Source organism: Phocoena sinus, chromosome 5, assembly GCF_008692025.1.
Source record: "Phocoena sinus isolate mPhoSin1 chromosome 5, mPhoSin1.pri, whole genome shotgun sequence".
Taxonomy (NCBI): Eukaryota; Metazoa; Chordata; class Mammalia; order Artiodactyla; family Phocoenidae; genus Phocoena; species Phocoena sinus.
In genome coordinates this window covers 52589033-52661121 of record NC_045767.1, presented here as the reverse complement: position 1 = coordinate 52661121, position 72089 = coordinate 52589033, and the positions used below count along the sequence as shown (strand labels likewise).

Here is a 72089-nt window from a genome sequence, read left to right as displayed (position 1 = left end):
TGTCTTATAATTTTCTGCATACAGGTCTTTCGTATCCTTAGGTAGGTTTATTCCTAGATATTTTATTCTTTTTGTTGCAATGGTAAATGGGAGTGTTTTCTTGATTTCACTTTCAGATTTTTCATCATTAGTATATAGGAATGCCAGAGATTTCTGTGCATTAATTTTGTATCCTGCTACTTTACCAAATTCATTGATTAGCTCTAGTAGTTTTCTGGTAGCATCTTTAGGATTCTCTATGTATAGTATCATGTCATCTGCAAACAGTGACAGCTTTACTTCTTCTTTTCCGATTTGGATTCCTTTTATTTCCTTTTCTTCTCTGATTGCTGTGGCTAAAACTTCCAAAACTATGTTGAATAAGAGTGGTGAGAGTGGGCAACCTTGTCTTGTTCCTGATCTTAGTGGAAATGCTTTCAGTTTTTCACCATTGAGGATGATGTTTGCTGTGGGCTTGTCATATATGGCTTTTATTATGTTTAGGAAAGTTCCCTCTATGCCTACTTTCTGGAGGGTCTTTATCATAAATGGGTGTTGAATTTTGTCGAAAGCTTTCTCTGCATCTATTGAGATGATCATATGGTTTTTCTCCTTCAATTTGTTAATATGGTTTATCACATTGATAGATTTGCGCATATTGAAGAATCCTTGCATTCCTGGAATAAACCCCACTTGATCATGGTGTATGATCCTTTTAATGTGCTGTTGGATTCTGTTTGCTAGTATTTTGTTGAGGATTTTTGCATCTATGTTCATCAGTGATATTGGCCTGTAGTTTTCTTTCTTTGTGACATCCTTGTCTGGTTTTGGTATCAAGGTGATGGTGGCTTCGTAGAAGGAATTTGGGAGTGTTCCTCCCTCTGCTATATTTTGGAAGAGTTCGAGAAGGATAGGTGTTAGCTCTTCTCTAAACGTTTGATAGAATTCACCTGTGAAGCCATCTGGTCCTGGGCTTTTGTTTGTTGGAAGATTTTTAATCACAGTTTCAATTTCAGTGCTTGTGATTGGTCTGTTCATATTTTCTATTTCTTCCTGATTCAGTCTTGGCAGGTTGTGCATTTCTAAGAATTTGTCCATTTCTTCCAGATTGTCCATTTTATTGGCATAGAGTTGCTTATAGTAATCTCTCATGATTTTTTTTTATTTCTGCAGTGTCAGTTGTTACTTCTCCTTTCTCATTTCTAATTCTATTGATTTGAGTCTTCTCCCTTTTTTTCTTGATGAGTCTGGCTAGTGGTTTATCTATTTTGTTTATCTTCTCAAAGAACCAGCTTTTAGTTTTATTGATCTTTGCTATTGTTTCCTTCATTTCTTTTTCATTTATTTCTGATCTGATTTTTATGATTTCTTTCCTTCTGCTAGCTTTGGGGTTTTTTTGTTCTTCTTTCTCTAATTGCTTGAGGTGCAAGGTTAGGTTGTTTATTCGAGATGTTTCCTGCTTCTTAAGGTGGGCTTGTATTGCTATAAACTTCCCCCTTAGAACTGCTTTTGCTGCATCCCATAGGTTTTGGGTCGTTGTGTCTCCATTGTCATTTGTTTCTAGGTATTTTTTTATTTCCTCTTTGATTTCTTCAGTGATCACTTCATTATTAAGTAGTGTATTGTTTAGCCTCCATGTGTTTGTATTTTTTAAAGATCTTTTCCTGTAATTGATATCTAGTCTCATGGCGTTGTGGTCGGAAAAGATACTTGATACAATTTCAGTTTTCTTAAATTTACCAAGGCTTGATTTGTGACCCAAGATATGATCTATCCTGGAGAATGTTCCATGAGCACTTGAGAAAAATGTGTATTCTGTTGTTTTTGGATGGAGTGTCCTATAAACATCAATTAAGTCCATCTTGTTTAATGTATCATTTAAAGCTTGTGTTTCCTTATTTATTTTCATTTTGGATGATCTGTCCATGGGTGAAAGTGGGGTGTTAAAGTCCCCTACTATGAATGTGTTACTGTTGATCTCCCCTTTTATGGTTGTTAGTATTTGCCTTATGTATTGAGGTGCTCCTATGTTGGGTGCATAAATATTTACAATTGTTATATCTTCTTCTTGGATCGATCCCTTGATCATTATGTAGTGTCCTTCTTTGTCCCTTTTAATAGTCCTTATTTTAAAGTCTATTTTGTCTGATATGAGAATTGCTACTCCAGCTTTCTTTTGGTTTCCATTTGCATGGAATATCTTTTTCCATCCCCTTACTTTCAGTCTGTATGTGTCTCTAGTTCTGAAGTGGGTCTCTTGTAGACAGCATATATAAGGGTCTTGTTTTTGTATCCATTCAGCCAATCTGTGTCTTTTGGTGGGAGCATTTAGTCCATTTACATTTAAGGTAATTATCGATATGTATGTTCCTATTTCCATTTTATATATTGTTTTGGGTTCGCTACTATAGGTCATTTCCTTCTCTTGTGTTTCGTGTCTAGAGAAGTTCCTTTAGCATTTGTTGTAAAGCTGGTTTGGTGGTGCTGAACTCTCTCAGCTTTTGCTTGTCTGTAAAGGTTTTAATTTCTCCATCAAATGTGAATGAGATCCTTGCTGGGTAGAGTAGTCTTGGTTGCAGGCTATTCTCCTTCAGCACTTTCAGTATGTCCTGCCACTCCCTTCTGGCTTGTAGGGTTTCTGCTGAGAGATCAGCTGTTAACCTTATGGGGATTCCCTTGTGTGTTATTTGTTGTTTTTCCCTTGCTGCTTTTAATATGCTTTCTTTGTATTTAATTTTTGACAGTTTGATTAATATGTGTCTTGGCGTGTTTCTCCTTGTATTTATCCTGTATGGGACCCTCTGTGCTTCCTGGACTTGATTAACTATTTCCTTTCCCATATTAGGGAAGTTTTCAACTATAATCTCTTCAAATATTTTCTCAGTCCCTTTCTTTCTTTCTTCTTCTTCTGGAACCCCTATAATTCGAATGTTGGTGTGTTTCATGTTGTCCCAGAGGTCTCTGAGACTGTCCTCAGTTCTTTTCATTCTTTTTTCTTTATTCTGCTCTGCAGTAGTTATTTCCACTACTTTATCTTCCAGGTCACTTATCCGTTCTTCTGCCTCAGTTATTCTGCTATTGATCCTATCTAGAGTGATTTTAATTTCATTTATTGCATTGTTCATCGTTGCTTGTTTCATCTTTAGTTCTTGTAGGTCCTTGTTAACTGTTTCTTGCATTTTGTCCATTCTACTTCCAAGATTTCGGATCATCCTTACTATCATTATTCTGAATTCTTTTTCAGGTAGATTGCCTATTTCCTCTTCATTTGTTAGGTCTGGTGGGTTTTTATCTTGCTCCTTCATCTGCTGTGTGTTTTTCTGTCTTCTCATTTTGCTTATCTTACTGTGTTTGGGGTCTCCTTTTTGCAGGCTGCACTTTCGTAGTTCCCGTTGTTTTTGATGTCTGTCTCCAGTGGCTAAGGTTGTTTCAGTGGGTTGTGTAGGCTTCCTGGTGGAGGGGACTAGTGCCTGTGTTGTGCTGGATGAGGCTGGATCTTGTCTCTCTAGTGGGCAGGTTCACGTCTGGTGGTGTGTTTTGGGGTGTCTGTGGCCTTATTATGATTTTAGGCAGCCTCTCTGCTAATGGGTGGGGTTGTGTTCCTGTTTTGCTAGTTGTTTGGCATAGGTTGTCCAGCACTGTGGCTTGCTGGTCGTTGAGTGAAGCTGGGTGCTGGTGTTAAGATGGAGGTCTCTGGGATATTTCCACCGTTTAATATTATGTGGAGCTGGGAGGTCTCTTGTTGACCAGTGTCCTGAAGTTGGCTCTCCTACCTCAGAGGCAGAGCCCTGACTCCTGGCTGGAGCACCAAGAGCCTTTCATCCACACAGCTCAGAATAAAAGGGAGAAAAAGTAGGGAGAATTAGTAGAAGTATGAGTAAAGAAAGAAGAAAAGGAGGAAAGGAAGGAAGGAAGAAAGAAGCAAAGAAGGAAAGAAAGGAGGGAGGGAGGGAGGGAGGGAGGAAGGAAGGAAGGAGGGAAAGAAGGAAAAAAGACAGAAAGAAAGATGATACAGTAAAAATAAAATAAAGTATAATATAGTTATTGAATTAAAAAATATTTAGAAAAAAAAAAAAAGGGACGGATAGAACCTTAGGACAAATGTTGGAAGCAAAGCTATACAGAAAAAATCTTACACAGAAGCATACACATACACCTTCACAAAAAGAGGTAAAGGGGGAAAAAATCATAAATCCTGCTCCCTGAGACCACCTCCTCAATTTGGGGTGATTCGTTGTCTAAAGGAGGGAAGGAAGGAAGGAAAGAAAGAAAGAACGAAGGTAAAGTATAATAAAGTTATTACAATTAAACTTAATTATTAAGAAAAAGAATTTTTAAAAAAAGTCATGGACGGATAGAGCCCTAGGACAAATGGTGGAAGCAAGAGTATACAGACAGAATCTCACACAGAAGCATACACGTACACATTCACAAAAAGAGGAAAAGGGAAAAAAATCATAGATCTCGCTCCTAAATTCCACCTCTTCAATTTGGGATCATTCCTTGTCTATTCAGGTATTCCACAGATGCAGGGTATATCAAGTTGATTGTGGAGCTTTAATCCGCTGCTTCTGTGGCTGCTGGGAGAGATTTCCCTTTCTCTTCTTTGTTCTCACAGCTCACCTAAAATGTCCCAGTGATGGGGCCTGATCTCTTCACTCTTGCTCCAGGAACCTGTCTAGCAGATTCAACATCACACTTAGTTCTTCTCTACTGGATCCTGTTTCTGTGGCTCAGAGTCCATACCTTCTCTGATGTTCCATGGGGCCGGGAGGCACCCCAAGGGCACATCTCTCTGCCTCACCAGACAGCCAGGACACCGATTCCCAAAGCAAGAAAGACACGACTTGGATCCCTTTGTCTCCCCACACCCCAGGGCTGTTCAGCCCTCACCGCCAGGACCCACACCCTCAGCTGAGTCTCAATCACCTCGCCCCTTGACTTCTGATCTCTGCTTTAAATTCTGAGAGCAGACCTCACCCCACCTCTGAAAAGCCTTAACTGTAACAACTTGGTTGGGGAAGGACTTGGACACAGAGGGGCTTTGTGTAGCCTTCCACACATCTTTGAAAAACAGCAACAACCCTGCTGAACCAAACACCCCGAAAGTAAGGACACCTTTCAATAAGCTACTGAGATTCACTGGTCATTTCTGATGTGCCGGGCTTGGCATGCATCTCAGGACACGACAGACAGCAGCCCTTATGGAGGAGGCCTTTAAGAAGCCAATGCAGACCAGAGGACATGGACCCCGGCAGGCATACCATCAGTGCACTGAAGGGACTGGCCCTCCACGTTTCTTCCTGCCTGCATATGTCCCTCTAGTGAGAGAGCCAGGAGCAGGGTGCAAAAAAGAGCATGCATTTATGTGCGTGAAAGTGACTGTTCCTTGTCTACACATACAAATGAAACCTGGAGATAAATAAATCTTCTGAAAGTTAAAATCCTATGGGTAGTGGGCTGAATAGTGTCCCCCAAAGGATCCATGTCCAGTCAGAACCTTGAATGTGACCTTATTTGGAAATAGGGTCTTTGCAGATGTAATTAGTTAATGATCAAGAGGAGGTCATACTGGATTAGGGTGAGCCCTAAATCCAATGAGAATGTCCTTATAAGAAGGGGAGAGGGCATAGAGAAGAAGGCCACGTGAGGACAGAGGTGGACAGAGATTGGGGTTATGCTGGCACAAGCCAAGGAACACCTGGGGCCACTAGAATCTAGGAAGAGGCAAGAAAGTCTCCTCCTCCCCTAGAGACTTTGGAGGGAACATGGCCCTGCTGACCCCTTGATTTCAGACATCCAGCCTCCAGAGCTGTAGGAGAAGACATTTCTGTTGTTTGAAGTCACCTGGCTTGTGGCACTGTGTCACAGCAGCCCTAGGAAACTAACGCACCTTGTCTGAGGCTTGGTCTTGAGACCTTCTTGCTCAGAGCCCCACTATTTACTTTCCAGGTGACCCTGGAGAAGTCACTATCTAAGCTTCAGTTTTCTCATCTGTAAAAATAGCACTGTTGGGCTTCCCTGGTGGCGCAGTGGTTAAGAATCTGCCTGCCAGTGCAGGGGACACAAGTTTGAGCCCTGGTCCGGGAAGATCCCACATGCCGCAGAGTAACCAAGCCCGTGCGCCACAACTACTGAAGCCGGCATGCCTAAAGCCCGTGCGCCGCAATGAGAAGCCCGCGCACCACAATGAAGAGTAGCCCCCATTCGCCACAACTAGAGAAAGCTGGTGTGCAGCAATGAAGACCCAACGCAGCCAAAAATGAATTAAAAAAAAAAAATAGTACTATCTACCGTCAAGGAGAGGGAGTGTTTGAGTACATGAGAAAATGAACACAAGAGCTCTTTGTCAACAGCCAAGTGATATGTACATATTATTACATTCCTCTTTTACAGCTATGTTCCAACCTATAAAGGTGCTACTCTATGGAAGAGAATTCCATTTATTCTGGATTACTCAACACGGTAGAACCTGGGTGAAATTATGAGGAGGCAGATTTTGGCTGAAAAAGAACATACTGTGGGGTTCCTAGAAGCAGAGCCCAGGTTGGAGATTCTTGTGCAAGTGAGTTTTTGAAGGAGAAACCTGTAAGGAAGTGACAGAAGCAGGAGAAGGCAGGGGTAGAAGTGAGGCAGAGTCCAGCCTCAGCTTGATGCACAGGGAGCTATGGTGCATGACGGCACCGTGGAGTTTCCTGCTTTGGTGGGCGATGGGGGCTATTGTACCCTGCCATCTGTCAGTCCCAAGCCCAGACTAAGTAGGAGTCCTTCTTAAGGGAACCAACTCAACTGGGAGGTTTATCTCCTTATCCTTTCCCCCTACTCCTCCCTGCTGGTGGAATGCAGATACAGTGATGGAAGCTCCAGCAGTCATTTTTGGACCCTGAGGTCCAAATAGGAGGAACTGGACTATCAAACTCAACTCCTTTTATGTGACAATAAATTCTTGTCTGTTTAAGCCACTTGTTTTTTGTGTTTTCTCTGATACATAATCAAACTTAATTTTAAAATAGGGTATTTTTTTTGTAATGGCACTTCAGGTTTCAAAAATGTTATTTGTAACTAAGATCATGTACTATATGCTCTCCAGATTATAATGCTCCTCCTTTGAAAATGGAAGGATTACAATCTGAATAGCTATTAAAAAAATATTCTACCACCATGTCTGGTGCTTAAATATATAAATGTTTCATTTATATATCAACTCACGGGGGCTATACTATTATACACACTTTACAGATGAGGAAACAGGATCGGAGGTTGGGCTGTGTAGAGCAACCGTGAGGAAAGCTGGCTCTGGAGTCAGATGGTCTTGGTTCTAATCCCACTCCACCACTTGCTAGGTTAGGCAAGTTACTTAATCTTTCTGTGCCTCAGTTTCTCATTCTGCATACAGAGGGATGAGGTACTGTTGGGAGGATAAAAAGAGCTAATTCATGTAGTGCACTTACCAAAGTGCCTGGAACATAGTGAGGAGTTATTATAATGGCTCAGGGTTAGAGATGAGGCAGGATTTGAACCAAGATCCCTCCAACTCCAAGGCTCATGCTCCTTCAGCAACCACTGCAGCAGATAGGCCACCCTAGGTTAACACCTAGTCCGCTCTCATGATTGCTTAGACATCACCTCCTCTGGGAGAGCCTTCCCTGAGCCCCAAGATTAGGTTAGATGCTCCTCTTATGTCCTCTTGTAGCATCCTGAATGTACATCAGTAGTATTGATGATCACTCTACATTATTAATTGCCTGATTGCTGGTTTGTGCCACCCTTAACCCTGTAAGCCCTTGGAGAGCAATGATCATATATTATCCTTATATCCACAGTGCTAGCACATAAGAGACATTTAATACATATTACTGATTAAATGACAACTAAAATCAGTCTTTAAAAATCCGAGGATGTTTGAGTTGGAAGGAGCCATTGTGTCATCTCATCTAGTGATTCCAACAAGGGCCGTGCCACCTCCTAGGGGGCACATTTTAGAAATGCCAGGAGGTGTTTATGGTTGTGACAGTGATTGGGGGATGCTACTGGACTGTGGAGGGCAGGGGCTGTGCTAAAAGATCTGTAATGGTTAGGACAGTCCTGTGCAGTGAAGAATTAACTACTCTCTATCCTGCACAGCTTCCTCTGGAGTCTGGAAAGACACTTATGTAGGTGAGCAACCTGTTTATAGTTATTTGAATCTACACTCCAACTTTAATTTACACAAACACAAAGTAGTTTCTTACAGTTTTAATATATCTGAATATGCCAGAAATGCAACAACTCTGTATATCAGGGGTCAATTATACTTTGCTTTGTCCAGAAAAACAAAATTCTTCACCACTCTGGAAAACTCACACGCTCAACAACAACATGGCTCATGTAATCCGAATTCCCAGTACACCCCATCTGTATCTGCCTTTAAATCTGTTACCTTCACTGCTTGTCTGTCAGCAATTTCTGTATGATAAGCTATTCTAGAACATAGTGGCTTAAAACAAGTCATTCTCTTGCATACATCTGTGGGTTAGCTGGGGGTTGGCTGATCTGGCTGGGCTCAGAGGAGTGGTCCTCCTTCACACTTGGTCAGCTGAGCCTGCTCCCAGCTTGCGTTGGGCTCAGGTCTGCTCACTGTGTCTCATCGTGGGCCCAGGCTGGAGGGGCAGCAGACACCTGGGGGCAGTTCTCATGATAATGGCAGAGGCACAAGAGGGCAAGTCCCACTGCACAGCACATTTCACGCCTTCCTTCAGTCTTGCCTGACTCTCCCACTTGGCCAAAGCAGGCCACACTGGCAAGCCCAAAATCAAGGGGTGGAAAAGTAAAAGTACACTCTTCCCATGGAGGTGGAGGGCAGAGTGAATATTTTTGAGCAAAATCTAATCCACCTCAGTGATTTTACACAAATATCCTAATTTACCTCTGATTTCAAAATGTCGTATATAAAGAAAAATTCAGTTTTGTCTTACTTACCTTGAATCTAAGTGTATTCATTATAAGAAAGTACGTGCACCTGACAACTTCATTATAAAGTAACAGTGTGGTCTTGCTGAGCATTTACGTGTGAAACACATATTTTATTGTAAGTAACCATCCTTTTATTTTAAAATATTTTGTGGGCTTCCCTGGTGGCGCAGTGGTTAAGAATCCGCCTGCCAATGCAGGAGACATGGGTTCGAGCCCTGGCCCGGGAGGATGCCACATGCCACGGAGTAGCTGGGCCCGTGTGCCACAACTGCTGAACCTGCGCTCCAGAGCCCATGAGCCACAACTCCTGAAGCTTGTGCGCCTAGAGCCCGTGCTCCACAACAAGAAAAGCCACCACAGTGAGAAACCTGTGCACCGCAACTAGAGGAAGCCTGCGTGCAGCAACAAAGACCCAACACCACCAAAGATAAATAAATTTAAAGTATTTTGTGTATTTTATTTGAAATTAGGTGTTTAGTTAGATTACATTGTCTATGAATTTCATTTTAAGAGGGTCAAGAGGGTCGGCACAGTATTTTTTACGAGAAGAGGACAAGGGGAAAAGGTTGGGACCATAGAGGTAATCCAGTACAGCTCAGCCTGATGAGGGGGGTAGCTGAGCCATACACACCCCCACTTTGAATCCTGCTCTACCTTTCACAGATTAATTATGTCACTTCAGGCAAGTTGTTTCACATCTCTGAGCCTTTCTCAGGTGTACTATGTGTAATAATACACGTGGCTTCTGGGTTGCGGAAAGAACGAAATGAACGCACGTGTGACATTCAGGATCCTGGCAGGAAACAGATGGCACATTCACGTGGGGTAATTGAAGGAAGCTTCATAAGGGGGCTGTTTACCAGGTTGTGGGCAGAGTTAAGTTAAACTACCCAGGGAAAGTGCATTCCCTTAGGGCTATTACTAGCAGGAAGTTATTTCCACCCCGGGTCTACAGGGCCAAGGAAGTTACTTGAAACCCAAAGAGAATAATTATACGGAAGGAACAGCCCTACAGAGCGATGGCCTTCAGCAGAGGGCCTCAGCCAACCATGACAGGCCCACTGGGAAGAAGCTGGGGGGATAAATATCCAGCCTCAGTCTCCTCCTTTGGCCCTCAGATCTTTCATCTGTCAGTGTCTCCTACTGGAAAAAAAAAAAGCAAAACAGCCAGAGATGAGATGTGGAAGTGCCTTTTGATGGCATCCATAAAGGTCAGCCTCCCAGAGCATAGTGCAGAAGGGGAAAGTGGGGAGCAAATCTGGAGGAGAAAAAAAGAGGATGATTACACAGCATGAAAAGTAAGATTACACAGTACATGGCAAAGTAAGAACTTTATAAGTGGTAGCACAGTTAACTAAATAAGTAAACACACCCACACACATACATATACACATACATATACATATACACATACACATACATACAGGGGAAACTCAAATAATCTCCCCAAAGTATGAATAGAACTTCCACTAGAATCTAGTTGATCTTGTAGGGAAGGAAAAACAATCTCTTTCCTCTACCCATCTTGGGTTCTCTGGCTGAGGCCCTACAAATTAAACTAACAAAAAAACAGATTAATAAGAGAAAAAACAAGCAGACGTTTATAAACATGTGTCAAGCATACACATGGGAGCACTTAGAGGTGAGTATCTCAAAGAGGTCGTTAGAACCTAGGCTTACACAGCATCTTGACAAAAGAACAGTATATTTTTAGAGACATGACATGAGAAGGACTTTGAGCTCCTACAGGTGGCAAATTGTGGGAAGGTGAGGAGATGGGGAAACTAATGGTAAATAAGGGTCTAGAATTGTCTATGGTGATTTATTTCTGTTCTTCTTGATAGAGAGGGGAGGTGGCGGGGAGGAGGGCATCTTTACAAATTATGTTCTGCATTTAGGCAAATAAGGGGAAGGCAAAGAGCTTTTCTTATATCTGCTGATTCTCAATTGCCTTCAGCTCCAAATCATCCTTAAACCAAAGTGGCATATTCTGCTACCTTTCCGTCTCTTCGTTCAAAGGCTTTTTCTACCGCATTCCTTTATAGATTATATCAAGTTTCCACGTCAGCAATGACAACTTGCCCTCTCTGAGCCACAGACTTTCGAAACTTTAAAATAAAGATAGTAATATTTGCCCTCAAAACATATTAAGGGGGATGTTGTTCCAGTAATTAAGCAGCATTTAAGCGAGAGATTCAGGGAATTAAGCATATCCAATTCCTCATCTACAGCATGGAGAGTAAGCGTAGCTGAACGTTACACTGGTTAGAAACTATGCCAGGGCAGTGGCGACCTTGGTCTAAACCGGTGCCTTGGTTGAAATACAGTTACCTGTAAGTGCTGCAATTTAAAACAAACACTTGAAGGGTAGAATAGTTTTCCGGATTGTTCCCAAAGCCACACTGAGATTAAAGGCAGTCTTATTTCACCCTGACAGGCGTTTGGGCACAAGCATCGCTGAACCTGGTTAAACCAGTTCCGGCAGCCGGGGGATCAGCCCTAAATGTTTACACAACTTTCTGACTCCTGGGAAAGGCAAGGCTACCTGATTTTTCTACTGTTTCTGAAAGCTTCAATAGTTTCAGAAGTCTTAACAGTCAGGTGGGAGTTGTGTAACCAGAGGTAAGGAGCAGCCAGGGTTCCTGGAGTCAAAGGAAAAATAAACACATCTCTTTGCATACAGAGTAGATTAGCTGCTTCTTTTTGATATCACACGCTTTCCATTTTCAGGTCTTAAAAAACCCACAAGGCGACCTGCAGAGGTACCAGCCACCGGCTGCCAGATTAGCATTTCACCAGCTGGAACCAGATGTCAGGATTCTGCACAAATACCTTTTTGAAATGTCGCTTAGTTTCTCAGGGAGTCAGGTTCGGACAAATCTCTCACTATTACCCAGTGACCTCAGGTGCCTTTTCCTCTCAACCCCAGATCAACCCCGGGTGTCACACAACAGAAAACTTTAAAATAGGCTTTGGTCCCAAATCTGTCACCATGCTCCAGGAAAGATGATATCCAATCTAAAACTTTATGCAATAATCCAAACCCATAAACACAGATGTATGCTTTATTTCATCATCTAAAACCCCAAATCCAAAAGTACCACTAACACACACAGACAGCTGCTCCGGTAAAAACTGAATCCATAACAGAATTTGTACCACACTTTTCACAAAATACATGAAATGACATTATATGTCATCTTTGTTACAAAACTTTGAAGTTAGCATTAGCTCATGTATTTTACAGGTGGAGAGAAAGCTGGTCTGGGAGATTGTAAGATCTGCCCAGGGGCATGGAGCTCATGAGCAGAGCCAGGACTTAAGTACAGGTCTATTCCAATCTCAGACTCAGCCAAAAGGGAATTGTGGCCTATCTTCCAGTTATTGAAGAGATGCAATATTAGAACATAAGTAAGTTTGCAGTATTTCAAAAAGACAAAAGTTAAATCTATTGTATTATTTGGCTTTAGAATAAAAACTTCAAAGCTTAAGGATTTGTTTTCTCAGAGAACTCTTTACATGGAATCTGAAGCGGGTTAAAATTTAGAATAAGGTGATGCTGATTAATAATGCACTTTGTTAGATAAATGTATCTTCGTTATATACTTTCACAGTTCAATCCATGGGCCCACTTAACATTTAGGGATCTTCAGATGAGAAACACTGAGTAAAAGCAAGATAGCTCACGGCAATGAATAAAAGCTCTCAGAAGTCATACACGACTTTGTTCCAAGTTATGTATTTTGTTCCTCAGATTTTATGCTTAATTACTACCATTCATGACAATATTTTTTTGATATTATGACAGATTAGTAGACTTGCTTGATGGAAACCAACTCATCATCATCATCATTATCATCATCAAAAGAGAGAGCTAAATAAGAAAAACTCATTGACAAAAAAAGATGGGACAAGAATTAAGTTTTCAAAGAAATGGGGGTAGGAGGAAATCTAACCACACTCCATACACAAGAATATGTTTTGATTTGTTAAAAGAGTTCCTGCTGCCACAGCTCTATGGCTTTTTTGGGATTTCCTCTCCTAACATGATGAATTCGTTGATAAAAATTAAATCTCTCTTTTCTAACTCCTGATCTAAATGCAATATGAAGTACACAGAATCATTTGTGAAATATTCTTGCCAAAAATGTTTAACCTGAACCTATTCAAGCTTTTAGATCTCATTTCCAATTTATAGGAAATACAGGGGATGGAGAATCAAGTTGAACACTAAGAGGAAACAATGAGACAGATCCAGTATGGGGAATATCCCAAAAGTTAATGTCATGGGGAAAGTGAAGGAACTGTTTTAGATTAAAAGCTAGAACAACAGATGCAATGTATACAACTTGATTGGATCTCGATTCAAAGAAACCTAGCTATAAAATATATATTTGGTGAATAATTAAAGATATATGAATACGGTCTATATAACAGATAACAGGAATTTTTTGTTAATTTAGGAGAGATGATGTTATGGTAAGTAGAATGGTCTGATTCTCCTCTCTTTCATTGTAGTCTTTCTACATGACTAGCTTGGGTTTCCTCACAGCATGGCGGACTCTGGGTAGTTGGACTTTTTTTTTTTTTTTGGCCGTGCCACATGGTGTGCGGGATCTTAGCTCCCTGGTCAGGGATCAAACCCATGCCCCTTGCAGTGGAAGCGTAGAGTCTTAACCACTGGACCGCCAGGGACTTCGTAGAGTCTTAACCACTGGACCGCCATTTGACTTCTTACATGGCAGCTGATTCCCCAGGGTGAGTGGAGGCTGCCAGTCTTCTTAAAGACTAAGCCCAAACTGGCATAGTTGCAATTTTGTTACATTCTGATGATTAAAGCAAGTTGCAAGCCCAGCCCAGATAGAAATGGGGGAGAGGTAGATTCCACTTCCTCATGGGTGGAAAAGTACATGCTTGCAAAGAGGGAAGGAAGTGATGACAGCCATCTTTGGGGACTATCTACTCCCTTACCTCCAAAGAACGGATTAAATATATTGAGATGTTGAATGAAAGCCACGCTCTCCACGAGACAAGCCTAGACATTGAAAATATGCTTCTATTAATAAATAAGAAAAATGTTGACAGCTCAGGTCAAAGCCAGTGAAGCATTTTGTTTACAAAGTATTTCATTTCCCTCCCCTGTAGGCAAAGAATTTACAGTCTAAGAGGCACAGGTAGAGATGTGCACACACGGTCAAAAATTAAGACATTATTCCCTCAAAAATACTTCCTTTTAGACCTATCACCATTTTCCGGTTTTCCTTCTGCCTTTGAGCAGTATCTGAAGAGTGAATCCGAGAACTGAAGCTGTATTTTACTGATTTCTGTCTTCCTACTGCCTTTTGGAGAATCTGGCGTACAGTGGGTACCCATAAATGTTGGTTGAATTCAGTGAGTGACTTCTATCGTACAAACTGTTGCCCATACAGGTGTTGGGATTTTAGCAAATGAGAAAAGCTAAAGCAAATTCATGTATCTGCCATGATTGAGAAACGGAGCTGTTCTGGTTCACAACTATGCAGAACAGAACCAGGAGCGAGGCAGTAAGCATGACGTTTATTTCAGTTGTAAAAATAATTATTACAAATCCAGGTTGAAAAGTCCTACACGCTATTAAGAAGAAAGCCTCTCAGACTTCACTTCAGAAAATATTTACAGATGGGTGTTCTTAGTATTTCAGTGTTCCACTGAGGATATGACTAAGGAGGTGGCTGGGACTGCAGCAGTGGCCAAGGTCGAGGCTGAGCCTGGCCGCAATCGGAGAGCCTAATGCATATGGAGGTGCCTAATAGTTTTTTAGTTTGGGTAGTGCTATGTGTCCCCTCCCCCAAATTCATATGCTGAAGCTCTAGCCCCCATGTGACTATATTTGGAGATACAGCCTTTAAAGAGGTAATTACAGTTAAATGAGGTGGACCCTAATTCAATAGAACCGTGTCCTCAGGATGTGAGTGCAATAAGAAAAGGCCATGTGAGGACACAATAAGGCAGTGATTTGTAAGCCAGGAGAAAGTCCTCACCAGAAAACCCTGCTGGCATCTTGATCTTGGACTCCCAGCCTTCAGAACTGTGAGAAAATATATTTCCATTGTTTAAAGCCACTCTGTGATATTTTTTCATGACAGCCATAGCAAATTAAGAAAGGTGACAAAGTAGTCACATAAATGTGCTCCCATATAAAAGCTTATTTTAAAAAATGAAATAATTGAAGCATACGGAAAATAACAGAGAATAACATATGACAACTCACCTACCACCCAGATTTTAACAAATGTGGCCATATGGTCATATTTGCTTCAGATACTTTTTAAGGAGACAAAATTTTATACTTAAAGTGTACTTGGTAACCTTTAAATCTGCTTCTATAACCTCCTTACCTCCTATTCTCAAGCTGGAGAAGGACATTCCTGTCCACTTTTTAATATACTTACATGTATGCATATGTCAAAAAGCAACTATAAAAAAGCATCGTAGTACTGTTTTGTATTTACATAAATGAGATGTGTAAATACTTTTGCAACTTAGTGTTGTTTTCCTTCAACGTTGTTTTCAAGTTTATGTGTACATTTCAATACATGTGGCTACAGTTGATTTTTAGTGCTCTGTGGTCTTCTATTGTATGGGTATACCACAATTTATCCATTTCCTGCTAATATCAGGTTGTTTTCAATTTTTCAGTACTATAAACACTATAGCATTGACCAATCTTGTATATGTTTCCTTGAATGCACATACTACCAGGTACTTGCATCTCCAATTTTACTAGAGACTGCTCTCCAAAATGATTCTACCAACTGTCAGGCTTTTACTTTTGCCCGAATCTGATAGGTTTGAAGTGGTAATTCATTGTTTACTGTTTCATGAAGAATACTTTACATACAATGAGCTGTGCAATTTGATGATCTTTGATAAATGTACTCACCTGTGCAATCAGAACCACACTCAAGACACAAAGTATTTCCATCAACCCTTGAAATTTCCTCAGACCCCCATGCAAAGCATTGTTTACAATGCCACCCTAGTTAACCATCCCCCCCCAATAATCCACCTCAGTCCCCAAGCAATCACTGGACTGTTTTAACAATGGATTAGTTTTTATTTTAGAAAATTTTATATAAAAGGAACCACATGGTACATTCTCTTTGTGTTTGGCTTCTTTCAGTTAGAATAATCGTTTTGAGATTCATCCATGTTGCTGGGCTTATCAGCACACAGACTTTTTTTTTTTTTTTTTTGGTGGTACGTGGGCCTCTCACTGTTGTGGCCTCTCCCGTTGCGGAGTACAGGCTCCAGACGCGCAGACTCGGCGGCCATGGCTCACGGGCCCAGCCACTCCGCGGCATGTGGGATCTTCCCAGACCGGGGCACGAACCCGTATCCCCTGCATCGGCAGGCGGACTCCCAACCACTGCACCACCAGGGAAGCCCAGCACATAGGCTTTTCCTTTTCATTGTATGGATGTATTTTTTGCTTATACATTCACTTGTTGGTGAATTTGGGTTGTGCCCAATTTAGGGTATTACAAAAAAGGTTGCTGTGAACATTTCTATGTAGCCGTTTGCTTTCATTTCTCTTGGGTGGGTAAAAGAAAAGGAATGGCTGGGTGTGCGATAGGTGTAAGTTTAACTTTACTCATTGTGGGTTTTATTTGCATTTCCCTAGTGGTAATGCTGAGCATCTTTTCATGTGCTTATTGGCCATTCATTTATCTTATTTTGTGAAGTGTCTGTAAAATATTTTGTTCATTTCTTCTTTTTTTTAACATCTTTATTGGAGTATAATTGCTTTAGAGTGTTGTGTTAGTTGCTGCTTTATAACAAAGTGAATCAGCTATACATATACGTACATCCCCATATCTCCTCCCTTTTGTGTCTCCCTCCCACCCTCCCTATCCCACCCCTCTAGGTGGACACAAAGCACCGAACTGACCTCCCTGTTCTATGTGGCTGCTTCCCACTAGATATCTATTTTACATTTGTTAATGTATATATGTCCATGCCTCTCTTTCTCTCTCTCTCTCCGTCCCAGCTTACCCTTCCCCCTCCCCATGTCTTCAAGTCCATTCTCTACGTATGCATCTTTATTCCTGTCCTGCCCCTATGTTCATTTCTTAAATGGGTTATTTTACTTCTTATTCTTGAGTTGTGCAATCTCTTTATATATTCTGGAATTCTTTATCAGATATATTTGTCAAATATTTTCTCCCAGTTTGTGACTAGAAATTTTATTTTCTGAAGTGTCTTCTGAAGAGCAAAAGTTTTTAGTTTTGATGAAGACCAATTTATCAATTTTTTTCTTTAATGGTTTGTGCCATTTGTGCTCTAAGAAATCTCTGTAAAAACAAGGTCACTAAGATTTTCTCCTGTTTTCTTCTATAAGTTTTAGCTCTCATACTTAGGTCTCTGTATGGGGTGAAAGTGAAAGTTCACTGTATGTGTGTCTATTACAGTATCATTAGTTGAAAAGACTTCCCTTTCTATTGAAATGCCTTGGCACCTTTGTTGAAAATCAGTTTACCATGTATGTAGGGTTTATTTCTGGATTCTCTTTTCTGTGTCCTTGATCTTATGTCTATCTTTACCCCAATTACCACTGTTTTGATTGCTGTAGCTTTTTAAGTTCTGAGACCAGGTAGCGTGTAAGTCCTCCAACTTTTGCTCTTGTCTCATAGGTTGGCCAGAACATTTCCATATACATTTTAGAATTAGCTTGTCAATTTTTTAAAAAATCCTAATGGGATTTGATTGTGTTGAAACTACAGACAAACTTGGGAGCATCAACATCCTAATACTATTTATACATAAGCGTGGTATTGCCCTCCATTTATTTAAATCTTGAATTTTTCTCAATACTCTTTTTATAGTTGGTATAGAGAGCTTACACATCTTTGGTTGGACTTATCCCTAGAAATCCGATGTGTTTTGCTGCTGCTATAAATGGTATCTTTTAAAATTTTCTTTTTCTAACTAATGTTGCTGGCATATAAACCTTGCAAAATTCACTTATCAATTCTAATAGCTATTGGTAGATTCTTTTAAATTTTCTACATGCATAATTATGTCATCTATAAATAATGACAATTTTCTTTCTTTCTTTCTGAACCTCATTCCTTTCACCTCTTCCCTGCCTTTACTGCACTGGTTATGCTCTCCAGTAAAATACTGAATATGAATTGTGAAAGTAGGCACCCTTGTCACATTACTGACCTCAGAGAGAAAGTGCAGAAGGCAGAATACTGGCCCCCAAAGATGTCCATGTCCTAATCTCCAGAATTTTTGAATATATTACACGGCAAAGGGGAATTAAAGTTGAAGATGGAATTAAGGTTACATATAAGCAGGCCTTAACATAGGGAGATTATTCTAGATTACCCGGGTGGGCCCAGTGTAATAACAAGTGTCCTTAAAAGTGCAAGAGGGAGGCAGAAGGGTCAATGTCAGAATGATGTGATGAGAAAAGTATTCAGCCCGCTGTTGCTGGCTTTGGAGATGGAGGGAGAGGGCTACAAGCCCTCTCCAAGGGATGTGTGAGGCTCCTCGATACTAGAAAGGACAAGGGAACAGATTCCCCCTAGAGCCTCCAGAAAGAAACACAGCCCTGCTGACACCCTGATTTTAGTCCAGTGACACCTGTATCAGGCTTCTAACCTGCAGAACTGTCAGATAATGAATTTGTGTTGTTTAAAACACTAACGTTTGTGGTAATTTATTACAGCAGCAACAGAAAACAAATATAGAAAGCTTTAGATTTTCCAGCACTAAGTATGATGTTTGCTGTAGAGTTCTTGTGGATGTTGTCTATTTGCCCTTGGGTTCCTTCTAGTGTATTTCTGAAACATACTGTTAACTCCAATATTTCCTCTGAGCTCTGTCAGCTCTCATTTTATTTCCTCCTGTTGCTTGTCCATCTAATTTTTGAGCTTTCCTGATTTTGATGTTATATTGTTCTTTCTCAGGTTCTATCATTTCTTGAATTTCTTCAGCATTTTAACAAATATTACTGTTTTCTTCTGCTTTGCAAAAGTTTCTAGGATATCTTCATTTCCTGTGGGTATGTGATACACGCTGTTATCCTGTTCTCTTAAAGCATATTGTATGATGTGGTCATGTTTAAGTGAGATGGACTTTGTCATACTTTCCTCCTATATTTTCAGAAGATTCCTGGGTAGGTGGTGAGGTAGGCCTGGAGTTTCCTGGTTTTGTAGTTCTAGGGTTCCCTCTTCTGTAGTTACTACAGAGTATTAGATAACATTTTTTTTTAAGATAACTTTTATTTTTATTGTTCTTTTTATAATAGCTGATATTTTATTCTTACTTATTTATTCGACCGTGCCGCTTGGCCTGCAGTATCTTAGTTCCTGGACCAGGGATGGAACCTGGGCCCAGCAGTGCAGGTGCTGAGTCCTAACCACTGGACCGCCAGGGAATTCCCAGATGACATGGTTTTTTATGAACCTTCTTAGTACTTTCTGAATTGTCTCATCTGGTCCCCTCTTCTATCTGTATCAGAACCTTGTCTCCTTTATCCCCAGGGTCCTTCCCTCGTCAATGTCTATTCTATATCCAGTAGCTTCTCTCAGGGCAGGTCTATGTGCTCTCACCAGCTACTTCCGCGAACCCTGAAGACCAGGTTGCCCTGGCACCCTCATACCTTCCTGCAGGCTCCCTTTACAGCTTCTAGCTGAATGCTGGACAGCCCTCTCCCAATTTTGATTGTGGTTTTGGATGCACCACCTGAGACTGCCACAATGACTGGGGGCGCCTCCTTTTGGGGCTGACGACATGTCAGCAGATTCTGGGCTCTTTGTACCATCACAGGCCCCCCTCACTTTCCCTCCGTTCACTCCTCCAAAGCTGTTGTTCCCATGTGATCCTTTTGCTATTGACGGATTTAGCCCAAACTGCTCATTCCTGGGATCCATAGGGATATTCTATCATCTAATTTTAGTGAAGATGGTGTCACTGTGATTTTTCTTTTGCTATCCTAGTTGTTCTATGGGGATTTGAGATTAAATACTCACTGCTGCTGCCATTCAGCCTTCTATAATTGGTTTTTTATTGTAAAATGATTTTTTTTTTCTATTTACACTGTTAACGCCCAGGATAGGACAGACTATGGTAAGTTTTAACATATAAATGCAAAATTTTAGTGACTAAACACAAGCACTATTTCTTGCTCATGTCACAGTCCAATGCAGTCAGCACGCTCTCCTGGTAGGTTTCCAAGCAGTGATTCACATGCCCTGGCTGCTTCCACTTTGCAAATTCTTTGTTTACAGCCAAATGGAAGACAAGAGAGTGGTCAACGGTGATCACTGGTTGTGCCGCAGTGAGTTTTACTGCCAGGTCTGGAAGCCACATATATCCCTCATCCCCACATCTTACTGGCCAGAACTCGGGTACATGGCTCCAAACTCACCATAAGAGAGGCTTGGAAACAGAGCCACACTGAAGATCTCTGCCACTATCTGTACAGCTGCCCAAGCAACTTTGGGAAAGAAGGCAGACTATAAAACATAAGATGCTGCCTGTCTCTTCATATATCTGTAAAAGGATTTAAGATGTAATCTGATCAAAGGACTGGTCACCACTGTTTTTAAGAAGGTTTTAATTCCATTAGTACAAAACTTTAATTAAAAAAAATTTGTGAATCAAATCGTTTTCAAGATTGCAAAAAACATGTTTCCATAGTCTTCAACTAACTGCTGACAAATTTGGGGGAGAGTAAGGCAGCTTATATTCAAATAAAAATGAAAATGTCTCTAATTATAAAGATTCCAGTTAAATATATCTTTAGGAATGATAAAGTATTAAACTGTACTACTAATATATGCAGTAAGAAAATGGTGGTTTGTCATCATTTATAAACATAAATGTATTTACAAACATTCTAAATATTCAATATACATACTTCAGGAGAAATCTAGTCTTAAGACAGTGATTTTTATTATCTTTCATCTACCATGTTTGACACTATAAATATACTCACTGAAAACATTAACACAATATTTAAATAAAAATGAAGTTCATGAAAATTTATAAAATAAAACCAATGTACTCTGACTTGTAATCATATCTTAAATATTTCAACTCTACTTTTCTGGCCTGGTCAGACCATTTAAAAATATTTCCACACTATTTTAATTTTAGGGTACAAAACAGTAGCAACTTACTAAGTTTCTATTTTTTAAATTAATATAGAAATTCTCAAAATACTGAAAACCCTGTTTTATGAAAGCAGTAACCACATCATAACAACTTACTTCATTAAGAACACATCTTCAAAAGGCACATTTTAATGACAGGTATTTATCTAAAGATATTAGCTTGAGCTTTGAATTTCCAGTCAATTTTCCATTATCTCAACATTAAGATCATGGAGGGTCAGGGGAGGTAGGAGAACACAGGTTTCCAATGGACTTCCACTAGGACAGCAGTATCCTCACTCATCACATCCACGAAGACCAAGAGAAAGATGTGAAGAAAGGGAGAACGGCAGATCTGACTTCCATCCTAATTCAATCTTCAGAAAATACTTTTTATATAAAAATAATTTAAAAAATTACAGGACAGAAAGCTTAACAACAAAAGGCCAAGACCACAAACTGCCCAGTTTAGTCTGAGTGGTGATGTTATTTGTTTGGAGCCTAAGAAGAGAATGAAGCCCCTGCTTCTTTGGGATCAAATCTTCATATCGGGCTCATCTCAATTTCAATCACTTGGTAAGTTAAAAGTACTACAAATTCCCAGGATGTCAGAAATACTGATATTCAAAATCAAATAAAAATGACTTAATGGTTATCTCTGTTACGGTCCCCTTTAACTGGGACTACTATTCTAAAGTTGACTGTAATTATAATAACATCAGTAATTTCAAGTACCCTACAACACGACTATTATTTTTAAGAGGTTATGTCCTAGGACCTGAAAATGCAACCCAATACACGGTTTGAGTTATGGTTTACCTTTCAGTGAAGTTTAATACTAATTGAAGTACTAAATTGAACGAGATCAGTACTCTGAGGTACTAAATGATTAAGTATTGATCCCATGCAAGAAACAGATGGAAATTTTTTTTTTTTTTTTGCGGTATGCGGGCCTCTCACTGTTGTGGCCTCTCCCATTGCGGAGCACAGGCTCTGGATGCACAGGCTCAGCGGCCATGGCTCACGGGCCCAGCCGCTCCACGGCATGTGGGATCTTCCCGGACCGGGGCACGAACCTGTGTCCCCTGCATCGGCAGGCGGACTCTCAACCACTGCGCCACCAGGGAAGCCCTGGATGGAAATTTTTAATGCTATTCTGGAATTTCAAAATACTGGGGATCTATCTTAATTTCATATTATTCCCCTCAAGTCTCAGTTGAGTGTTTCCATTTTTTTAAAGGGGGAGATAGCCTTAGATTTTTTTTCCCTCAATGTAACAAAATAATTGACCAAAAATATTCTGAAGTACAAAAAAGAAAATGGTCATTGGTAACTTGAAATATAATTTTCTGGTCCCTAATAATGGTCACTTTAGGAGCATTTATTCAAGTTCTAAAGTAGCAGCTTTTTAAATTAAGGCAACATTGTTTTATTCTTTACTATTTTCTATTAACTACTCTATTAAAGCTCATAAGAGCAGTTTCATCCTCAAAGGCCTTTTATAATGTAAGAAGAGTTAACATGACCATTCTTCTCAATATTAAAAAAGTATATAAAAAGTTATTGTATTCAAAGTCAACAAACACCTTATTTTTCTGTTTGGAATTCTAGAGTAATTATAGTCATTCCAGAATGTGTAAACTATGAAATGACCTCTGAAACTAACATCAACAACATAAAATACAATTTTTCTACAAAAATACGACATAGGAGATATATCACTTCTTCCCTGAAATAGAAATTTAGTATTTGGACAGAAAACTGTAAACTTCAATTACATTCAAAGAAAACCTTTTAGAAACTTATATTATTTGAGGTTTTGGCAACTGGAGCTCTTACCAGCAGGTTTACAGGGCGGTAATGTTGTAACAACACAATAATGCCAAACGGTTTCTTTCTCTCACATCTGCTACCAGGAGGAAAAAAAAGGCTTCCTGCAGTGGACAGTCTGGGTGAATGAATTGCTGAGGTGGACGATCCGACCCTGACCTCCACCTTGACTGCGCTCCACAATCACACAAGGCATCTGTACTAGCTGGACAGGACTCCTCCTGTCTCTCAATGCCTGAGTAAGATTTAAGATCTGTGGAAAGAAGAGAGGTTTTCATCAGTTCAAAAAAGATAAAAACCTTCCGTTCATTGACATTATTTTAACCATCTATTCATAACCACAATTTTTATTTCATCCATTTATGCCCAACAGAGACCGTGATGAGTAACTGTTATCAATATATATATGTGGATGTATGGATGCTTATACACACACATACATATACACAGACAAATGCACAGGATTAAATTAAATAATTTTTGCCAATTGGTAACTTTGAAATATTCTAGAATGCATCTATGTCCAGGAGCAATGGAGTCAGAGACTGAATGAAGTGAATGGTTCCACATACATACCCCAGTTGACACTGGACCTAAAAAAATACTGGTCTAAATAGTCTGGTTTTGGGGCTTCCCTGGTGGCGCAGTGGTTGAGAGTCCGCCTGCCGATGCAGGGGACACAGGTTCGTGCGCCGGTCCGGGAAGATCCCACATGCCACAGAGCGGCTGGGCCCGTGAGCCATGGCCACTGAGCCTGCGCGTCCGGGGCCTGTACTCCGCAACGGGAGAGGCCACAACAGTGAAAGGCCTGCGTCCCACAAAAAAAATAAAAAATAAATAGTCTGGTTTTTACTAAATACTTGCCTTACCCACTCATTCAACAAATAAATTTACTGCATGCTTATTATGTGCTAGGCTCTGTTCTAAGTGCCGGGGATGCAACAGTAAGAAAACAAACAAAATCTCTGCCTTCACAGAGCTCACATTTCAGCAGGGGAGGAGTCAATAAACATCTCAAACAAGTCAATTACACCAAGTATTAGAAGGAAAAAGTGCTATGGGGAAGCATGACGCAGGGCAAGTGAATTAGCGAACTGGGGAAGGTAGCATTTAGAGTAAAGTTTTATTTAAGAGTCTATTCTTAAATAGGAAAAGTAAAACTAGGAAAAGTAAACTATATTACATTCCATGTTTAAACATACTCTTGGAATTGCTACTTGAGCATATAAATAAGGTTATGAAACAATACATAGCTTACAGCCTATTCTACTCTGTTCAAATAAAAATTTAATAATTAATTTTCTTTTTTTCCCTGCATATCAGGTAAAAAATTCCCTTTGGGGGCTTCCCTGGTGGCGCAGTGGTTGAGAGTCTGCCTGCCAATGCAGAGGACACGGGTTCGTGCCCCGGTCCGGGAGGATCCCACATGCCACGGAGCGGCTGGGCCCGTGAGCCATGGCCATTGAGCCTGCGCGTCTAGAGCCTGTGCTCCGGCAACGGGAGAGGCCACAGCAGTGAGAGGCCCGCGTACAGAAAAAAAAAAAAAATTCCCTTTGTTGTGTACGTTAGAAATAAGGATGTCTCCTTCAGGTATTTGAAAATATTTAATATACAGATGGTGTGCATTTTACTAGTTGTTGTAAAGACTGTTTAATAGTGAGATAAGCATAAAGGTTTCAACATAAAGCCATACTAATAAATAAATGTCATAATACTTGAACAGTATAAACTAGATGGCTTAGATCCTGGAAGATCTGAAGTATTTAATACATCAGAGAAATAAACCTTTACTAGTAATAGTAGCTACTCATTGTATTTACGGTTTAGGATTCCTTTTAAGCTCTTCCCTTAAAATCTTCTAGGCTAGTTATGTTTGGATAAAAAGACAAAAAGAATTTACAAAATTTATGTTTATAAGCATTGTCCTTACCATGAAAATAAATGTGGGTACCAGCATGGCTAAGGAATGAAATATTCAGTTAGTTTCCTCTTTTGATTTTAAAAATCCTATTCTAAACATGTTAATCTAAACACACTAATTTAAGTAACATCTAATATTTTCCTGATTCTAAAAACAGTACATGATTGTTGTAGAGAATCTAGAAGCGGAATGGTACAAAGAAAATGAAAGTCATTCTACAAGACTAAAAAATTTCAAATATATAATAGCAAAAATTTTTCAGTCTTAAAACTTTCCAAAATATTAGTATTTCTTTGGGAGTTGAGAAGACACTTGATGATCTTGCATTTATTTACTAAAGAAATATTTACTGAGCACGCGTTGTGTTGGGGAGAAGACTAAATACGAGGGAAAAAACCCATCTGAGCCCTTAAAGTGCACACATTGTAGAAACAAACAGCCACACAAACAAATAACTGGAATGTAGTGTGACAAACACTTCAGCAACAGTGGATCTATGCCCTGACTTTACAATCTGATCCCCTCCTTTACATACCACTCATTTTTTCATTTCCCAAAGAATAAACACATCTATTACTATATCTTTACATCAGAGAAGATTATTTTTAGAAATAGACTAAACATTGCAGGCAAGGAAAAACACTTTATTTATTTTGCGGTACACAGGCCTCCCACTGTTGTGGCCTTTCCCGCTGCGGAGCACAGCCTCCGGATGCGCAGGCCCAGCGGCCGTGGCTCACGGGCCCAGCCGCTCCGTGGCATGTGGGATCCTCCCAGACCAGGGCACGAACCCGTGTCCCCTGCATCGGCAGGCGGACTCTCAACCACTGCGCCACCAGTGAAGCCCAGGAAAAACACTTTAGAATGCTCCACCTATGCCACATTTGATACCATGGTAGGGGTGTGATAGGTCAAGGGCAGATGGTGTGAACTCACAGACTTCTGCATATAGACTTTGCTTTCCTTTGGACTAGTTCACTGGTCCTCAAATTTTAGTGGGCATGAGAATTACTGTACTATCTACATAAAACTATGTATATTCTACTTCCTGTTGGTTTTAAGCTATTTTTCAACTGTACTATGTCCAATTTGCTGTCCTTTTTTTTTTGGCCTGCACCGTACGGCTTGTGGGATCTGTTTCCTGACTAAGGATTGAACCCACGCTGCAGCAGTGAAAGCCCGGAATCCTAACCACTAGGCCACCAGGAAACTCCCCCAACATGCTGTCTTAACATCCAATTTCTGAGTGAAATGTGACCCCAATACTCCCATGGAGTGCTAGGGAAATCAGAACTCCTTGAGCGGCAGGAGGAGCCTAGGAAGACAGAGCTGGAGCTTGAAAGAAAAACTGTTCTCCAGAAGGAGGCATCCCAGGAGAGACGACAGCACGCAAAGGGCACCACTGGGAGATGTGAACTGGGACTGAAGAACAGTACTGAGCGGCTAGGCTTAGGGGAAGCTGACAGTGACAAGAGATAAAGGTAGCTATGTTGCTGGAGGCAGACTGCAAAGGTGTTGGAGAAGGTGCTCAAAGTCAGGGCTTAAGCCTGTACGGACTGACAAATCAGGGGAGTTTTAAATAACAAAAGAGATGATCATATCTGCTTTGAGAAAGATTGTTCTGGTCTAATGTGGAAGAAGGATGGGAAAAGAGGTAAGGACACCACTTATAAGATCATTAAATCCAGAGAAGAGATGATAAGGACCCCAGGCAGAGGCAATGCCGAAATGTTGCAGATTTGCCAGACTTTACACTCCCTTATGAAACAGATGCAACATGTTAACCCCTTTGAGCCAAGTTACAAAATGCAGACAACTATGAAGAGCTGTTATGAGGAAAAATAATAACAAACATAAAAATATCTAGTAAAGAGTCAAGTACTCAGGAGGTACGAAAGCGTCACTTTCATTTTCTTTAACATCAATTTTTACTGAATCTGCAAATGAGCTTCTGGTTTATATATCACTGAATAGAATTTCACTCTGTATTAATGAAACTGTTTTATTAATCATTTTTGTCACTTTTTTCAGATCGTGTATAAAATGTATTTCAAATAAATATTTCTGAGGTCCAGTGCTCCAAACAGGCACAGGTAGAACATAAAACGACGCTCTTATTGCGCTTGATCATGACCCTACTGCTAGTTAATGTAAAATTCAAAAATTTTCACTGAATAAACATTTCTAGTCAAATTTTAAAAGAAATGCCTTCATACTAGTTCCTAATTCCAGTCCACATCTTTATATGTAGAATGAGCATTGTCACTGACTATGTGTGCAAAGTTAAATACTATAAAGTAGGACAAATGACTAGGTTGTACGAAGCACAAATCATGATGTTAATTGGCAAAATTAGAAGGGAGAGGGATTCAAGGGATAATTATAAATGACTGAAATAATGAAACGGAGCAGGACCCTATGTCCTCTGCCTGCCTTTTGTCTGTGGAAAAACCTTAGCCAGAGAATAAGTTTAATCAGAGAAATGAGAAAATACGGAAACAAAGGAAAACAGCCAAAGGAGACCAAATAATAACAGGCTAGTCACTAAGCACAGTCAAAGACCCTTAGTTCCTCCTCAAGGGCTATAGATAATATTCTGGACCATATCCTGTGAGCTGTCTTGTAGATACTGAAACCTCCATCAAGTAGAAGAAGTTAACTATATGATGACCAGACTGTAACCATGACCTAAGCTGCCACTATTCCAAGAATTGGCCTCAAAGAAATGGGAACAAACCGACCCTGGAACTGAAGATTAACTGTACTTACAACAACCAAGATGACGCTGGTCAGACCACCGCGTGACCAATTTCAAGATGGCTGTCAGAGCTGACTGTGCTGTTTCTGCATGTAGCCCCCTCCCTCAGCCTATAAAAGCTCTTGCCCCCTGATTGTCAGTGGGGAGGGAGTCAGCCTTTGGACAGGCGTCTGCCCTCCCCCACCAGTTGCCGGCATCTAAAATAAAGCAAACTTTCCTTTCCACCAACCTTGACTCTTTATTGGTTTTTGAGCAGCGAGCAGCCCGGATCCCACTTTCGGTTTCAATAACACAGTATTTTGACTCAATTAAGGAACTGGCTGAATAATGAATTCTGTTGCTTGAAACACAGGTATTAGTTTTTGTTTGTTAAGCCTTGGTTTCAAAGCACTGATTTACTTTAGAATATAAAATAATACCTGATTTTTTTCAGACCAGCTTTTTTTAAAAAAGGGTTAAAATCAGAGAGCTACACAATCATGTACATGGTCAGAGTACCTTACTCTTTTTGGCTATCAGAAAGGTCAAAACCAAATTAAAATAAAAAACCAAAACAAAATAAAACATAATGTTTTATTTTATTTTTTCTTTCCCAGATCCTGATCCTGTCACTCTTATATTCTATTACACCCATTTGTATAATACTTTACTCCTTTGTATAATACTTTACTCCAGGATATGAATAAATAAACCTAAAAAGGCAGATAGCCACTGGTATATCTTTGTAACAGACCTCAGAACTAGAATGTCCCCATATCTGTTCAGACAAGCATTTTAAAATTAAAATTAAAAGTTCTCATGTACTAACTTTAATCTACAATTAAAGTTTACAAGATTATTTACAGCTTTTATTTAAAATAAACACACAAACATTTCTGAAATAAAGATACATCTTTAGGGATAAGAGAATTCCAGAAGATGGAGCATATTGTTAAGTCAAATAGATATGTTTCAAGCAAAAATGCCAAATAAGGGCATAATTACGTATGCCTGAAAATTTAGTTCAAATATAGTTTAGGGTGGTAACACTCAGCAACATAATTACAATCATCAATCATCTAAGCCCATCATTCATACCTGAATTACCGAAAACACCTCCCCACAAGGCTCCCTGGTTCTAGACTCATCTGCTGAGTCAATGTGCACCCCACTGTCCAATCTGCAGGGGTTCTTTGTTGGGTTATGGACACCTTTTGCTGGGATATAAATTCTATTGCCCACTCCATGCCCAAGACGCACATATAAACAGAATTTAGCACGTAATCTCAGGGAGTTCATAGGAGAAACCCCAGGGTAAGGTCTCCTCTTGGGAAATGTAAGTCTCATCATAACTCTCCCTTTTAAAAAAATATTCTGATTCCTTTTTTATTATATACAGTATGTTAGCAGCTTATACATACCATTATGCACTACATTTTATAACATATTCTGGAGATCTCTCCATACTAGTCAATGGACAACTTAGTCATTATCACAGCCCTTTTTTAAAAATTGAAGTATAGTTGATTTAAAATATATTGCATTAGTTTCAGGTGTATAGCTTAGTGATTCTTTTTTTTTTTTGCAGATTATACTCCATTAAACGTTATTACAAGATATTGGGTATAATTCCCTGTGCTATACAGTACATCCTTGTTGATTATCTATTTTATGTACAGTAGTTTGTTAATCCCATACTCCTAATTTGTCTCTCCCCTCTCCCTCTCCCCTTTGGTAATCATAAATTTGTTTTCTATGTCTGTGAATCTGTTCCTGTTTTGTATATAAATTCATTTGTATTATTGTTTAGATTTCACATATAAGTGATAATCAAAGTTTTGTCTTTTGCTGACTTATTTCATTAAGTATAATATTCTTTAGGTCTATCCATGTTGCTGCAAATGGCAATATTTCATTCTTTTTTATGGCTGAGTAATATTCCACTGTATTCTAAGCCAATCATCTGTTGATGGGCACTTGGGTTATCACAACTGCTCCAATCCCTTCCATGTGGAGTCTATACCCGGCACTTAAGGCCCTTCAAAATCTGGCTCTAGCCTGCTTCTCCGGCCATTTCACTTACTATTTAAAACGTATGACTCCAGCAAAGCACTGTATAAGCGCAAGAGAACACAGAGAGATGTATATGCTAATAATCTGTCCCTTTTCCTGACCCCCAGCCTCATCAGAAGCAAGAGCTCCATCAGAGTAGGAACTTGGTTTTTACTCACTGCTTTATCTCAATCATTAGGACAGTTTCTGGCTCTGGTTCTGTCAATAAATATATGATGAATACACAGTTATCTAATTTAACTATATCTATTTGTTAATGTTATATAATGAATAGTGCAAAATTTAGACTTGTCTTCTTTGTCACAGGTATGCAGCAAACAGCTACCTTAAATGAAATGCATATTTTAGGAAGAAAAAGTTAATTAGTAAGTCACTAAAAGACAATGTTTACCCTATAGTTTATTTTCATTTCAAGTCTTCCTTTTGGAATCTAAATACTATTAGTAGACTAGAAGAACCAGACATCACCTGTAGGTCAGCCCAGCCTGCAGGTCCACACCAGCAGATGTAATTGATACCCTGTATTGCTAATGAAAGGAAGTGAAAAGGAGTGAGAGGACTGAGTTACAACTAGTACTTTTATGTCCTAATTAGTGCTCAACCATGGTGACATGGTTATTCACTGACTGCTCTAGCAAAGGCCAAACATATTTTATGAGGAAAATAATCAACAGGAAACAGAACTTGGTATTGAAACATTCAAGCAGGTGGATTTGAGGAGGAAGACGATACCAACACTCAGGAAACCAGTTATCAAAATGAGGACAAGAATTAGCAGTAGGAGGAAACTGGCTAACTAAACAATACACAACAAGGTAAAAAAAATCTAATACAGAGGACAAAAGAGAAAAAAAGAGTATTGAAATCAACTTCATTTCTAATCATCTGAGCTACTTTGGTTCAGAATAAAGGACAGTATTGAGAGCTGCATCTTTGGGTCACAATGGAAAAAAAAAGTTGACTACTGTTTCAAAGAGAGAGTTTTTCCTTAGTGAACAAGATCTTAAAAAGGTGACCTACCTGACCCCTCATCACAGACATCTGCCTTTCAAAAGTGGCTTTGTCAAATCTTCTGTCAGTCTATCACAAAAAGGAAAGAAAACATTACTACAATTCTAAAAATCAGGATCTTTGAAAAAAAAAAATTGAAAACCAATGAACTCTTCAACTCAGCACATAAGGTCATTAGAAAGCATTCCTAATAGAAAAAAGTAGCATGAAAAGATTATTTTAAATTGATGTATTTTCGTATTCCTCCAGAATGACAATAAACAGTGTAGTTATACTCCAACTTGTTCCAGAAAGGATTTAAAATGACTTTCCAGCCAATGGGTTTAGGCTTTTTAAAAAAGAAAATTGAATCATAGCAGATCACCAAATAGTTATTATAATTCAGAGTAATTTTGTAAAAATTCAACTTTTGAAGCAAACAACTTCTCAAATTATAATGTAATTTCACTTCAAAGAATACTCATAGTGTAACTTCACAAACTTATGCTCCTATAAAGTAAAACTGCTAATTCCTTTTTGTTATGTCAGGTTCTACTGCAAGCAGTGATACCAGAAGCAGTAAACTGCAAATCAACTCTATTAAGAAAATCTCTTTTAAGATTTATTTCATTTTCTGCAATAATTAAAACTAAAAACTTATTTACCTTAAACAGTTCATAAAGATCTTCACATAAATCTTGCACAAAGTTCATGTCAGAAATATGTGGTAGAACCAAATTTCTTATTTCTTCAGAAAAAGGAACTTTTGCTTGAGGAAGCCAAGCCCAGTGAAATGGATCTAAAAAAAAAAGTATCCTTATAGTGAGGGGAAATGGTTTATTTAGACCTAAATTTACCCTGCTTTTCCCCTACAGTTCCTAGGTTAAAAAAAAAGACAAGAGACCTAGAGGGGTGGGATAGGGAGGGTGGGAGGGAGACACAAGAGGGAGGAGATATAGGGATATATGTCTATGTATAGCTGATTCACTTTGTTATAAAGCAGAAACTAACACACCACTGTAAAGCAATTATACTCCAATAAAGATGTTAAAAAAAAAAAAAAGGAGAAAGGAGGTATCAGAGAGAACAATTAGTTTTTGCCATCTAAATTATTCAGATTTCTAAGTTTGGATGGTTAATTCAGATGGTAAAGCACAGTAAGGTATTACCTGAACTGGTTAGGTTTCTGAGTTTTAAATTGGAAACAGTAAGAGTTTTGATAATGAATCTATCTCAAACAGCCCTATATCAAAAAATATATCTGGGGCTTCCCTGGTGGCGCAGTGGTTGAGAGTCCGCCTGCCGATGCAGGGGACACAGGTTCGTGCCCCGGTCTGGGAAGATCCCATATGCCATGGAGCGGCTGGGCCTGTGAGCCATGGCCGCTGAGCCTGCGCGTCCGGAGCCTGTGCTCTGCAACGGGAGAGGCCGCAACAGTGAGAGGCCCGCGTACCGCAAAAAACAAAAAAACATGTATATATATATATATATATATATATATATATATATATATGAATCTCTGGTTCCTGTGTTTGGAAACTGAGGGGTATCTATAATTTGTTCACAGCCCTAGATACCATGGCCGAGGTCTCCCTGCCTTTTCAGCCACAAATTATCAGGAACTGACCACTCATATTTGTATATGTGTGTGTGTATGATGTTCCAAAATTTTAAATCATTACTAGGTAAACAGGTAATTGGCTTTGAGGGATAAAAGATCCATGATTCTGGGCTAACTCTAGTTCTCTTCCGAGAAGACCATTAAATATACACAGTGCCAGGACTAGAAAGGTTTGTAACGTAGTGAGATTGTCTAGATAGGGTACATACTCAGATTCATGCAAGAAAATGTAAGGCTTATGAGAATATGATCACCCACAGAACTCCAGTGGGTACATCCAATGCGAACCTCCAGCTCCTACCATGTAGAAAGCCCTGAGGAAAACACTCTGCCTTTAGAGTCATTCCTTCTGAATTCTCTTTTATCTATCTCTTTGAACACTGTGGGAAGTAGTCCATTCCAAAGAAAGCCTTTCCTGTCTGTGGCCTACATCTCTGAAGCTATGTCCAATTTCCCTTTGACCTTTCCCTGACCAATTATATAAAAGAAAAGCCCTGATTCTATGCCTGCCTTTACTTCCAATCCCTATCCCTCAACTTCTACTATCACCATTCAAACTCTCCCCTAAGATCACCAGTCATCTCATAAGGGTTTCTCCAAAAGCCCATTTTCAGCCCTCGTGCTACTTCGTGTGTCTTTGCAGCAAGCAGCACTGTTCTCTATCATCTCCCTCTGAAATTCTCTTCTATGTGGTTTTGGAGATACCACTCTCTCAAACTTTACCTTCTGTCTTTTAAGCCATTTCTCTTGTTTGCTGGCTTTTCCTCTCATTTTCAATGTCACCATTCCCAGATTCTATACTTAGTCCTTCCTCTCCTTCATCTACTAAATATTCATGAAACATTTATTGAGTACCTATGTACCTCACATTGTCCTAGTGGTGGCATTTGTTCACCATGATTTTCCCAGGTGATAGCAATACCATCACGGCTTCCACTTACCAAGGTGACAGTTTAAAAATGACATCCTCAATACCAATTAATCTTTCAAGTTCTAGACCCTTAATCCCGAACTGTGCGTTTGGTAAAATTTTCCAGGTGTACTATAGGCATCTTAAACTTGACACTTTTAAAATACAATTTGCATATAGATTCCAAACCATTAGAGGAAAAAAAAAAAATAGAACAAAGACATCTCAAGTCAGTTCAACCAAAGATAGGAAGGAAAAAAAGAAAAAATTGAAATTCATGGTAAATAGAAAAAAAAAAAAAGATGGCAGGAAAAGTTCAAACACATCAGTAGTTTATTGAGACAAACTACAGAGTTAAGTGTACCGGTTAAAAGGATCTCAGATTGGGTAAAAAAAAAAAAAAAAAAAATTCAGCTAAGAGCTGTTCATATGTCATATCAAAATAATGAAAGTTGAAAATAAAAGTATAGAATAATACAGGTAAATACTAATAAAAAGAAACGAGGTACAGCAATGTTACAACAGATGAAATAAGAAATGCCAAAAACACTGCGAGGGATAAAGTGGGATATATTTTACACTAATAAAAAGAACAAGCCAACAGCAAGATAAAACGCCAGGCCTTTGTGTGTGAACTACAAAGCAAGAAATGCAAAGAAATGCAAAAAGAAACTGACAAAATTACAATCACAGTGAACTTTGTCTCTCAAAAATTAACAGATCAAGTGGTCAAAAAATATATCAAGAATATGATTTGACTAACAAGCTTTCATTAGTAGACAGACACAGAACTTTGTGCCTAACCGCATTCTTCTCAAATACAGTCCTTCAAACTGGCCATATATCAAGTTACAAAAGAATTACTAAAAAATTTCAAAGAGCAGAATTCACACAGTTAACATTCACAGATCACAAAGCAATAAAACTTGAAAATTACAAGGGACAGTTTTTTTAATCAACTGCCCTAGAAATTTAAAACCAAACAAAATACTTCTAAATTATTCCTGTCAAAAATAAAATCGGAAAGTATGAATATGTAAAAGCAGAACAACAATGCAACACCTAGCCAATCTGTGCTTTAGCCAAATGATACCTAGAAAAAAAATATATAGGGAAATAAAATAGCACGAACACAACAGAAGAAAATAATAATGGAAAACATAAATTATGAAAAAGAAAAAGCAAATAAACAAACTGGAAACCTGATCAATAGAAGGCCAATTATCTGATAAAAGCGAAAAATATATATATATTTATATAATTACGTATATTTGTTTTGTATATTATATTTATATATAATCATATATATTATATATATGGGCCAATGCTTTACAATAGACAATCTTGGGCAAGTCTAGTGAAAAAAAATCCAATAAGCAGTAGGAATTTAAAAGAGGCATAGTCATAGATACAGAGATTATTTTTTAAATTTATTACATATATTTCAAACATACACAAAAATTTTAAAAACTAGTACAATGAATTCCCATATTCTGAATAACCTAATTCAATTATTCCCAAATTTCTTATAAAATTTGTTTCATCTATCCCTGTTTTTCCTCCCCATAAGTATTTTAAAGCAAATTCCATTTCATTTCACCCCTAAATATTTAATATGCACAGAGGGGATTTCTTAAATTATAAGAGAATTCTTTAAAACACTTATACGCATAAATTAACAACTCAAGATAACATGGATAATTTAAAGCAAAATAACAACGTCTAAAACTGGCTCAAGAAGACGTAGAAAACCTGACCATTAACTGTAGAAGAGACTGGTAAGGCAGTTAAGCCACTACTCACTAAAAAAGGGGGAGGTAGGCCTAAATTGTTTTAGAAGTGAATACTACCCAAATATGAAAATAAAATGCTACCAAAATATTAAAATAGATAATTCCCATATTACATACATTTAAAAACTGGAAAGCTATTAAACTTATTTTACAAGGCTAATACAAGCCAAAAAATCAAAATCAGACAGTCATCCAAAAATAAGCAAACAATACATGGCAAGACACACAGAGCGTAGTACACATCTTTGCATCCCCAGTGCCTAGAACTGAGCCCTGATGAATGACTGTATTTCACCCAGTTTTTCCTCTGCTATTGTGATATCCATAAATTTCATTCCCTTCTTACTCTGGAAAAGGGGTAACTATAGAATCTATGGAAAGTTCTAAGTACTCACATGCTCTCCACTCATCAGGATGTTTAAAAGGAAATGCTAGACCATTATCAATTGCAGCTATTTTAATAAGCGTTTCTTTATCATCAGTCCATTTTGTTTCCTGAAGGGCAGAAAAATAGTCTGTTGATAAAAATATTTATATGCATATTTCCAAAAGATAATTTATAACAATTATTGAGGTTTAAAGACATTTTATCTGAAGAGCTTATAAAAGTAAAGTTGCCAGAAGGTACCAATTTACCCTTTAAGGGAAGAGACTGTCTTAAGAATCAGTAAAAACTTCATAATCACTATTTTTTTTAAAATTTGGTATTAGAAATTCATGCATTAATAGTTTCATTTTTTTCCTCTTTGGGGAAGAGGGCTTGGAATTATCAAGACTTTAAAAAGTGTACTTCGGTATAATTTATTGTTAGATACATTGCTTAAATGTATGGTATTTGCAAAATACTGATATTTTTAAGATAACAACTTAAAGTTACCTTATTAAAATCAAGTCTTTCCTACAGTCTCATAGAAACAATTAGTTCAAATACAAAATGCTTCTAAATAAAACTCCTCAATGACCATAGCTAAATATAATAAGGTCCAGTAGAAGGAACTTCAAGATACTCTTGATTACAGAATGTAGGCCATTCCTAACTTCTCCATTCTTCTGTAAGGGAAACGAAGACCTCAGGGACAAGAGACTTTTCATGTTAAACAGTACTTCCTATTATCAAAAAATAGAGGGTTGCCATTAAGTGGCCTAGATAAAATAAGAAGACGTGAAAAAGATAAATTTTAAATTGAAAGTATTAGAATGAAGGTCCAAGTGATATATACCAGGTTTATTCCTGTTAGTTTATATCAAATATCTCGATGAACATGCACAAAACACTTAAGAGCAAAAGAATAAGGTTTTCAGTAAAATCCAACTGCTTAAGATATACCAATAAAATATATTTAGGAATTGTTATAAATATGAATATTTTTATATGTGTATTTTAAAACCCATTTCTGCTATAACTGCCATTTATTTTTATTTCTATCATTTTTTTCTATTTACAACTTTATGAGGCATAATTTACACACGATAAACTTTACATATTAAAGTGTACAATTTGACAAGCACTGACAGATGTGAAACCACCCAGAAGTTTCCTTGTGTCCCTTAGCAGTTCCCTCCCTCCCTCTACCCCACCCCAGGCAACCATGGCCTGCTTTCTGTCCCTAGGGATTAGTTTGAACTTTCTAGATTTTTATATAAAAGGAATCAGACAGTATCTTCCATTTTGTGTAGCTTCTTTCACTTGGCAGGATTTTGAAATTCATTCACATTATTGCGTATATCAAGCTTATTCTTTTTTTATTGCTGAGCAATATGAATATGTAATTTTAAATTTCTTTGATGAACACGGAAAACTACAAACTTTTAAAGTGATGCAACAGCTTTAAGTGATGAGAATACACAGACTGTAAACATTGGAGAAACTTATTTTTAATCAGTTAAAACTTTCTTAAATGTATAAACTGATTTAAACTAGTAAAATTATTCTGAAAATATCTCTCATGTAAATATCTAAAATTTGAACTTGGGTAGTCAAAGTTGATAGGAATGGATCTAAAATCTATCATTCTGATAGTGTTGAGGGTCTTCACAGTCTATTATGTACATGAAAAACAGCTTCTTATAAGCATTAGAAGTATATTTTTTTAAGTTCAATGGCTATAATTCACAGGTAAAGCACATAGGTTCCATTTTATCGGGTAATTCTGTATTACCTAATCCTGAGTCATAAGGCTCAGAAAGAAGTGAATTAGTAAAATATAAACATTTTGGCAAAAAATACTAAAGCCTTTATTACATAAAAGCAAAATAAATATGGTGGTTATATAACAAATTTCCAAAGCCCTAAAAAAAGTACTGAGCTGGGCTTCCCTGGTGGCGCAGTGGTTGAGAGTCCGCCTGCCGATGCAGGGGAACACGGGTTCGTGCCCCGGTCCGGGAAGATCCCCCATGCCGCGGAGCGGCTGGGCGTGAGCCATGGCCGCTGAGCCTGCGTGTCCAGAGCCTGTGCTCCGCAACGGGAGAGGCCACAACAGTGAGAGGCCTGCGCACCGCAAAAAGGAAAAAATAAAGTACTGAGCTGATATCATTCTTCTATACTAATACAACATAAAAAATAAAACTGCACAGAGGTTTTGAAAATAGAATTAAAAATACAATGTAAACAGGTGAAGGAAAGAAAAAAGAGGATAAAAACAGAAAAAGGAGATAAAAACCAAGGATCTATGTGAAGGAGAGGATGTGATGAAAAATAACATCAAGGAATTTTTTACAGAAATTGATAGCATGTGTATGTGTATATACATATATATATTAAAATTTCCTTACCGTAACTTCATCTTCTTGTTTCTGGTTTTCACATCTGATTAACCAATTATCATTTCCCCTGTCTTTCAAAACAAACAAACAAAAAATCTGTTACTTCATTTTTTTATGGATATCATAGTTTAATACCAAGGGGAAAAATTTAGTCATCACTTTTTGAGACCTTTATTTGTTATCTGTAGCATATGGACATATTAAAGTCTCCAATTTAACACATACAGACTAAAAATACTCATAAATGTTACCTAACATTCATTGAGATTTACTCTGTGCCAGACATTGTTGTAAGTGCTTAACATGTATTAGTTCACTGAATTCTTAAAAAAACTCTGTGGTAGGTACAATTACTGTCAAGAACTCTTAAACCAAGGTTATTAAAAAGGATAATTTCTCTTCACCTTGAGAAAAAAAGCATCTACCCCCATTTCCAGGCAAATTCCTGGATAGGCTCTTACCTAATGTCTCTATAGGAGTATTCTAGATTTTACACTAATTTTTAAAAAAATTGAACTATAGTCGATTCGCAATATTGTGTTAGCTTGAGGTGTACAGCACTGATTCAGTTATATATACATATTTTTTTCAGATTATTTTCCATTATAGGTTATTACAAGATATTGAATATAATTCCCTATGCTATACAGTAAATCCTTGTTGCTTATCTGTTTTATGTGTGGTAGTTTGTACCTGTTAATCCCATACTCCTAATTTATCCCTCCTTCCTTCCCTCTCCCCTTGGGTAACCATAAGTTTGTTTTCTATGTCTGTGAGTCTGTTTCATGTGTAGCTTCATTTGTACTATTATTTGGATTCCACATATAAGTGATACAATATTATTTTTGTCTTTCTCTGTATGATTTACTTCACTAAGTATAATATTCTCTGGGTCCATCCATACTGCTGCAAATGGCAATATCTCATTCTTTTTCATGGCTGAGTAATATTCCATTGGATTCTACACTAATTTTAACATTAACTTAAGACCATATGATTTAATAAAGGTAAATCTAAAAAGGTACATAATGCTTCTCCAGAAATTAATATAAATGAGCAAAGATTTTGAACCAGTGGTTCTCAAGCTTCAGGGTGCATGAGAATTACCTGGAGGACTTATTAAAACACAAACTGCTGGCCTCACATTCAGCAGGTCTGGGCTGGGCTCCCAGAAGATGCATTTGTAACAAATTCCCATATAATACTGACCCTGACAGTCCAGGGAACCACTGTCGCAGATTATCTATTATGTTGGCCAAAAAGTTTGTTCGAGTTTTTCCATAAGATGTTACAACATTTCCAATTTCCAGCAGGCTTTGTCCTGTTGCCAAGAAACTCCCCTCTCCTGAGGGGTAGGAACTGATTGCTATCACCTGGGCAGGAGCCTGCTCTGAGTCAGAATATCCAGTACGAGATTAATTCTGCCTGGGAGAGTTGGTACTACACCTCTGTTTTCTAAGGGACGTAAAGAAAAAGTGGCCTCAGGGCTTCCCTGGTGGCGCAGTGGTTGAGAGTCTGCCTGCCGATGCAGGGGGCACGGGTTCCTGCTCCGGTCCGGGTAGATCCCACATGCCACGGAGCAGCTGGGCCCGTGAGCCATGGCTGCTGAGCCTGCGCGTCTGGAGCCTGTGCTCCGCAACGGGAGAGGCCACAGCAGTGTGAGGCCCATGTACCGCAAAAAAAAAAAAAAAAAAGTGGCCTCAAGACTACTGCATCAAAATTTTATGTCTTTGATTTGGATAAACAAGAGTTGAATACAATTTGAAAGTTAACAAGATTTGAGTGAACAAATGAGAGAACTTCAGTACCTGTATTTCTGATGAGGTAATCCAAAATAACTAGTCTTTCAAACTGTGACTGAAATTGTTTTCTAATATTCTCAGGCAAAGGGTCAGCTTCAAATTTCCTAAGCCAATATTCAGCCTCCTTGTAACCTTCAACAAATAACTGAAAGGAACCAATCTATAATTTTAAGAATTATAGTTAGAAAAGAAAATATAAGAACAAAGAGACTACTTTTTAAAGTTCTCAGCAGTATTGTCATAAAATACTTTACATGAACACAATAAGAAAAATCGAAGTTAACACTAATTTAGATAAGCCACATTTATCAAGAAAACTATTTTTATACACTAATTTAAAATAATCACATAAAGAATACATAGCAAATAAAAAATGCTCAATCCTAGACTTTCAAGGAGCATAGCAGCTATTTTAGGATAACTAAAAAACAAAATACACATGTGCCCTTAAGATGATATTCTCAACAAGAATGCTGTTTTCTAAAAATATTCATTAACATGAAGTTAATTTTGAAGACCAAATTTTACACCTATCCTGGTTATTTATTTAATAATAGTATAATTTTATCTTACTGAAAAAATACTTCAGGATTCTTTTTACAACATAAGATACAGAAAATGACTTTATTTTTATAGAAGAATGAATTCTTTGACTATGTAGCTTAAAGATCCTGTCATAAATTTTAAAGAAGTAACCAATGAATCATAACCTCTATAGTGGTTTTTTTAAAAAGTCCTTTCCTTGAAGATATGTCTATTTTATAAAGTTTTCTATCGCTAAAATTACTAGTTGTTAATGTTAAACAAGTTTTTAAAGACAGAAATACAAATTTAAATAGCACAGGACACATAGGTAATGGGTAACGTAGCTGGCCTCATAAATATTTACAAACAAATCACTACAAAGAAAACCTATTTAGGACTCCACGCTTTCACTGCCGAGGGCCCAGGTTGGCTCCCCGGTCCAGGAACTAAGATCCCACATGCTGGGCGGTGCAGCCAAAAAAAAAAAAAAACCTATCACTTATCTTAACACTTTATGTTCTTGTTGGCATGAAATTTTAATGATTTCCTAAATGTTTTCTCTAAAGCACTCATAATGAAGTCCTAGTAGTCATAAATACAGAAATAATATCCTTCTTTAGTCACACCTATTTCAGCATATGCAAGGAGTAACAGGCCTTGTAAAGTTTTTCAAAACTTCCTGCTTACTTGGAGAACAATACTAAAGACAAGTTAGGATAACCATGCATTTCTACTCAAATTCTTTTATATAGATAAATGCATAGCAACAACAAAACAACAAAATTGCAGGTTAAATATAATTTAAAAATAATAATAATAAAGCCTACTGCTTTTTCTAGAATGTTTTTCCCATTAACCCTCCCTACCCTTGCTTAGCTAGTTGCTAATCATCCCTTAGGTTTATTTAAAAGTGATAAGAAAAAACAAAATCTAGTATGTATTGAGTAAACTCGGCTACTATCGTTTACTATGTGCCAGGTACTGTACAAGTACTTGACATATATTTTTCCATTTTATTCTCACAACCCTAAGAGGTAGTTTTTTATTAGCCTCGTTTTACAGAAACTGGGGCTTGGAGAGTAAGGGACTTGCCCGAGGTCTCAGAGCTAACTGGTGGAGAGGGTTGGAATAAAACCTAGGCCTAATTCTCAGCCTGCACTTTCAGCCATTACTTTATAAAGCCTTAGGTGCAGCCTCCTCTTGGCAATTCCCTAGCCCTCCAAAGTGGGTTAAATATCCCTCCTCTACCCTCTCTGAGCTCCCTGCACTTAACCATCCTCAGCAGCTTTATCACATTGCGTTGAGACTGCTTGTTACTATAAGCTGTTGAAGATGAGAAAACCGGTTTTACTAATATATATCCACAGTCCACAGCACAGTGCCTAGCGCACAGAGCTCAAGTAATATGTGATGAACTTCGCCCCAAATAAAGCGCATCGCAGTAACTTACCTTAGGAGGAAGTCCTATCCGATGAAATTTTCTACCTACTTTTGGCACTTTCTCTAAAGCATACTTTTTGCCTCTAGATTTTGCACGGTCAATTGCACTGTAGTTAAATGTCTTACTGACGAGCCAAACCACCTAGAGACGTACAGTTAAAAAAAATGGCTATTAGAATTTGCATTATAGTATTTCTATTCACATACACCATGGAACTCACTCTAATGCTGTAAATTAGCAAAGTTTAACACTATACTAAATGCTCCTGAGAATCTAAAATAGAAAGGCTAAGGGATTTGGCAAAGTTGGTTAAATGGCACACATGTATTTCTTTCTGAGAGAGGCAGCTAAAATTGGCCAGTGGAAGAAAGAAGTAATAGTCTTGAAATGTAGAATTAGGAATGAACATTTCCAGTAGAACTTCAAGTAAAAATGTATAAAGGTCAGAAAGAAAAAGATAGCAGTCTTCTGAGCGTATCAGTTATCTCTACCTTCAAAAGAATTTCTAGATTTTTTTCTGCTTTCTAAATGCTAGTTCTTTCTCCTCTTTTCGTCAGCATCATCTCAGCTCACCTGAGCAAGAGATACTCCCTTGGATACTTTGTGGATCTACACTAGAATCAATTTACTAGTCATTTGTGACTCTGGATTACAAAAAAAGGGGCTCAAGTTTAGGCTCTGGAATTACGAATAATACTAAAGTGTTCACAGAGAAGTGGGCTGTAAATTAGAAGGACATGATTAGAAGGACAATTTCTGCTTTACCCTTGTTTTTGGTACAATGCCCAGATGAAGCTTTTCATCCACAAGGGAGGCACCAGCTTCGGAAAGGTATCCCTGATTAGGAAGCAGGCAGCCTCTGCCAAAGCAGCAAGGGCAGCAGACCTTATGAACATATTTGGTCCATTTTGGATTCAGGTGACCATAAGGCTCTTCCGATTTGGGTTTAAACACACCAATAATGTTCTATAGGGGAAAAAAAAAGTAGAAATTTTATTAGACTTTTAAGACAGAGAGATAATAATCCATAAAACGCATTCTGATCATTTTCTACTTCTTTCCACCACAAATTTGGGCATCACTCTTAACTATTAAGAGGTTTAATACCAATAACAGTTTTATACGCACTCTCATTCAACAATCTAAAATCAATAATCCTTTGGGCTAATGGTTTTCAAACCTTGCTCTGAGAAATTCTAGGGAAGGTGAGAGAAGAGGGGAGGGCAGGGCTCTAAGACCCCATCCACTGATTTCACCCATTTTATGTACTGGACTTCCTAGTTAAGAAGGGGTTCCACTGATTTTAAAATGTTTGAAAACCACTGACCTAGGTCAAACAGTGTTATTATTCAATATCTATTAAATACCCAAATTCTATGTTTATTTATTGTCTACTTTCCCAGTAGATGTGTATTCTAAAAGGGCAGGCACTTTCTCTGTTAGGGCTATATCCTAAGTACTGTGTACCTGGTACACAGTAGACATTCAAGCATCTGTTAAATGAATAAATCCAATGACAAAAAGTCATCTCTAAGATACAAAGGAAATGATAGGATATAGTGACATCTATGCTGCCAGATTCTCCTACCTTAAATCTTTTTTCAGTTATTTCTTTATGAACCAATTTTTTTTTTTTTTTTTTTTTTTTTTTTTTTTTGCGGTACGTGGGCCTCTCACTGTTGTGGCCTCTCCCGTTGCGGAGCACAGGCTCCGGACGCGCAGGCTCAGCGGCCATGGCTCACGGGCCCGGCCGCTCCGCGGCATGTGGGATCCTCCCGGACCGGGCACGAACCCGCCTCCCCTGCATAGGCAGGCGGACCCCCAACCACTGCGCCACTAGGGAAGCCCTGAACCAATTTTTAAATAAATTCTCTCCTCTTAAAAAAAATTGCTCATGGATGTCTAAAAGTCTATAATCATTATTACTGGTCTGATAAAATACATTAATATTAAATTTAGAAGCTGAATTATCCTTAGACAAGAAATAAAAATCTTACTATAAGTATATAACTGTTTTATAATGCAATAAAGTCTGAGTCACTAATAAAAAAGTCAAGAACAAATTAAGAAATCAAGCTTGGAATAAAGATAGAGAGATTGACATTACCTACATATATATATTTAAATCTCAAAAAAGCCTATGTTTTAAAATATAACTTCAGTCTTTGCAAAAAATATTTGGGTGGAATTATAATCTCTTTTCCTCCTGAAAAAGAGAACTGCTGGCTATGCATCACTCCGAAAACTTTTAGAAATAATACAGATTTCTGAAAAATTCTAGACTAAGTGGAACAAAGTCCCATATCAACTTCTCTTTTCTGCCTTAGAATTATACTTTGGTTCATTTCACTTTGTCACATTCCAATGCCTTCAAACTTCAGACTGCCCAGGCTCCTTCTCTGGTACAATGCTGGAAAAAATATTCCGAGGGTAAAATAAAACTCTGCTTGGTTACTGTACGGTAAGGACTTGTGAATATAAACCCAACGAATCTACAGCTAAATGTGAATATTCAATAAATACTTGAAACCAAATATTAAAATAATAAAACAGGGGCTTCCCTGGTGGTGCAGTGATTGAGAGTCCGCCTGCCGATGCAGGGGACACGGGTTCGTGCCCTGGTCCGGGAAGATCCCACATGCCGTGGAGCGGCTGGGTCCGTGAGCGGCTGGGTCCGTGAGCCTGTGAGCCATGGCCGCTGAGCCTGCACGTCCGGAGCCTGTGCTCCGCAACGGGAGAGGCCACAACAGTGAGAGGCCCGCGTACCGCAAAAAAATAAATAAATAAAATAATAATAATAATACAGAAAACTATGGCTTAAAATGAATAGCTCAATTTTTAAGCAGTAGAGCGCTTTAGTTAATGGTAAACTGACCTTTATTTCTGAAAAGAAGGTGTAATCAGATTTATTAGGAAAATATCTTCAGAAACTCACAGTGACTTCACACATTTAAATTAGTGTTTTCCAAAATGTCTGTTATATATAGTAGGTCTGTGAAATTCTCACCCTCTTAGGATCCTTCACGAAGTAACTTCCACTTGAACCTTGAGAGATTCTTTCTGGATAAACTCCAAATTCTATTGCTTGCTCTGCTTTCAATATAACATCAGCAAATTCTGGATCATCCAAGAATGTATTCAACTCTGAAGAACCAACAATTATTGCATTAAGAAAAATCGACGTTAAATAGAATGCTAAGAAGAAGAAAGACCAGCTCTGAGAATGCTCACAATATGGACCTGTAATACTGGATTAGATTATTAGCACTAAAACATTTAGGTACAGAAAAATGTAATTAAGTATTGTTTGGGCTGGTTTGATGCTTTTTTTTTTTTTTTCCTCTAACCCCACTTCAGGCTATGACACGTGAAAAACAAGATCTCCTATACTGAAATAATCACACTAATGCCTTGTGTTAACTTGAACTCCTCACTCCCAGTGTTTTTGTTCTTCATCCCACCTCAGCCTCCGACTGCAGTCATACCTCAGATCTGTCATCACTAATACCTGCAATCTCTCCCTACTTTTCACTTTAGGCATCTTTTATTTTTCCTAGTTCACTCCCTCTGGCACCCTGAGTCCAAAAATTCTTCCATCCCACTAGGACGTTCAAAGCACCGATCTACCATATACTGTTCAAGGGTCTTCACCCACTTTGTGTCCCTACTTCCCTCCTTGGCCAGCATAAATTATGGTTAATCATCAAAAAATCACTCTCTTCCTCCCACCCCTCATCATGGTTACCTGGAAAAATCCCAATCCTGGATAAACCCAACTGTCTGCCTATGACTATGCCTATGCCTGGACAGCTAAACTTGACTAGATAAACACAATGCCTGGTGTCTCCCCTTAAATTCATCACCACAGTCCTCAGGTGGACCCTTCATGTTGCCGTGGGAGCATACTACATTCCTGTTAAAGACTCAATGCTTGTGTCCCTCAAAACACTCAAAGCCTTGACCCCTAATGTGATCATACAGGGAGTGGGGTTTTTGGTAGGTAATTAGGTTTAGATGAGGGTGGGGACCCCATGATGGGATTAGGCCAGGTGAGGACACAGTGAGAAGGTTACCATCTGCAAGCCAAGAAGAAAGCCCTTAGCAAGAACCTGATCATGCTGGCACCCTGATCTTGGATTTCCCAGCCTCTAGAACTGTGAGAAATAAATATCTGTTGTTTAAGCCACTCCAGCTAGGGTATGTCATTATAACAGCCTAAACTAGGATGACTCCCCTAATACACAGACTCTCCCACTCTTCTGGACAACTATCTCATACCCTCCCCTCTCCTCAAATTCCCAGCACCTCTTTCCTCTCAGCAGATGATCTTCCTATTTCAAGAAGAAAAGAGAAGCAAGCAGAAAAAACTATCATCAGCCCTCAGCACCATATCTACCCAGCCACAACCTCTGCCTCCTGCCTACTACTATAGATGGATGATCCAAGCTCTAAGATCAACTCCTCCGCTTTGTATACTAGACCTATCTCTTCCTGACTACTCCAGGACATTTCTTCTGCAATTCTTTCCTGTATCAATATTTCCCTCTCTATTGGATCATTTCTACCACCATACAAAGCATGGTGTAATTTTTCTCATCTTAAATCTCTCTTAGCCTCCAAAGTCCCCCAGACACCCCCTCATTTCTTTGCTCCCTTTTATAGCAGAAGACTTCTATAATTATATTTACCATCTCCAATTTTTCTTCTCCCACTCTCTTTTGAACCCATTTCAATCACGCTTCTGACCTGACCACTCCATTGATATAATTTTTGTCAGGGTCCATAGTAACATCCACATTGCTAAACCCAACCTCAGAACTGATCTTCCTTGACCAACACCATCGTTTCACCCTGTCGGTCACTCCCTCCTCCTGAAAACACTTTCTTCACTTGGCTTCCAAGACGCCACTTCTCCAAGTTGTCCTTCCATTTCATTAGTTCCTCTTTTTCAGTCTTCTGTGGGCTCATTTTCATCTCCCTGATCACTTAACTTTGGAATGCCCAGGTTCAGTTCATGGCCCTCTTCTCTCCCTCATCAGCACTGATGGCTCCCTGATTTATATCTCAAGCCTGGACTTCTGCCCTGAACCCCAGACTATTATACTCAGCTTCTCCATTTGGATGTTTAGTAGACAGTTCAAACTTTACTGCCTCAAACTCAATTCTTCATTTCCTCTCAACTGCTTCACTCCCAGTATTCCCTGTGTTAGTTACTGGCAACTCCAAATCTTCTAGGCGCTCTTGCAAAAAACCTTGGAATCATCCATGATCTCACACCCTCACCCCCCCACAGCCAACAGCAAGCTGTGTAGCTCTACCTTAAATGAATATCCAGAACCTAACCACCTCTTACCACCTCCATTCCTTCCATGTGATTCAAGTCACTATCAACTCTAGCCTAGATTGTTACAAGAGTCTCCTAACTGATCTCTCTACACTCAACAGTGAAGGTATGGTAATCCTTTTCAAACGTAAGTCAGGGAATTCCCTGGTGGTCCAGTGGTTAGGACTCAGCACTTTCACTCACAGGGCCGCCCAGTGGTTCTCCATCTCACTTGAAGAAAAACTCTAAATTCTTATATTGGCCCCCAAGACCCTACCCAATCTCCCCTAACCTCCACTTTATTTTTCTGGTTAGCACTTATCACCTAACATATTATATAACTTATTTATTTTGTGAGCTCCAAGAAGACAAGGATTCTCTCACTGCTATATACCCAGAACTTTTATAGTTCCTGGAACATAAAAGGCATTCAATAAACACTTGCAGAGTTAATCATTTAAAGTGGTAATTGATCATTTAAAGTGGTAGACAAGCCAAAAATTATTCACATTTTACTCTGAAAGGCATTTAAGTGCTATTCACGTCAATCTTACGAAAATTCAAACTATAAACTTTCCTTAATTTAAAATTTTCCTTAATTCAGACATAAACAAAACAATTATTTACTAATTTCTAAAAGTTTATGCTGAGAAAAAATACTACAAAAAGGGCCCTTGGGCATATTTAACCTACTTAAAAGAATAAATAATCCAAGTACCTTAGTCATGTCTATACAATTGATATACTATTTCCAGATCTATTCCATGAAAATTCTTAAGAATGAAGGGAGAAACTTTGTCTTTCTTGTTCACTGTGCATCCCTAGCACCTGGAAGAGGGATTGGCATTTAGTGGGTTCTTCATAAGCATTTAAATGAATAAATGAAGTATTATTTGTGTGGCAGAATATGCCAATAATAATTATCATTAGTCAAATGATGTTTCTTCTAGATCAGGGCTCTTAACAAGAAAGAACTTGAAAAGCTATTTATTTCAACTTTGCTCACAGTACTGATGTACTTTCCATAATACATCACCAGCAGGTGGTCTCTGGACCAATGTTTAAACACTTTCAAAGACAGATCACTCCTTTTTCCATACTTTTTGTGTTTGTTTGAAAACAAATATAAACTTCTTTCTTTTTCAGAAATAGGTTTCCTGTAGTTTCACCCAATGTCCCAGACCTGCCACCTGGAGCAAAACAAAAGTCTACTTATTCCTCTCTTCCCAGGGATAGCCCTTCAAATAGCTGAAGATCATTTCATGCTCCCCTAAGTCTCCTCTATTCTCTGCCTCCTTCCATATGGAAGTATTTTCAGGCTTTTCAGCATCCGAGTTGCCCTCCTGTTTCATGCTTCAGTTTTCAATGTGCCACTTTAAAATATGGTCTCCAGAATCAAGCAACCCATTGCAGAGAATAGAGATATCTCTCAGTCTTGACACTATACCAAAATAAGAAGCACTCAAGTATTACAATCGTTGTTTAGGAGTCCTGTCATACTAATTCATGTTGAAATGGCTAAACTCTTGGACCCCTTTTGGTCTCTCCCATCCTGTACTTGAGCAATTCTTTTGGAAACTATGTGCAGACTTTGACATTACTATTAGATGTTATCAAATTGCTTTATGGGTTAAGCTTTATGAGTTCATCATAGAACCTGCCTTTGTTACTCTCATGGAGCCCAGGATCATACTCTGAATACTTAATAATTCAGCTTCAAGCAAAATCAGATCAGAATGATTCCTAAAAAATCAGCCTGGATGTTCTCAATCTCTTTTTCTTTAACTTGTCCCTTTAATGAGCAACTCTTTTGGAGACAAATGAGATTATCTCCCTACATGAAAACTGGCATTCTTTGAAAATGGTCTGGATTTACCATCACAATCCAGAAAGGCACTTAAAAGACAACTGGCCCTACCTAACTACTGCCAGGAAAAAAAAAAAAAAAAAAAAGACTATATATCAACTATTCTAAAAATCAAAGTAATTACTTTTTAGTAATTTTTCTGATTCATAAGTCACAATTACATTCTACAACTTTCTTCATTTTATTTACCTAAATGTGTATTTAGCAATGAGTTTAACTTGGAGAACACACCCTAAAGTTACACTTCAAGATAAATGTGCCATGGAGATTTGGTTTGAAGGTTTGTTGTCATTGTTTGGTTTGATTTTTAATAGCTGAGGGCTTAATTAGCTATATCTTCTTTAAATTTTGTTCAGTTAAAATTACTTTCTCCCTTTTAAGAAATAAACTATGAGATTTTTATTTGTCCCTGTATCAAAAAATATTCCAATTTTCTGAGGAGCATGTGAGTTCTATCTCTGTATACTCTCTTTGGCACTCCTCCAAGAAGCAGTGGCCTTCTAGTCAAGTTCCAGTCCTATTCAAACTCCACACTTTTCACAAGGCATCCAGCCCACCCTCCGAACCTTTGTCCATGCTGTTCTGATGTACATGCCAAGTTTCCTTTCTATGGCTAATTCTTATCCATCCTTCGACTTCATCTGACCACCTTGCAATGCTATAACAAAGTGATCTATGTTCCAGGAGGGCAGAGAGCTTTGTTTTGTCCTGTGATATATGCCAAATGCTTAAAACTGTACCTGGCACATGGTAAACCCTCAATAAATTTGCGAATTAATTATTAACAAACCTTTAACCACACTTAAGGGTTACAGCTGATCCTCTGATAAGCAGAAATTGAAAATGGATTAAGAGAACCCCTTGTATAACCTCTTATATTTAGTTTTATATAAGTGTGCATGGTAACTTATCAAGCTCTCATTTTAAATAAATAAATCAAAATGAACTCTTCCTCACCTAAGGGTTGGGAATATATCTTACCCATTGGCCAGAATATTTTCTAAAAAGAAAAGTAGCTGGCTCACAAGTTTGGCGATCTGACCCAAACTGGAACCCTCAGGGGTTCCAGTGCTATTCATCCTCAAGTCTCAAATCGGATGCTATTTCCTCTGCTAAATCTTCCCTGGCCCCTAAATCCAGGGTATGGCTCTATGGAAGCCTTGGCTTTCCCCATCCAAGCACATATATCCTCTGTTAGAACTGTTTGTTTTAAGTGACTCTTTCCTTCATGAGGTTATAAGGTTGCATGGGGACAAGGCTCGTGACTGGACATCCATTTGATATCTGGCCACCACTGTTTCCCCAAGGCCTCAATTTCTACTGGCACCCTACAGACACTGAAACATTTGCTGAATGATGGATCTTTGCAATAAATGGAAAACGAGAATAAGTGTATTCTAATTATTGGTTGAGGAATAATCTCCAACACACTGCTGCTCACTCCCTTTCAAAAGTTCAGCTTTGGAGGATTGTCAAGATCCTCGGGATATCCACTCTTCTAATACCTTCCTCTAAATTAAGCCAGACTATCAGGATCTCGAATCTAGACCCAGCAATACTGATAACACCACCCACTAGAATTACTTCTACTGAAATGAACTTCAGGGAAGTTGTAAGCAACACTCCTGTGAAAGTCATCACTTTTATTACCAAGATATTACTCAGCATGTAATCTCTTCTCCAAGAGAATACATGACAGTTTATCCTTTGCCAGTTTTGTTTTGGTTCAAATAACTAGTCTGTTTTAACTTTATGGACAGAGTGATTGTGTTTCTCTCAAGTTGGCTGCTCGGTAATCTTAAATATCAAATTTGTGGGCTGCCTGTATCGAGTGTGTGATGTTAATTTTGTGTACTCTTATTCCGGCCCCCATCTTATTTATTTCATTGCTCTTATTTTCCATTCTCATATTTCTTCCTTACTTTTAAATGATTTTATTTTGTTCGTACATTTATAAGCCACCATGAATCATTAAATGGCTTATAAACACACACTTTCTTTTACTTTAGAAGCTCTTTGCGAATTCTAACACCATTCTCTAATTGCCAGGCTCTCCAACAAAATTGATAAGTGCCTCTGGTTTATATTAACTGGGACCTTCACTTCACCTCTCTGTGCTTCCTTAAAATGAAAATAAATAAAAAATAGTGCTCACATCCATAGGGTTCGTTTTAAATTAATATATGTGAAGCACAGAGAACTATGCCCTCTGCATGTACTAACAGTTTTGTGGGTATTAACTATTATCATCTTTACTACTCTTCAACTCACTGATTAAAATGACAACTGGAACAAGGAATGCCACTAATCCTTTTGACATTGATCCCACAACACTATGTTTATGCTGGTTCTAGACTTTGTCACATGTCTTGTTCAAGTAAAGATAACAGACATATGACATTCTTCCACTGGGTAAAGTACATAAAGCTCCTGTTTACATAAAATAGTTAAGTATCATAAATGATGTTAATATTAATCTAAAGGCAAGAATATCTTGGAACTAGAGAGGTGGCTTCATGGAAATTGGATGGTAAAGGACAAAGCAAGTTAATGGACTCAAAAAATAACTAAACTTAATCATCTAGTTAAATTAATCATGAACTTTCTAGGAAAATGGTTTGAAATTTTAAAAATAGTTTTTACAGTTCAAAACTGTTTTTAAATCCATTAAAAATAAGACCTCCATAATAAGTAAACAAAAGTTAACAATTATTTTATAACACTTGGGGATCTACAGCAAAATGGAAAAACTGTAGGACATGAAAAAACTAGGTTCAGTCTGGCTTTTCCACTTCCTGGACCTTGACCTTGGCTTACCTCTGAAGTTCTATCAACTACTAGTTATTACAGTTTTCATTCATTTTCAGTCTTCACACTCAGGATGGGGGTAAATAACTAACTTGCTGTGCTATTGTGAGAATTAATGAAATATACAAAAAAAAAGATCTTAGCAAACTGTAAACTGATATAAGTAAGTTACTGCCATTCAAAAGATTGGAATTCTCTTTAATAATCCATTTGTATTCAAATATTATACTCTATCTCCACTTTGACTTTCTCTAGCCTTAATATCATTTGTTTACAAAACCTCAGCTTCATAGAATAAATGCATTTGTAAGGTTTTAGGCTCTTTTAAAATCTAGCTACACAGGTAACTTTGGGTAGAAAAAGGCAAGCTAGCCGCACAAATCTTAGTTACTTCACAGACCGGTTTCTAGGTAATATATACCCATATTATCAATGTAGCTGGGTGAATGTGGATCCATTTGTGATTTGATTGCAAATACATATTTGTTTGTTCTGTTAAATGTTGTACTGTCAGTGCATCCAAAAGCTAACAGAATGGTAGCTAGCCGATCTGTATATTTAACAGGTTTGTTAAAGCTTTATTCATTAAAGTCTGCTTCCCTTGGGCTGCTCTGATTTATTTACTCTAGAATATTTGACCATAAATTCAACTACAACTAGAATAACCTACTCTATCTAGAATTCTTTAAATTGTAGAAGCCCCATTACTGTACTAATAGCAGGACATGTAAAATCTAACCACTCCAGAAAAACTTAAGCAGCATTAATGAAAACTACATTTTCTGTGCCTTTTCTTTAAGCTCACAGGTGGAATGAAACTCCAGGCACAATGCACACATCTCATCATTTAAACCATCCTTACCACCAGCAAGTAGGTGTTATCATGGCCATTTTACAAACTAGCCTGTCTCAGCTCTACCTAGGACTCTTACAAGCCTATTCTATTTTACTATCAAATTAGCCTTATTCGGCTCGATCATGGCAAAAAATTCGATTTATCAATAAATATCAATGCCTGCAGTCGCATACCTTTCAACATCATTTCAATTATCCTCTCTTTCACCTGAGGCTGTCAGTCTGCTTAACAGTGAAAAATTTTTTTCTTTTTTTTTTAAAGTATAAAAATAGAAATGACTCAAGAAAGGAAACTTTGCAAGAGAGAGAGCAGGTACAGAAATTCAACTGCTTCTGCGCCCTCTGGCTAATGTTACAGTAACAATATTTAACTTCAAAAGTTTTTGAAACGTGTCCCAGAGGCAACCGGATATTCTTGCTCTCTATCTCTCGGCTGTCATCCACCTTGCAAATTCACCAACTCTCCTGGTAGCTCAGGGTTCTTAACCCCAAACTCAAGTCCGAACTTGAGCAAACAACTTACGTCATTTTACAGTGTTAACTTTTCCTGTCTGATTACAAAAGTTTAGGCTCACTCTTAGGGGAGGCCTCAAGGATCAGTGTTTAATGACAACCCCAGGCCTCAGGTGAAGCAGCCTATAGCCCCTGGAAAAGGTGCGAGTAAACGGGGGAGCAGGAAAGAAAGGCGAAGAGCCTTTCCTACTAGGCAAGGGCTAGCGGGAGACAGCGAAAGAAGCCGGGGGTAGGGACCCAAGGAGGGGCTTGAATGGGGGGCTGAGCGGCGGCGGCGACAGGCGCACTGGCAGGGCGCCGGGGAAGGGAAAAGCCGGATCGCACCTGAACCCACGGGGTGGTTCCGGTCCAGGTTGGTGGGCGAGCTCCGCAGGCACCCCAAACTCAGGGAAGAGAAGAAAGACGCATCCCTGGGCAGGAGCAGCAGTTCCCGGTCACTGGCCTGGTTAGGGGAGGCCGCGCCCTCCTCCCCGACAGCTTTCTCCAGCCGCACGGCGCCCCCCGGAGCGCCCTTCTGCGGCTGGGCCCAGGCGATCCGCGGCAGCAGCGGCTCCCGCTCTTCGTCCTCCTCGTCCTCCTCCTCCAGGTTCCCGCCGCCCGCGGACGCCTGCCGCCGGGGCTCGGAGGGCTCCGCCATGGCCTCCCTCTGTGCCTTCCGCGCTGAGACCGACTCAGAGAGGCGAGGCGTCCGGATCTGGCCTCGGCATCGCGGGGAACCGGCGCCGCTGGGTCTGACCGAAAGCACCTCTCTAGTGTGTGGTCCCGCTCGGCGCCCGCCCGGCGGTTGCCCCGCCCCGCCGCCGGCCGAGTCCCACCTCCCGCCCGTCCCGCGCCTGCGCGGAAGGGCCGGGGCGGCTGAGATTGGGGGGGGAGCGCGGCGCGCGGGGGGGGGTGGGGCGGGGCGGAGCGCGGCGCGCGGGGCGGGGCCGCCACTTGCCTCCTAGGGGCCGGGAAGACGCCGGGAGGGGCTGACTTTACTCCTCATTGAGCGAAGGGGTCGAAGTTAACTTACTTCTGCAGAGGTGCCCCTCTCCAGCCCCAATCGGCCTCTCCCTCCCCTGAAGAATTCTCATAGAGTTTACCACAATCTATACCTGTATATTTCTTTGTATGACCATGTAACATGTTTCCCCCACTAGAAGTCCACGAGAGCCAGGACCTTGTCACTTTTTCAAACATCCCTGATTTTGGTATTTTGCATTTTCTTTTTTTTTCTACTGACTAATATGGTCAGAAGTTTATAAAAATTTTAAATTTTTTCAAAAAGCCATCTATGGTTCCATTGATTATTTATTCTCTAGTTTACTGACTTTTGTTCTTTATTATTTCCTTCTTCTTACTTAACTGGGATTTGATTTCCTCTTCTAGCTGATTAGAGTAGAAGATTACATTACCGATTCTGGACTTTTCTATTTTTTTCATATAAGCATTTAAAGCTATGCATTTCCCTCTAAGCATTGCATTATCTGCATTTCACAAGTTTTAATATGTTGTGCTTTCATTTTCATTCAGTACAGAGTAGTTTTAAATTTCCCTTATTGTTTCTTCTTTGACTCACTGTTTTGAAGTGTGTTGTTTAATTTCCAAATATTCAGGGGCTTTTCTAGATACTATTTTTAAATTATTATATAGATATATTTTTAGGGAGATTGCGATAGACACATATACACTATTTTTAATTTATTTATTTTTGGCTGCGTGGGGTCTTTGTTACTGCGCATGGACTTTCTCTAGTTGTGGTGAGCAGGGGCTACTCTTCGTTGCAGTGCGTGGGCTTCTCATTGTGGTAGCTTGTCCTGTTGCGGAGCATGGGCTTTAGGCGCGCAGGCTTCAGTAGTTGTGGCATGCAGGCTCAGTAGTTGTGGTGCACAGGCTTAGTTGCTCCACAGCATGTGGGATGTTCCCGGACCAGGGCTCGAACCTGCATCCCCTGCACTGGGAGGCGGATTCTTAATCACTACACCACCAGGGAAGCCCTAGATATTTTTTTTTAATTACAGTATAGTTGACATATGACATTATATTACTTTCAGGTATACAACATAATGATTCAATATTTGTATATACTGCAAAATGATTCCTGGTTATTATTACTGATTTTTAATTTAATTCTGTTGTGGACAGAGAAGAGTCATTAAAATTTCAACCTTTTGGAGTTTATTGAGACTCATTTCATAACCCACCATATTATCTCCCTTGGTGAACATCCCATGTGTGCTTTAAAAAAGAATGTGTATTCTGCAGTTGAGTAGTTATATAACTGTCAATTTTTTTCTATAAATATTAATTCAGTTTGGTATTGATAGTGTTATTCTGATCAACTATATCATTATGGATTTTTAAATTGAGTTGTTCTATCACTCACCGAAAGGAGACTATTACAATCTGTGAATGTGGATTTGTCTATTTCTTCTTTTAGTTTGATGAGCTTTGCCTTTATGCATTTTGAAGTTGTGTTATTAGGTGCATATATATATATGATTTTTATGTCTTCTGTTAGGCTTTCAAGTCTTCCTGATGATTTAACCCTCCCTGCCTTTCTTTCTTTCTTTCTTTCCTTCTTTCTTTCTTTCTCTTTCCTTCTTTCATGAACTGCCCCTCCTTATCTCTCTTAATACTCCTGGCTTGAATTCTATATTGTCTGATAATAATACAACCTCTCCACCTTTCTTATGTTTACTGTTTGCCTGGTAAATCTTTTTCCTTTTCAATCTATTTGTATCTTTATATTAAGTATGTGTCTCTTGTAGATAGCTTCTAGTTGGTTCTTTTTTTTTGGCTATGTTGGGTCTTCCTTGCTGTGAGCAGGCTTTCTCTAGTTGCAGCGAGCAGGGGCTACTCTTTGTTGTGGTGCGCAGGCTTCTCATTGTGGTGGCTTCTTTTCTTGCGGAGCATGGGCTCTAGACATGTGGACTTCAGTAGTCTCAGCACATGGGCTCAGTAGTTGTGGCACACGGGCTTAGGTGCTCAGCAGCATGTGGGATCTTCCCGCACCAGGGCTCAAACCTGGGTCCCCTGCATTGGCAGGCAGATGCCTAACCACTGTGCCACCAGGGAAGTCCTATAGTTTGTTCTTGATTTAAAAAAAAAAAATCCAGTCTGATAATTTCTGCCTTTTAATTGGAGTTTTTAGTCTATTTACATTTAACATAAGATTAATATCATTGGATTTTAAGTCTATTATTATTTGCAATTTGTATTCTATTTGTTTCATCCCTTTTTTGTTCTTTTGTTTCTCCTTTTCTGCTTTCATTTGGGTTAATCAATATTTGTTTATATTTCATCTTTATTCCTTTATTGACCTTCCACTAAACTTCTTTACATGAATTTTTAGTGCTTACTCTAGCATATTCATGCTTAAAGTGTCTCAATGCATGTAGACCTCATGTTGTAGTAACTGATGTAAAATGTAAGAACCTTGCAGAAGTGTAGTTCTATTTATCCTCCATCCTTTACATGATTGCTTTCATATACATTAGGCCCACCTATGTTTAAATGCAGTGAACTATTTTTGCCTTAAACAATTACATCTTTTAAAGAAATTTTAAAAATGTATATTCTTTTCTATTTACCTACATATTTACAATTTCCAGTGCCCTTTATTTCTTCGCATAGATCTGAATTTTCATCTAATATCATTTCCCTTCCCTCTGAATAATTTTTTAAAAGCATTTCTTGTAATGTATAACTTCTAAGTTTTTGTTTCTCTGAAGTCATCTTTCACTATCATTTTCAAAGAATATTTTCTCTACATATAGAATTCTGGATTGACGTTGCCCCCTACCCCTGCTCCCAGTTTAACTCTTAAAAATATGATTCCATTGTCCTCTAGCTTTTGTTGTTTCTGAATCCTGTCCCTCTACCCACCCACTCAATTTCTACTATGTAATTTTTCCCTAGCTGCCTTTAAGATTTTCTCTTTATCTGGTTTTCAATAGTTTGACCATGATGTTTGTGGTATGAATTTCTTTTTTTATATATCCTGCTTGGGTTTTGCTGGGTTTATTCATTTTTAAAGTTATGTATTCTACCAAATTTGGGGAAATCTGTCATTATTTTTTCAAAAAATTTTCTGCCCCATTCTCTCTTCCCTTTCTTTTTGTGATTCCTATTACATGTATGTTAGGCTCTTTAATATTGTCTTGAAGGCTAGTAGGGCTCTGTCCATTTTTTTCAATAGTTTTTATCTCTGTTTTTCAGATTGGATAATTTCTTTTAACCTGTTTTTAAGTTTACCAACCCTTCAGCCATTTCTAAATAGCTGTTAGGACTACCCAGTGAATTTTTTATTTCAAATTTTGTACTTTTCAGTTCTAGAATTTCCATTTGTCTCTCTCTCCCTCTCTCTTTTTAGAATTTCTATATCTCTGCTGACTTTTTCTGTTAATTCATTATTTTGACCATATACTTTTTCATGTCCTTGCATATATGTATAATAACTGTTTAAAACTCTTTTCTAGGGCTTCCCTGGTGGCGCAGTGGTTAAGAATCTGCCTGCTGATGCAGGGGGCACGGGTTTGAGCCCTGGTCTGGGAAGATCCCACATGCCACGGAGCAACTGGGCCCGTGAGCCACAACTACTGAGCCTGCGCGTCTGGAGCATGTGCTCCGCAACAAGAGAGGCCGCAACAGCGAGAGGCCCGCGCCCCGCAATGAAGAGTGGCCCCCGCTCGCCACAACTAGAGAAAGCCCTCGCACAGAAACGAAGACCCAGCACAGCCATAAGTAAATAACTAAATAAATTAAAAAAAAAAAAAAAAAAAAAAAAATCTTTTCTAGCCACAATGGAGAATGGTATGGAAGTTTCTTAAAGAAGTAAAAATAGAGTTACCATATGATTCAGTGATCCAACTCCTGAGCATATATCCAGAGAACATCATAATTGGAAAGATACATGCACCCCAATGTTCATAGCAGCTCTATTTACAATAGCCAAGACATGGAAGCAACCTAAATGTCCATCAACAGATGAATGAATAAAGAAGATGTGGTATATATATATATATATATATATATATATATATATATAATGGAGTATTACTCAGCCATAAAAAAGAATGGAATAATACCATTTGCAGAAACATGGATGGACCTAGAATTTATCATCCTAAGTGGAGTAAGTCAGAGAAAGACAAATATAATATGATATCACTTATACGTGGAATCTTAAAAAAATGATACAAAGAACTTATTTACAAAACAGAAATAGACTCACAGACATAGACAACAAACTTATGGTTACCAAAGGGGAAAGAAAGGGGGTGGGATAAACTGGGAATTTGGGATTAACATATACACACTACTATATATAAAATAGATAAACAACAAGGACTTACAGTATAGCTCAGGGAGTTATATTCAATATCTTATAATAATATATAATGGAAAAGAATCTGAAAAAGAATATATATCACTTTACTGTACACCTGAATAACACAACATTGTAAATCAACAGTACTTCAATTAAAAAAAAAAGTCTTTGCTAATTGTTACATCTGAGTCATCTTGGAGTCAGTTTCTACTGACTACCTTTTCTCTGAACCATGAGTCAAACTTTCCTGTTCCTTGGAATCCAAATTGGAAAAGAAGAAGTAAAATTGTCACTGTTTGCAGATGACATGATACTATACATAGAAAATCCTAAAGATGCCACCAGAAAACTACTAGAGCTAATCAATGAATTTGGTAAAGTTGCAGGATACAGAATTAATGCACAGAAATCTCTTGCATTCCTATACACTAGCAACAAAAGATCAGAAAGAGAAATTAGGGAAACAATCCCACTTACCATTGCAATAAAAAGAATAAATTACCTAGGAATAAACCTACCTAAGGAGGCAAAAGACCTGTACTCAGGAAACTATAAATACTGATGAAAGAAATCGAAGATGGGGCTTCCCTGGTGGCGCAGTGGTTGGGAGTCCGCCTGCCGGTGCAGGGGACGCGGGTTCGTGCCCCGGTCTGGGAGGATCCCGCATGCCGCGGAGCGGCTGGGCCCGTGAGCCATGGCCGCTAGGCCTGCGCGTCCGGAGCCTGTCCTCCGCAACGGGAGAGGCCGCAACAGTGAGAGGCCCGCGTAACGCATAAAAAAAAAAAAAAAAAAAAAAAAAAAAAAAAAGAAATCGAAGATGACACAAATGGAAATGGAGAGATATACCATGTTCTTGGATTGGAAGAATCAGTATTGTGAAAATGACTATACTACCCAAAGCAATCTACAGATCCAGTGCAATCCCTATCAAATTACCAATGGCATTTTTCACAGAATTAGAATACAATTTGTATGGAAACACAAAAGACCCCAACTAGCCAAAGCAATCTTGAGAAAGAAAAATGGAGCTGGAGGAATCAGTCTCCTTGACTTCAGACTACACTACAAAGCAACAGTCATCAAGACAGTATGGACTGGCACAAAAACAGAAATATAGAACAATGGAGCAGGATAGAAAGCCCAGAGATAAACCCATGCACCTATGGTCACCTAATCTATGACAAAGGAGACAAGAACAGACAAAAGAAAAGACTGTCTCTTCAATACTGGACAGCTACATGTAAAAGAACGAAATTAGAACCTCCCTAACACCATACACAAAAATAAACTCAAAATGGATTAAAAACCTAAAGTAAGGCTGGACACTATAAAACTCTTAGAGGAAAACATAGGCAGAACACTCTGATATAAATCACAGCAAGATCTTTTTTGACCAACCTCCTAGAGTAATGAAAATAAACAAATGGGACCTAATTAAACTTAAAAGCTTTTGCACAGCAAAGGAAACCATAAACAACACGAAAAGACAACCCTCAGAACGGGATAAAACATTGCAAACGAAGCAACTGACAAGGGGCTAATCTTCAAGATATACAAACAGCTCATGCAGTTCAATATCAAAAAAACAAACAACCCAATCAAAAAATGGGCGGAAGACCGAAATAGATATTTCCCCAAAGAAGACATACAGATGGCCAACAAACACATGAAAAGATGCTCAGCATCACTAATTATCAGAGAAATGCAAATCAAAACTACAGTGAGGTATCACCTCACACCAGTCAGAATGGCCATCATCAAAAAATCTGCAAACAATAAATGCTGGAGAGGGTGTGGAGAAAAGGGTACCCTCTTGCACTGTTGGTGGGAATGTAAGTTGATACAGCCACTATGGAGAACAGTATGGAGGTTCCTTAAAAAATTAAAAATAGAACTACCATATGACCAGGCAATCCCATTCCTGGGCATATACCTGGAGAAAACCATAATTCAAAAAGATATATGCACCCCAATGTTCATTGCAGCACTAGTTACAATAGCCAGGACATGGAAGCAACCTAAATGCCCATCAACAGAGGAATGGATAAAGAAGATGTGGTGCATATATATAATGGACTATTACTCAGCCATAAAAGGGAACGAAACTGTGCCATTTACAGAGACGTGGACCTAGAGACTGTCATACAGAGTGAAAGTCAGAAAGAGAAAAAGAAATATCGTATAATATTGCTTATATGTGGAATCTAAAAAATGATGAACGTATTTGCAAAGCAGAAATAAAGACACAACTAGAGAACAGCGTATGGACACCAAGGGGGGAAAGGAGGGATGGGATGAATTGGGAGATTGGGATTGACATATATACACTACAATGTATAAAATAGATAACTAGTGGGCTTCCCTGGTGGCGCAGTGGTTGAGAGTCTGCCTGCTGATGCAGGGGACACGGGTTCGTGTCCCGGTCCGGGAAGATCCCACATGCCGCGGAGCGGCTGGGCCCGTGAGCCACGGCCGCTGAGCCTGCGCGTCCGGAGCCTGTGCTCTGCAATGGGAGAGGCCACAACAGTGAGAGGCCCGCGCGTACCGCAAAAAAATAAATAAAAATAATAAATAAATAAATAAATAATAAAATAGATAACTAGTGAGAACCTACTGTATAGCACAGGGAACTCTACTCAGTGATCTGTGGTGACCTAAATGGGAAGGAAATCCAAAAATGAGGGGATATATGTACATGTATAGCTGATTCACTTTGCTGTACAGCAGAAACTAACACAACATTGTAAAGCAACTATACTCCAATAAAAATTAAGTAAAAAAAACCCCAAACTTTCCTATTCCTTTATATTCTTGTTAGTTTTTTATTGTGTACTGGAAATTGTAGGTGATACATTGTAGAGCCTCTAGATTCTGTTATCTTCCTCTGATAAATGTTGATGTATTCTTGCAGGTACAGTAAGTCCCCTACATACGAATGAGTTCTGTTCCGAGAGCACATTCATAAGTCCAATTTGTTTGTAAGTCCAACGGAGTTAGCCTAGGTACCCAACTAACACAATCGGCTACATAGTACTGTACTGTAAGAGGTTTACAATACTTCTCACACAAATAATACATGAAGAACAAACACAAAAAATAAAGAAAACATTTTTAATATTACAGCACAGTACCTTGAAAAGTACAGTAGTACAGTACAACAGGGCTGGCATCGAGTGAACAGGCAAGAAGAGTTACTGACTGGAGGGAGAGGAGGTGGGAGATGGTAGAGCTGAAGGATCGTCAGCGATAGGAGACGGAGGGCAAGGTGCAATTTCACTCACGCCTGACGTTGACGGCACAGGTTCTGGTTCCTTGCTGGATTCAGTTCTATCTACCCTCTTGAAAAAACAATCCAGTAATGTCTGGGTAGCTATTTTTTTCTCATTGTAGATGACACGGTAGCACTGGATTGCATTCTGAATGGCTGCTGCAACTTTCATGTACTGTTCTACGATCGGGTCCTGTGCCTCCAAAAGTAACAGTGCCTCCTCACATAAAGAAAATCCCCTTGCCATTTCCTACATTGTGAATCTCTTCGGTTCTGCAGTTACTTCTTCTTCCTCTTGTCTCTCTTCATCCTTTCTCTGGGCCTCCAATTCCTGGCGCTTCTTAGCAGTACCAGCTATATCACCACTGCTTTTACGCTTGCTTCCGGACATCCTGGGCTTGAAATAAAGATACTGTACTACTGTACTCTATACAGTACTGTACAGTATAATACACAAAAGCACAACCACTTGTAGAGGATGCACGCACGTGACAATGTACAGCAGACACGTGAACTAACTTACATGATTGGACACGGATACACATTCACATCTTTGAAAGTTTGCAACGTAGGGGACTTACGGTAGTTAACTTTTATCCTATGCACACAGAGTTCAGGAGTCAACCAAGGACTTGGGCAGAGTGTATGTGTAGATTTCGGAGCTCTCTCCCTCTATTACTCCTTCCTTTTCAGGAGTTTCATCCTCAACTTCCAGATGCTCTGGGAGCCCCAGGGTCCATTCTCTAATTCCTTAAGCCATTAAGATTGTGGCTTTCTGAGTTCCCGCTGCTTTTCACAGTGCAGACCGAGTAGTGCCCTCAGATAAAAAGATGTATGAGCATAAATCACACTCATTATATTTCAATTCTTTGAAGAGTAGCCATCCCTTAAAATCCCGCCTGCTAGCTTTTGGTTACTTTCCAGCGTCTTCAAACAATTGTTTTTATATTTTATCCAAAGTTTATAACTTTTATCTATAAAAGGCTTAGTCTGATATAATCTCCTATAACATATTTTTATGGAAATGTATCTTTTAGTGAGATGAATGGTGCTATTTTTTGTCCATAGTTCACATGTTAGTAGAGGAATATTACTTATTGCTAGATAAGACAGGATTCATCATCAGTTCTATTCGTAGTTTTAGTTTTTATAGATATAAACACTGAGAAAATATGTTCAAATAAATAGATGCTTATGGTGAATACTTTGAAATAGCAATGTCACTCAGATCTTTGATCTTCCAAATGCTAAAAGTCATATAGCACTCTATCATCAAAAATTATTTTTTATGATCTATTATAAGGCAATTCATTTAGGTCCTCCTTTGTTTGAGTTATTCACTTTGTCAATCTCTGGGAAGTATACCAAAAAGTCTTTTAAAAGACTTATCAGTAATTAATAATTGTACTGTAACTCTTCCATTTCAAGGCACTTTATTTTTTAACTCAGAATTGAGAAAATAAGAACATTAACATTTCTATAGACCTTTGGCAATACAATATTATTTGTTAAAATGCTTTTATCTTATCATGAGTTTTAAGTATATTTTTGCCAAAACTTTAGAAATGCAGATTTGGCTCATTCAGTGTATGTAAAAAGTCTAACTTAAAAGTTGATCGGGGGCTTCCGTGGTGGCGCAGTGATTGAGAGTCCGCCTGCTGATGCAGGGGACACGGGTTCGTGCCCCGGTCCGGGAAGATCCCACAAGCCGCGGAGCGGCTGGGCCCGTGAACCGTGGCCGCTGAGCCTGCGCGTCCGGAGCCTGTTCTCCGCAACGGGAGAGGCCACAACAGTGGGAGGCCCGCGTACTGCAAAAAGAAAAAAAAAAAAAGTTGATCGGTAAAGCCAATGTTTATTACCAAATCAATCAGCCAAAGCAGACTTTTTTTCAATTCTCGTAAACATGGTAAAATATATCCCTGTGTCAGCACCTCGGTTTTGAATTCTAAGGCTCTGCTGCCTCCAGTATTTCTCACAGATATTTCTTAATTTTGTTCCATGGAATATTCCCTTAGGAGTCCATTCTTCAATAAGAGTCAGGGTTTAGAAGATGCAAGATCTTTAAATGAAACGTGGCATCACTCTTACAACATCACTCTACATCCTAACACTACATCCTAGAACATCCTAACACAAGCCTATATGCACCATGTCCAATGTCACCATCACCTGTAAAATAATGCTCCTTTAATAAGAAAAGACACAGAGCGCTGCCGCTATTTGCTGGGGCTTTTGTTAATGGAGGCTGTGTCAACATCTGTATTTCAAATCCAGTCTTTGTTGTGAGCCTCAGGTTTTTGAACACCCCGAGCAAGGAGCCATTGGAAGATTCAGGATAGGCATTCCAGCACCACCTGGCATACTACAATTCAATTCTGCCACTAACCACCCAGAGTTAGCACAGATCCCACAAATTAAGGGGTCAGTTCTCCATGAGACTGTCCTTACTACAGATGCCAGCTACACTTCAGGGGTCCCCAGGACACCCCCTTTTATGACCAACTGGCTATAAATTTGGGGGGCCCATGACCTCCTCAGGTTCTGTAATTTGCCAGAACAGCTCACAGAACTCAGCAAAGATCTCAAGGTTTTTGCCGTAAGGGAGAGTATGATGAGATGGAAATTACAAACAAATAAACAGGCAGTTACAATACAGTATGCTGTAGCTATGTGGAGGAAGTACAGGCTGCTATGAGAGCATATAAGAGGGGCCAAGATCAGGAAAAAGGGTTAAGAAAGAGAATTCAGGGGCAGGGAAGAGACTTGGCTGGAGTAAAATCCCACCTGAAATTTCTGATCATTTTTTTTCAGCAATCTAGCTGCTGCTTTTTGCTAGTGGTACTGGTTGGGCTCCATCAACAACTCTCGTCCCTCCAAGGTACCCCAAGTGATCTTTATTTTCACCCCTAAGTAGAAAACGATCCTTACTGAGGAAACATGGACTCAAGAAAGTTTCCTAGTTCCTGCATACATTCAACAAATAAATTGTGCCAAGTGCTATTGTAGTGCTGGGAAGAGAGGAGTGAACGCACCTCTGCTCTCATGAGGCTTCCATTCTCCTGGGGGAGATAAACGATAAAAAGTAGCCAAGAGAATATTAGAATGTGAAATTATGACAAATGTTATGAAAAAGAATAATGCAGGGTGAGGAGTACAGAATAATGGTAGTACAATGGGTGGGTGCTATTTCATACAAGGTGGTTGTAGTGGGTTGAATGGTGATTTCCCCCTAAAGGTAATGTCCCTGTCAAATCCCTGGAACCTGTGAATATTATCTTATTTGGAAAAAAAGGTTTTGCAGATGTAATTAAGTTAAGGATTGGGGGACGATATCATCCCAGATGGCACTAAATCCAATGACAAGTGTCCTTATAAAAGAAAGGCACAGGGAAGTTTGAGACAGAAGAGGAGAAGACACACATAGAGGCAGATGTGAAGATGAGGCACAGATTGGAGTGATGTGGCCACAAGCCATGGAATCCAAGGAATGCCAACAATGGCAAGAAACTGATACAATAGTCAAATGCTCAAAGACAGAATTGACGGTGAAAGTGATAGCTATTAGGCTATGGGATAAGAATGTTCCAAATACCTATCCAAGAACATGGTATATCTCTCCATCTATTTGTATCATCTTTAATTTCTTTCATCAGTGTCATAATTTTCTGCACACAGGTCTTTTGTCTCCTTAGGTAGGTTTATTCCTAGATATTTTATTCTTTTTGTTGCAATGGTAAATGGGAGTGTTTTCTTGATTTCACTTTCAGATTTTTCATCATTAGTGTATAAGAATGCCAGAGATTTCTGTGCATTAATTTTGTATCCTGCTACTTTACCAAGTTCATTGATTAGCTCTAGTAGTTTTCTGGTAGCATCTTTAGGATTCTCTATGTATAGTATCATGTCATCTGCAAACTGATTCACTTTGTTATAAAGCAGAAACTAACACACCATTGTAAAGCAATTATACTCCAATAAAGAATTAAAAAAAACAAAAACCAAACAAACAAAAAGAATGTTCCAAATACCTGGTTACTTCTAAATCCCTTCTATATGAAAATTCTGGAGCTTCTACTTCTGTTTTTGGCACTGTTTTAATTTTTGTGTTTGTTTGGTTTTTTTTTTTTACTAAAAAGTTACATTAAAATGATTTTAGTGCATTACAAGGTTTTTATAGCAATGGGGGAAAAAGAAACAAAGACTACTTGACTTAGGTGAATGTCTTAATTAGATGAGGTTGATTTTTAAGGTTATGATTCAACTGATATGCCATGTGTAACCATGGAAAACAGAAAGAACACTAGCCTTTCTGATATATTATAAATATATTATAAATACCATAATATTATAAATCTGACTGATAATAGCCACTTGATTGATAATCTATATTGGCTTTGTTTAGCTAGCTCCAGTGGACTTTTACTTCACGGGGAATTATTATTGTCTTGAAGAAACACAAAGATCCTCCAGAAGAACCCTCCAACCTTTGTATTCTGCTCCACTTCAATATCTACATGTATATGTTGTGATTTGAATACAGATATATTAAAGAAAATCCTGATTCTCAGTTTTCTGTCATTTCCCAAATTTATCTTATACTAATACTGGATCTTGCTTTAAGCAGAATCTGTTCCCAAAAACTTACATGCAGATAAAATGCTTGTGAAACAAATGCTGCTTTTATGCAGTGATAATGAAAGCTACAGTTTATTGAGAACCAGATGCTGTTCCACATGCTTTGAGTTTATTAGCTTATATACCCTCACAACAGCTCACTCTGGCAGGTGTTCTTATTATCCCCTCTTTACACATGGGGAAACTAAGGTATATACAGGTGAAGTGATTTGTCCCAGATCACCCAGCTGTAAGTGGCAGAGTTAATGTTGGAACGCCAGTGGTCTGGCTCCACCCTTTTGGCCATTCTATTATACAGCCCCTCTTCACTTAGGAAACCAGTGGAAGGTTCTTTCTAAATCATAGTTCTGATCATTGTCAACAACTTTTTTTTTTTTAGGAGATAGTTTTTTTTTTTATTATTGAAGTATATAGTTCATTTAAAATATGTTAATTTCAGGTGTACAGCAAAGTGATTCAGTTATATATATGTATATATATATATTCTTTTTCAAATTCTCTTTCATTATAGGCTATTACAAGGTACTGAATATAATTCCCTGTGCTATACAATAGGTCCTTGTTGGTTATCTATTTTATATACAGTAGTGTGTATCTGTTAATTCCAAACTCTTAATTTATCCCTCCCCTCCTTTCCCCCTTTGGTAACCATAAGTTTGTTTGTTTTCTATGTCTGTGAATCTATTTCTGTTTTGTAATAAGTTCATTTGTATCATATTTTTTTATATTCCACATATAAGTGATATCATGTGATATTTGTCTTTCTCTGTCTGACTTACTTCACTTAAGATGATAAATTCTAGGTCCAACCATGTTGCTGCAAATGGCATTATTTCATTCTTTTTTATGGATGAGTAATATTCCATTGTATTGATATAGATCTCTATCTCTATATCTATATATATATGTACACCACATCTTCTTTATCCATTCATCTGTTGATGGACAGTCACTAACTTCTAATGTTATCCCATTGCTCACCAAAAAACAAAAACAAAAACAAACCTAAAAATTTACCATTGCAGGGACTTCCCTGGTGGCGCAGAGGTTAACAATCCACCTGCCAACGCAGGGGACACGGGTTCAAGCCCTGCTCTGGGAAGATCCCACATGCCACGGAGCAACTCAGCCCATGAGCCACAACTACTGAGCCCACGTGCCACAACTGCTGAAGCCTGTGAGCCTAGAGCCCACTCTCCGCAACAAGAGAAGCCACCGCAATGAGAAGCCCGCATGTGCACCGCAACGAAGAGTAGCCCCCGCTTTAATTACTTCTCTATTCAAAGGTGCTGTGAAACTGTGAGCTCCTTGCAGGGAAGGATGTGATGTTCTCTCTGTATTTCTCTCTCGCTCCCTCCAGTTCCTAGGAGAGTGACTAGAACATAATGTGTGTTTAACAAAGCATATAAATTCATGAACAAATGAATGAATAAGTAAAATCAGGTTTAAAGGAGTTATGTAAATAAACTTTGTAGTGAAAGCCATAAACCCTCCACTTCTCTTTGATAGTATTGATATTTGCTCCCCAAATATCACAAAGAAAGCCTGTGTTGGGAGGTCCCCAAGAGCATCCCCAGGTTTGATGATTCACTAAGAGGACTCACAATATAGTCATATTTACATCTATGACTTATTATAGCAAAAGGACGCAAAGCAGAATCAGCAAAGGGAAAAAGCACCTGAGACCAGGTTGGGACAAACCAGGTCCTTACTTCCAAGAGCTCTCTCCCATTGGAGGCACCACATGACACTCTTACTTCCCTAGACTACAAGTTGGGACAACACGTGTCAAATGTTGTCTACCAGAGAAGCTCATTAGAGGCTCAGTGTCCGAGGTTTTTATTGGGGCTAGTCATGCAGGCACCCCCTGCCTAGCATCTACCAAAATTCCACATCCCTAGAAACAAAGCACGTGTTCAGCATAAACCATATTGTTTGCACAAACATTTTAGGCATAGTGAGCCGCTCTTATTAGGAATGATGGGAACCGAAGTTCCCAGATGTCAGTCAGGGGCCATGACAACCTCTTCAGTGTTGATCACATCTGCCAAATGAGAAGAGCTCCCAAAGGAAAGGGTACATCTCAACAAGAAAAGAGGGAAAGGGTTGGCCAGCCCCACACTCCAGAATGAACACGAAGGACAGAAGCCTGGTTCCTCAGAGGCCATCTCAGAAGAGAGTTAAGCAAAAAGTTGCCAGATTTTCTTTTCCAAAATCCTGGTTGGAGATGGGGATGGGTTCATGGCATACAAGGCTGTGGTGGTGGTTAAAAATATAAGTACTTGATGAAAATGCATTGGTACTTCCGATTTGTGCAGTTTATATCAATTTTAGGAAATATTAAAAAATTTTTGTAACTGTAGAGAAGTATACAATTCAATTTTTGTTTGTTTTTTGTTTTAACAGACAGAAAGGAAAAATACCCAAGTGCCAATTTAATTGCAGACGCTAGATAAATCCAGGAACAAGATAGACCAGAAGAGCAGTGGTTTAACACGTTTTATAAACCTTGAAATTTCCCCTGCATTCTTACTTGTGTGATTGCCTGTCTGTCTGTAGTAATTAGTAAAAAAAAAAAAAAAAAAAGTGATGAAAGCAAAGAGAGGATTATGAGTTTGTCAGCAGGAAAAGGAGGAACAGGGAAAATTGGGTACCACTCTGCTGCTGGGCTTGGGTGAGGGGAGACGAGCGGGTGGTGACAGTTGCTGAAAGAAAAGGAAAATAGGTCATCCTTAAGCCCCTGGTGGAGAGGAAGAAATGGGGTCAGCAGGCGTGGGCCTGCAAAGAGATCTGGGGCTTAGCCTTTGAAGCCTGTATTAGTTTCCTGGAACTGCCCTAACAAACCATCACAAACTGGGTGCCTGAAAACAACAGAAATTTATTCTCTCACAGTTCTGAATGCAAGAAGTTTGAAATCAAGGTGTCAGCAGAGCCATGCTCCCTCCAAAGGCTCTTGGGGAAAATCCATCCTTGTTTCTTTCAGCTTCTGGTACCTCCCAGAAATCCCTGGCCTTGTGGACACATCATTCTAATCTCTGCTCCAACATCACATATCCTGCTCCTCTCTGTTTATCTCTGCTTGTCCTCTTCTTTTTATAAGGACACCAGTCATTAGATTTAGGGCCTCCATTAATCTAGGATGACCTCATCTTAACTCATTACATCTGCGAAGACCCTATCTCCAAATACGGTCACATTTTGAGGTTTTGAATGGACATGATATTTCCTTTTTTTTTTTTTAAACAGGGGACACTATTCAACTCACTGTAAAACCCCATCGCAGTAACTTGCATCTGTCATTATTAGATGGAAGGTCCTCAGCCAAAACCTCAATGTGTCTATTAGCATAGCTTTCCTGGAATCTATGACTATCAAAAAAAGGAAACCACTGAGCAAACCTAAGAAGTGGTCAAAAAAAGGATAAGGAAAATTTCTTCCTATACATGACCAGATTTAAAAGACCATGATTCTAAACCTCACAATGAAAGCTCTTTGTTGATGGAAATCTGCCTATGAAGTACCATACGCTGAATGTGGTTCCATTAACTCTTCGGGGTATCTTGAATGTGCTCTGAGCTTCCTCACACAGTCCCTTCCTCACTGGGTGTGTGACAGGCCCACCTGCAAGGATCCAGATGCAGTCAGATGACAGGAGGCACATGCATGTAACCGTATCCAGAACTGTCCAAGCCACCCACAAAGACGCCCCAGCTACACTAAAATGACCTCTGGCCACTCGTTTCTGGAGACTGCTTCTCTGCTAGGCTTTCCCGTCAAGCTGGCCTCAGCATAAAGGAAATCTTTATTTGTTTAAGGAAGCTCTGGCAATTGGAATTTGTCACTCTTGGTTCTGAGAAAACACTGGAGAGTGGCTGCAAAGTCGTTTCTGCTCCCAGAATTATACTTCTGGACTCTGGCACAGGTTAAAAAACAAACGAACAAACAAACTTATATGCTGATACTATTTTTAACTTCTATCACAGAGTCAGTACTGTTGGCCAATGAATGAGATGCAAAAGAACCTCAGAAGTACAACTGCAATCATTTCTGGTCCACGAGAAATTTTCAAAGGGCATATTAAACTATTAAGTAGTTGCCACAGGTTGTGTTTCCCCCAAAATTCATATATTAAAATCTAATTCCTAATATGATGGTGTTTGGAAGTGGGGCCTTTGGGAGGTGATTAGGTCATGGGCGTGGGACCCTCATGAATGGATCTAATACTCTTTAAAAAGACCCTAGAGAGCTTTCTTGCCCTCTTCTACCATGTGAGGACCCAGTGAAAAGATGGGCACCTATTAATCAGGAAGCAGGCTTTTACCAGACACCAAATCTGCTGGCACCGCAATCTTGGACTTCCCAGCCTCCAATCAATTTCTATTGTTTATAAGCCACCAGCGTATGGTATTCCTGTTATAGCATCCCAAACAGACTAAGACAGACATTGGCAACAAGGGATATGGCATGGAACTTTCCTAATGATTTAATCTAACCATCCTTCCATTCATCCACCCCTCACCCTCTTGATTCTACTTCTGAAATATCTCTCGAATCATCAACTTCTCTCTCTCTTCACCACTGCCATCCTTGTTCACCATCATCTCTGTCTTGACCACTCCAACAATCTTCTAATTGGACTCTCACTTGTACTTTAGCCCCCTAAATAGTTAAGAAGTCATAAGCAGCAGAAACAGAAATCCCAACTCAAATTGGTTTAAAAGAAATTCATTATCTGACTTAGGAGAAAGGCCAACAAGAGGGCACATTTGGGAGCTGGTTCACTCAGGGCCTCATCACTGTCACCAGAGACCCAGGTTCTTTCCATCCTTTAGCTCATCCACACTTAGTTTGTTGGCTTCACTCTCAGGCTGCCACTCTCATGGGTGAATGATGACTGCAGGTGTTGTCAGCAGCTTCATAGCCAGACACAGCCACATCCAGAAGCAGAAAGGTACTGTCTCCTGGTGCATTCCTACAAATGAAGATGCCATTCCCAGAAGTCTCCCACGATAGGTCTCCCCTGAAAGCTCATTAGTCAGAACTGGTTCACATGTCTACTATGGAACCAATCACTGACAAGGAGAATGGGACCATCATATTGACTTGGACCAATCAGAAGTTACTCTTGGAGTCGGGAATATGATCCCATTATCCTGAATCACCCTGAATAGATGTACACCAGACCAAATTATAATTCTGTCTGCAAGAGGTAAGGGAGGAAAAGGTATTTGACAAGCAACCCAAGGTATCAGCCAGGCATTCCACCCAAATCTCTTTTCTGTAGAGCAGCCAGAGTGATGTTCCTAACTTGCGTTTCCAATTGTGTTCCCCCTCTGCTTATATATTCCGTGGCTTCCCATGATACTTATAATACAATCCAAAATGTTATTTGGGTTTACAAGCTGTGGTCCAGCTGAACTGGAGGGAAACCTGATAAGGAACTAGCTTCTCTCCTTGCACCTCAGCAGCAAGGAGTCACCAATTCCCTGCCAATTCTGCTGATTCAGCTCTGCCCCATCTCTTCGGCTCTTCTCCTGCTACTACCCACGAAAAACTTCCCATCTGTCCACACCTTCCTGACCTTGTGGCAGCTGGTTATGAGTAACATGGGCTCACTCATGCCTTCTCTTTGCAAGTTTTCAGAATCTCGAACCCAGCTGATTCTCTCTTCATACTTTCTAGATCTAATTTCTGACCAAGGCACTCTGGTTGGCGTCTTTTCTTCCTACCCTTCCTGTTTGGATAGAGCTTCCCAATTGGTCCAACTGGTTGTGATGGAGGAGGTCAGGAGACAGGCAGATCACATGGAAAAGAACATTCCAGAGGCTGTGGGGGAGGCCTTCCCCCCCCCCCCCCAGGGACTGAGAGTGAGGCAGGTACCCTCACTGATCTGTCCAATACCGCAGAAAAAGGATGGCCAGAGTTTTTGGATAATAGTCTAAAGTGTTATCTCCTGGCAAGGTATAGTAGTATTTTAAAGAGGCTCAGTCTCCCTCATTTCTGGCATATGGTGGCTCTAGATTTTC

The 72089-nt window shown here is 39.1% G+C and overlaps 1 protein-coding gene across 7 annotated transcripts; it reads right to left on the bottom strand.

The window, feature by feature from the left end:
- Positions 1-19971: 19971 nt before the first annotated feature.
- On the bottom strand, positions 19972-53655 carry PI4K2B (phosphatidylinositol 4-kinase type 2 beta). 7 transcript variants are annotated; one of them, XR_004350059.1, is made up of 11 exons: positions 53174-53625; positions 44491-44627; positions 42249-42449; positions 41493-41624; positions 39524-39677; positions 37725-37786; positions 35348-35447; positions 31294-31427; positions 30659-30718; positions 22917-23160; positions 19972-20475 (listed from the first exon to the last, which is right to left on the bottom strand). XR_004350059.1 is itself a non-coding variant. In XM_032633152.1 (10 exons), the coding sequence occupies exons 1-10, from the start codon at positions 53484-53486 to the stop codon at positions 22987-22989; spliced, it is 1467 nt and encodes a 488-aa protein (XP_032489043.1). In that variant the 5' UTR covers positions 53487-53655; the 3' UTR covers positions 20523-22986. The 7 variants fall into 7 exon arrangements, 5 of the variants coding, with proteins under 5 accessions (XP_032489048.1, XP_032489043.1, XP_032489044.1 ...); XR_004350058.1 differs by lacking the exon at positions 19972-20475 and adding an exon at positions 20523-21466; XM_032633152.1 differs by lacking the exon at positions 19972-20475 and having other exon boundaries at positions 20523-23160; positions 53174-53655.
- Between the last annotated feature and the right edge of the window lie 18434 nt (positions 53656-72089).

Bases quoted from the DNA above. Each gene is read 5' to 3' on its own strand.
- PI4K2B (XM_032633152.1), bottom strand. From the start codon at position 53,486: ATGGCGGAGCCCTCCGAGCCCCGGCGGCAGGCGTCCGCGGGCGGCGGG. The intron at 42,450-44,490 runs GTGAGAATTTCA...TTTCCCCTATAG, and splicing joins TCGTGAAGGATCCTAAGAGG to AACATTATTGGTGTGTTTAA. The intron at 23,161-30,658 runs GTAGGTCACCTT...TTCTTTCCACAG, and splicing joins TGTCTGTGATGAGGGGTCAG to ATCTTAAATCTTACTCAGGC.